At 41.7% G+C, this 60,948-nt stretch overlaps 2 protein-coding genes across 5 annotated transcripts in view; both read left to right on the forward strand.

Annotated features, from left to right (window-relative positions):
- The window catches only part of grip1 (glutamate receptor interacting protein 1), a 766,317-nt gene extending 744,409 nt beyond the window's left edge, over nt 1-21,908 (forward strand). For all 4 annotated transcript variants that reach the window (XM_060903259.1, XM_060903262.1, XM_060903263.1 and 1 more), the window contains exons 20-24: nt 7,880-8,045; nt 11,394-11,505; nt 14,760-14,993; nt 15,096-15,242; nt 19,130-21,908. In XM_060903259.1, the coding sequence (XP_060759242.1) occupies nt 7,880-8,045; nt 11,394-11,505; nt 14,760-14,993; nt 15,096-15,242; nt 19,130-19,384 (914 nt within the window). In that variant the 3' untranslated portion in view covers nt 19,385-21,908. The remainder of the gene's footprint in view (nt 1-7,879; nt 8,046-11,393; nt 11,506-14,759; nt 14,994-15,095; nt 15,243-19,129) is intronic.
- Nucleotides 21,909-32,874: 10,966 nt separating this feature from the next.
- Nucleotides 32,875-57,432, forward strand: tmbim4 (transmembrane BAX inhibitor motif containing 4). The gene is made up of 7 exons (XM_060903264.1): nt 32,875-33,045; nt 34,832-34,940; nt 35,039-35,144; nt 48,012-48,045; nt 53,212-53,329; nt 53,419-53,464; nt 53,609-57,432. Exons 1-7 carry the CDS (start codon nt 32,955-32,957, stop codon nt 53,813-53,815), a joined length of 711 nt encoding a protein of 236 aa, XP_060759247.1. The 5' UTR covers nt 32,875-32,954; the 3' UTR covers nt 53,816-57,432.
- The last annotated feature ends 3,516 nt before the right edge of the window (nt 57,433-60,948 follow it).

Consider the following 60,948-nt stretch of genomic DNA (forward strand, 5'->3'; position numbering starts at 1 on the left):
GACGAACAAAAATAGAAAACAAACAGGGGATGAAGTACACAAAATATATTTTGAAAGTAGTTATTTGTACAATTATCCAAGAACTTATTGAGAATTGGTTCCATGGTCTCTGGGTTCGGTTGATTTTTGTGACTTCTGTGCGCATTTAGCATATTTTATCAGAATCCTTTTCACCTATACATGCCCCTGAGAGCGGTTTTTGTTTGTCTGTTTGTTTGTTTGTTTGTTTGTTTGTTTGTTTTTGGTTTGTTTATTTACAGTATCCGCAGTATGAAACTAAACCAACTCAATTAGCAAACAAACTAAATGTATTAGTCTCTAATGCAGACTGCAAATAGTCTAATAGGCGTGAAAGCATCCTTAGACTAGGTTTCGTTTTCTAAAAAGAAACTGCAGCATTTGTTGTTTCTGTAATTTAAAAGAGCAGGTCGTGGTTGTAGAGCCCTCTGATGCTCTCCCGGTAAACTGCAGTACATTACATTAATGGGATTGAGCAGACGCTCTTATCCAGAGCAACGTACTCAGAGCAGCCTGGGGTTAGGTGTCATGCTGAAGCCATTCCTGCTGGTCCAGGGAATCAAACCAGCAACCTATTGGTTCTGAAGCCACTTCTCTGCCCATTAGGCCATGGCTTCTCCGTAGCACAGTAGCATTGTAAACACTGACAAAGCTTCCCCTTCTCCTTTAACCAACCTCACCTCTGTATTAAAGGTATATATGCCCTGTGAGTCTTCTTTTAAAGGCTAAATAACTCTGCTTTCCAGTTAAGGGCGTAGATCATGTTTAAGGCTGAAAGTATGTAAAAATGAAAGCTGAAATGCAAATGTAACCACTTCTAAGCTTTAATACTAATCCTAATAGAAGGCTTTCATCAGTTCTAAGAAAGAATGATCAAATCTCTTTTGGTCTAGCTCTCCTGGTTACATGAAAGAAGGTTATGATTTTGTGCACGAGAGCAAGGCCAGAACTTATCTCATTATTTTGATAAAATTGAGTCATCAGTGTGAATCTCAGTAGACTTCCTAATGGAGTCTGTACAGCCAGTACCATCTGACAATTACAGTATATCTGCAGCCGTGCAGTACATGGTCACTTCACTTGAACCCTGCATAGGCCGAATATTAATTTGTGTGCTGGATAATTCTTTCCTTGAATTGGATTAGTAGGAAATTTTAAGGATGTACAAAAACATCATACACAGTACTGTCTGTTATTATTCTATCCACATTCACTGGATCTAAGCAATTACGCGCTCTGATTGGCAACTCTACTACTAGGATATCAGCTCATATACCATGAGGAGAGAAAAGCAAAATGGCGGCTTTATCAAGGATTTAAAAGAAACAGAAATAGCTAAAAGAATATAGTCCCCCCCCCCCCCCCCCCCCAATATCGCCTGCTCCCCACTCCAGCCCAGTCAGTGGCGGTAATTCACCTTTAAGTTGGCTTGCCAACCACCAAAAAAAACCCTGAAGAAGAAGAACAAAATGGCGGCGCATGTTGCTGAACCAACCGAGGACAAAATAAAAACTCTACTTGAAAACAAACAACCCTCCCCAAAAAAAACAAGCAACAAAATATGGAATAAAAGTATTTGATGAACATATATATATTTTTTTCAAGAATTATTATTATAGCATTTTTCACAAATTGCTACTGTGATTTCGCTGGTTTGTTTACATTCTAAGCGGAAATGAATTCTTCGGACTTTTTGTATAAAGTTTTTATTTATCGAATTTTCTAAAAATAAAAATGCTCCGTTTCTCAAAATCCAGTGAATGTGGATAAAATAAATTATTCCACTCAATCTTGTCGTACATGGCTTATCGCCAACTCGATGCTACACTCCTCGTCAGCTATCAGCTCGTGTACGACTCAGTTTCGTGGAATAACTGTTAATATATAGTTTCTTTTTCTGAGCTACTTCTTCCCTTTTGTCTTTGTGAGCGTACGTAAGTTTATACAGCTGTGTACTAAATAACTGCTGCTGTTTGTTGGAATGCACAGAATCGTTAGCAGACCTCATATCAGTAATGGATAAGATGCAGTGGCCTCCTGGTCAAGTCTAATCATTTGTCTGAAACAGAATGGTGAAAAAATGTTCAGATTGCATTAACTGATAATGGCAGGAATTATTAGGCCCACAGAGGGAACTGTATTTATGTTCTGCTAAACACTGTACAGCAGGCAAGAAATGATTGCAATTAAATGTATAATTTAATAATGCATAAAGTTCTTATCGCTAATTAGTTTCAGGGTTCATATTTAGACTCATCACTGACAATCCATGCTGCAATAATCAGGCCTGATTTAAATAGATTATTCGAGATGTGTTCATTTACCAAATATATTAGTGCATAGTATTGATTCATGGGAAAAAAATTTTTTACTTTAAACTACACAGAGGGAAAATAACAGCCAAGCCAGTCTAATTTGTTCTGCAGCATTGTTAAACATGATCAGTGCTGCTGCTTGAGCAGGTCCACTGCACCAAAATTGGCCTCTCGTTGCTATCCATGAGTCGTTAGGGCCAAAACCCATTGTCATGCTCACTCCGCCTCCCACAGAGGACTTAACTTTTCTCTTAATGATCAAGTGTCACTTTCAATCAGTTTTCATTTAGAGAGATCATAAATCTCATCTTGTCTTTCTGACATACACCTCCTCAAGGCTGACCTCTCTCTCTCTCTCTCTCTCTCTCCCCCTCTCCTTAAAAAATGAGTCTGTTTCTTTAGGTTCGAAGGTTCACACAGAGCACAATCACATTCCCGCAGCACTTCCAGCCCTCGCTGCCCTGTGCAGATGTGTAAATCTCAGATATAGATATCTATACAGGTACTAAAACAATAAGGAACCACTGATCCCATTTCTTCAGACTGAATACGAGTTTTTTGGTACTTGTCAAAGCCGATACTGATACCAAACAAGACCGTCAATGCCGGCGTAGCTCACTCTGGCCCTGTCTAGTCCAGAAAGAACGATCTAAAGTGGGCCACCTTGCGCAATAAATGCTGCAAGTTATTATATACTATATACACGCTATATACACCCTAGGAATACCTACCTGTTTGCCAGAAAGAATCCAAAACGGTGAGGAATTGACCGAGAAGAAAGAGGCAATTTTTGTTGAACTGCTCATTCAGGCTTAATTAGTCCATAGCTTCATTAATAATTGTAATGAAGCAAATCTAGGTAGAAGTTATATGCACCCTAGGTACCCCACTTTCATGCCAGAAAGAATCAAAATCGGTGAAGAATTGAGGGAGAAGAAGCGATTTGTGTGGAAACTGCTTGATAGGGCTTAATTACTCCATATCTTCATTAATAATTGCAGTTATGCAAATTTGGACAGAAGCTATATGCACCCCAGGCAGACCTACCTTCCTGCCAAAAAGAGTAAAAATCGGTGAAGAATCGAGAGAGAAGAAGCGATTTTTGTGAAATGTGGACGACGCCGGACAGATAACGGACAATGGACAACACAAGATGGCATAAGCTCATCGCCTGTCGGCCGGATGAGCTAATCAGTAACCTGTTTAGTATTCCACAATCAGGGGCATCATGAAACCTTTTATTTAACTGTGCTTATGCTGGCCGCTGCCATGTGCTGCTAGCAATGAACTCTTCATGCTGAATTTTATGTTTACAGGGATTAAACAGTATCTTTAGTACTGAGCGTGAAGGCAATTGGCACGAACTTGCGTGATTGCACCTTGGCTTGCAGGCAGAGTGAACAGAAATGAAGTGTGCATGTGTGTGTGAGTATTCAGTGCTCGTAGAACTCTCTTCAGTGTACACACAATTCATGACACCAGGCGCTCATTTTTAACGACCATGCTTACTGTACTGCGTACACAGGTCAGCCAGGTTACTTATATTGTAGGAAGATGCAGTAGTTCGGTCTGTTTTGCACTGATTTAAAGGGTAATTATGAAATACATTATGTAATGCAGTAAAATACATTAGGCTGATGTGACATGGTATCGAATGTTGATATCGGAGCATCTTTTATGAGTACGAGTAAACAAGCATGGTCATCCTTGCTAAAAACCAATACAAGCAATAGGACTGTGACTATTTTGGTCGAAAAAAATGTGTAAAAGCTGGAAGATGGGAAAGTTGGCGTCTGTTTATAAATGATTGGTGTGCAAATTATATTTAGTCTAGTGCTGTCAAAAATGTCGCGTTATTAACGCGTTAACTTGACTCAATTTTAACGGCGATAATTTTTTTTATCGCGAGATTAACGCTCTGTGACATGATGTAGGTTTTTCATAAGCTTTTGAAACTGCCAGGAACTTGGAACATAGACTTTGCTTAGAAAACCGATAGCAGCTAGACTGTAATGCCACGCCCCGCACAGCCAGAGTCCTCTGCCCTCCCCCCCAAAGAACCAGCGCGGGCAGGGCGCGCTAGTAGAGATGGGATTTATGGCTCTTTGATGGGATCCGCATCTTTGTGATCCGTTCTTTGAAAAGAGCCGTTCAAAAGACTGGCTCATTTGGCTCTTTTTAAATATTTATTCAGTTTTAAGAAGACAGCGTCTAAAGAAGCCAGATCCCTCTGAACTGTAAACTCAATGCTATCCCAGAAATCCTTCCTGTAATATGCAAATTTGGCTGCCTCTGATTGGACAGCGCGACGCATCAACAGGCAGAAAGTGTAAAAGTACAAAATGTGTTAAGTGAGCTGAAACAGTAAAGATCAGATTCAATGCAATATTTATCAACGAACAACTTAAAGTTAATATAATAGTGTACTTTATATTATAATCAAGCATGTCAAGCCTACCGACACTGTGTAACCTATCTCTCTGATTAGAGTTGTAGACTAACTCAAACAGTAGATCACTTCACTCATGGTTCTTTTGCTAGCCCCGGTGTTCGGCTTAGGTTTCACTTTGCAGTGGCTGTATCAAGACGTGTTATGCTTTGCAATACAAAGCAAGCCCATTCACGTTTTTATGCTGATAAGAGAATTACAATGGTTTTTCATGTGACAAAAATGTGCGATTAAATTGCGATTAATCGCGAGTTAACTATGACAGTCGTGACATTAATCACGATTAAATATTTTAATCGCTTGACAGCACTAATTTAGTCACTTAATAGACACTCGTATGCAGAGCGAGTTAAAAAAACAACAACATGCAAACCGTTGAAGGCACAGGAACCGAAAGACAATTTCAAATATAAGGCTATAAGTAATACTGCAATAAATGAAAAGCCAAGAAGCAATACAAAAGAAAACCAAAGTGGAGTGAGTGTAGAGAAAAGTAGGTGTTCTTGGGTGCAGAGAGTCAGGAGCTGCTGGGATAAATTGAGTTGGTCTTTATTTAGTGCACACAAACAGGATCAACGCACACACCTTCATCGTCTGAGGCTGCAGTCCTCAGCAGGGTTCTAAACACACACTCTTATCCATAGTTCAGACACTGAAGCAGCAAGGAGGATGTTTAGACCTCAAAGAAGGACCTGCAGTACATCTTGAAGTTAAAGACCTAAGCTGAAGTGCAAGTCGGTCTGAACATGGAGCTCTTTGATGCCTAAAATGCCAAGACAAATGGAAGCTAGTGGTATGACCTCGGTAATGGCGTCACGTAAGAGACCTTTGGGAGGTTTGGACTGGATTGTTTAGAAAGCTGGAGTTTAGAAATAGCTGGGGTTTGCACAAGAACTCGAGCAGATTCTATACTCAGAAAAGGTTGTGTTCCTCAAAGAAATCTGCAGGCAGTAGTGGTGAGTGTGATGCGATCAGAGAAGTAAAGTGTGTCATCTAAAATTACACTAACATTCTTTCTCAGTCATGTGTGCCAGATAGACTGTGAGGGCGTTGACGGTGATTGACAGGTTCAGCCGCATCGGAGTTCAGTTTTGTCAAAGTTGATTTTCAGGTCTTTCATCAAGGAGATGTCAGAAAGCCAGTCTGATATTTTTGGAGCAATTTGAGAGGTGGATGGAGGAAAAGAGTCATGCAGTCCAATGACTGACCACAGTGTATTTAGTCTAAAGACTGATATACGTCACTTTATATTTTAAAGGAGAACTGAGGTCATTTTTAAACTTGCTTCATTTCTTAATTAACGTGTTATTTAATTACGTTTTCGGTTTTAGTAACCTTATATCGTGACTCGTATTGGCAACTAATTGCAATTAAATATTATACTTATCAGCTTATTCGGTTTTTAGCCATGTTGAATTTAATTCGTTTGGTCCACGGCAGGCGTCGCTTATCCGTGCGATCTTCACGAGACTTGTGCGAGACTTCGAAATGTGAAGTGTCAGCCAGGTGTCGATGCTGCCATTTTGAAAACTGTTTTCCAAACGAAATATTGCACAAAAACGAGTTTAAATGACGATTACTGACTACTTTATTCAAACTTCCCTGATTGCTCTCAAAACAAGCAAAATTTCTAGCTTGATTACGTCAGCATTCGAAAGAGGGCGCGCGCGTCTTTTGACAACGTTGGCAGATGTTGGTCACTTTGCTTTCTGCTCTACGTTTTACTTCCGTCCTACGATGTCTCGCACAGGTCTCAACGAATCTCGTTTACGGCCATTGCTTTGACATATGGACTGATATATTACAGAGCATATTTCAAACACTCATAACTTGCTATAGCAGCGACAAAATAGCGATCAAAAATGCATTCCGATATTTAATAAAATGAGATAAATAATATTTTGATGATAAAAAAATTTGCCTTCAGTTCTTTACTGGGACCCTGGAGAATAGTCACAAGTCAAAACCTGGAAATTTACTATAAACAAGACAGAAAATTAGGAATGAGGCAAATGGAAAATAAGACTCGGCACTGATGGTGATATGAACAGGACCAAAGTAAAAACTAAAACACGGGGTGTTGTTGGAGCCATGACACACAGTGTGGAGCTCAAGGCTGTGACAGTGATAATTAAATTATTCCATGAAATTGAGTTGTACATGAGCTGATAGGCTATAAGCCATGTACGACAAGATTGAGTGGAATAACTCATCATCATCTGTAGCCACTTTATCCTGTTCTACAGGGTCGCAGGCAAGCTGGAGCCTATCCCAGCTGTCTACGGGCGAAAGGCGGGGTACACCCTGGACAAGTCACCAGGTCATCACAGGGCTGACACATAGACACAGACAACCATTCACACTCACATTCACACCTACGGTCAATTTAGAGTCACCAGTTAACCTAACCTGCATGTCTTTGGACTATGGGGGAAACCGGAGCACCCGGAGGAAACCCACGCGGACACGGGGAGAACATGCAAACTCCGCACAGAAAGGCCCTCGCCGGCCACGGGGCTCGAACCCAGGACCTTCTTGCTGTGAGGCGACAGCGCTAACCACTACACCACCGTGCCGCCGAGTGGAATAACTCTTTTATTCTATCCTCATTCACTGGATTTTGAGAAACGGAGTATTTTTATTTTTTGCAAATCTGACAATCATTTCTGCTTAGACTGCAAACAAACCGGCGAAATGACAGTATCAGTTTGTGAAAAATGCTATAATAATAATTCTTGAAAAATAAAAAAAGATGTGTTCTTACCATCAAATACTTTTATTCCATATTTTGTTGCCTTTTTTTTTTATTTTTTAGGGTTTTGTTTTCGAGTAGAGTGTTTACTTCGTCCTTGATTGGTTCAGCAACACGCTTCGCCATTTTGTTTTTCTCTACTCACGGTATATGAGCTGATATCCGAGTAGTAGAGTAGACAATCAGAGCACGTGATTGCTCATATCCAGTGAATGTGAAGAGAATAATCTCATGTATACTGATGCATTTTCTCTAGTCTGCATTATTGGCAATTCACTTTTCACAATTCCCCAAGTCATGGGCTGGTCCAGTGTACAAATTAATGTGGGTGTGTGTGTGTTCCAGCTCCAACAGGCTTCCAGGCATCGGGCTACAGTTTCCACAGCCACGAATGGAGGAACGCCAAAGTGAGTCGTGGCAGTGTGTCTCCAGGCAGCAGCCGTCAGAAGAGCACCATCCTGCAGGACCTCGGCCTCAGTGATGATGAATGGGACAAACCCACTGCTAGCGGGTACAGAGCACAAACACGCCTCCACACAAATACTACACTTTGCTCTGTGCAAAGGAGCGATTTAGAAAATTAATCTAATGTTGATACTTCATTTGACTTTTGTGTATAATTTTTGGTAATTTAATCAGGTGAACCTACCACATTGGGCACTTGGGAGGTATAAAATGACTAACTGTATCCCACCCATCAGTGGAGAGGGACTACTATAGGACCACCACTGACCAGATATTTATCCAAAAAAAAAAAAGCATCTCTGCATTGCTCCTGTATCATATACGGTACTCTCATACCAGCACCACACACTACCATGCCATCACCATGTCACTGCTGGATTAAGAATGATGTACCACCTAATAATACCTGCTCAGTGGTGGTCTTTGATGGAGGAGGAAGAAGATGGTCTGACTAATAGCATCTGCTGGGCTACAGTCAGTAAATGTGCACCTACTGTGTGCACCTATGTGGTAGATTTACCGAATAAATCTATGGACCAATGAATGTAGGTCCGAGTAACTGAGTGTACAGTTGTAATATTGTGATTGTAATGTGATTCTACTGAGAGCCTACTGTTAGTAATACTCTTTGGAGCAAAACGATACATCATTCATGATCTTTTGCTAACCCAATTGTTTTAAAGCATAAACACAAAAAGACCTCCTTATAGAACTAGTTTGTGCATATCAGTAGTATCTTTGCGCTTCAGTGATCCAAACGGATATTTAGTGGTCATTCATGGTAGTTCAGTATAACTAACCGCTATAGTTAACAGTTATTCCACGAAATCGAGTCATACATGAGCTGATAGCCGATGAGACGCATAGCGCCGAGTTGGCTATAAGCCATGTACGACAAGATTGAGTGGAATAACTGTTTTATTCTATCTACATTCACTGGATTTTGAGAAACCGAGCGTTTTTATTTTTATTTTTTGCAAATTCGATAAATAAAAACTTTATACAAAACGTCCAGCAAAATAATTTCCACTTTGAATGTAAACAAACCGGCGCAATGACGGGAGCAATTTGTGAAAAATGCTATAATAATAATTATTGAAAATTAAAAAAAAAGATATGTTCTTACCATCAAATACTTTTATTTCATATTTTGCTGCTTTTTTTGTATTTTTTGGAGGTTTTGTTTTCAAGTCAAGTTTTTATTTTGTCCTCGGTTGATTCAGTAACACGCTCTGCCATTTTCTTCTTTTTTAGGATTTTTTTTGGTGGTTGGCAAACCAACTTAATGGTGCATTACCGCCACCAACTGGGCTGGAGTGTGGAACAGGAGATATTTGGGGGGAGCTATATTCTTTTAGCTATTTCTATTTCTTTTAAATACACTGGCAGTCAATGAAAAAGTCCAGGTCAATAATTCAACATATTATGCAATATGGAGTTGGGGAAATGTTTGTTTTGAGATGTTTCTATTGAATAGCATGCACAGAAGTCATTAATGAGTTCTCCTCAATCCAAACATTTTTCAATAGTCTTCAGGGAGTGGTCTTTAGGAATCAGCTCAAAGTGCTGTTTTGGAGAAAAACAAAAATTTGTACACGGTTGAAAGGATGGGTTGGATAGCCTTTATTAAGGCCATGAAAAAGCCAACTTTTGTATTCCTTATGTCCAAGATGCCATGGTTAAATCCAGATGACAGATGGCGGGCCCTCGGCATGGTGCAAGCCGGCCTAAGTTTTTCAGAAGTTGGGCGTCGATTGAATGTCCAAACCCTGCCATGGCCTGCGTATTCACCTGATCTCAATCCCATTGAGCATTTATGGGATCACCTTGGTGTTCAGATCCAGAACCGTGTTCCTCGTCCCATGAACAGAGGTCAACTGATCCAGGCTCTTCAAGAGGAGTGGCAGGCCATTCCACAAGACAGGATTCGCCGTTTGATACGCAGTATGCGTCGCAGACTGACGGCTTGTATTGCTGTTGGTGGGGACAATACTCGGTCCTGAAGCTGCAACTTTCCAATTACAGGGTATCCATTTTGTTCGGACTGTACATTATCAAAGCTCACAACAATTGTGATTTTTTGTTTATTCATCTCGAGTTAAATGTCAGTATATTGATCTGTAAGCTTCTAGTACATGATTTCATAGCTTATGAATAAAATTATTTTCATAAATGTCACCTGGACATTTTCATTGACTGTCAGTGTACTTGACAACAAAGTGATGTATCCGACTTGATGCGCTCCGCCATTTTGTTTTTCTCTACTCATGGTATATGAGCTGATAGCCTTGTAGTACAGTATCCAATCAGAGTGCGTGATTGCTTATATCCAGTGAATACGGATAGAATAGCTAAGGTTGTACTATGCACAGTTACAGAGTATGATGCACAATGCCTCTTAAATGTAAAGTAATTACATGAGAAGATTACGGTTGATCTTGGGATGTTTTTCTTTGTGTAATTTTCTTAGACATCCCTTTAAGAGGATGTCATATTTCTCAAAAATTTGTATAGAACGTGAAGTATAAATTGTAGCTTATGACATATGCTTTGTTCACTCATCTCCACTGGAAATAATTAGTTTCACAAAAAAACTACATTTTACCGGAAATGACTAAGGGCAGGACAGAGCGGTGTGTCATTATCACTTGCTTTGTGTGTGTTCTTGTAAAGCAAGTGCTAATGAGGTTAACTCCCTCAGTGGTGTTTTTGTCAGAGTGGTGTTTAAAGGCACAGACAGAGTCTAAATCTGACAAGTGAAAATGGCGCATCGTAAAATATGGCGGGATAAGTGTTGTCCTACAAACATTTGATGTACTAATTCATATATTTGGTATCAAACGTGCATATTTTGAATAAAAGAAATCTTTACCAATGAATATAATTTTATAAAGGATCTTTTAAAGCAATAATAATAGCTCCTGTTTTGAGGTGAGACGCAAAGCTTCTGAGCTACAATGGCTGCTGCTCTGGGCAGGAGACTGCTTTTTATTCGTGTTTCACATGACCATGTTGATTGAAGCGTCTCTCCGTTACCTGTCTGCAGAGCCGCCACGCTGCCTACTGGCCTTATCTCAGATAGCAGGTGAGGCTCAGTGCCATGTGCCCCATTATTCAAACCCAGCGTGGCCCTTCACCCCATGCCCCCAAGCCACGCGGCCCTTCATGGGTATCACAGCCTGGCATCGCGTCACCATCTCTGTGTCCAGCTGCACCGGATGATGTGTCCCATTTCTTTTCTTCTTTTCCGAGCCACACCTCCACCACCAGTGCCTGCACAGCCCCATTGGTCGTGTTCTGTGCTCATACCTGTGGTGCCTGCCTGCTCATTGGCTGCTGTTGTAGCAGCATGGGTGGAGTGTTGAAACCTCCTTTGCTTGCTTCTCATTGCCAGGTTCACCGTGGGTCACGATGGCACAGAGCCGGATCAGGAGGAGAACTTTTGGTCTCAGGCGCTGGAGGATCTGGAGACCTGCGGCCAGTCTGGGATCCTCCGCGAACTTGAGGTAACACAATAGGAGCACTTAGTCATCCAACCAAAATTCATTTCATCCCCTAACTGTGACCATTTCCAGTTTTTAACATCCCTGTGCACTTCTTTCAGCGTCCCACCCTTCCTCCATACACCCCTTCCCCAACCCCTGTCTACAGACGCACGCTGTCATGCCTTTGGTTTTGTGTAACTGCTCCTTCTCTTTCCAGGACAAGCCAAACAGGCTTCTGACTAAGAGAAACCTGGCCGTCTTGGTACCCCCTTTCCTTTTTTGGGCTTCCTCTCTGCTTGTAGCACTGGCATCCTGGAGCTCTCCCTGTGCTGTGTGGCTCAGAGTCTCACGCTTGCTTAAGGCTGGGGGGGAGGGGAGCAATGGTCCGGAGGGAGGGGAGGGGCCGGGCCATAACACACAACCATTACAAACCATTACAAATCCTGGGGGTGCATTCAAAAGATATGAACAACTAAGGAATGATGAAGAACTTTCACACAAATCAGACTGAGAGAGAGAGACTCTTCCACCTACTGGTAGATTGCGCAGTTTTATTCAGTCAGCCAGTTAGTGATATTAAATGGATCGTTCACTTGGGTCTCGCATTACATTGAATCAGCATTCTCTCTGATTAATTCTTCCTGAATTCGAGCTTCATCTCACTTTAGATCTAATTTTGTAGGTATTTTGCAGGCTTGTGACAAAAAGGGAAGGCTGATTTGTACAGTGGTGCTTGAAAGTTTGTGAACGCTTTAGAATTTTCTATATTTCTGCACAAATATGACTGAAAACATCTTCAGATTTTCACACATGTCAGAAAAGTAGATAAAGAGAACCCAGTTAAACAAATGAGACAAAAATATTATACTTGGTCATTTATTTATTGAGGAAAATGATCCAATATTACATATCTTTGAGTGGCAAAAGTATGTGAACCTTTGCTTTCAGTATCTGGTCTGACCCCCTTGTGCAGCAATAACTGCAACCAAATGTTTCCGGTAACTGTTGATCAGTCCTGCACACCGGCTTGGAGGAATTTTAGCCCATTCCTCCGTACAGAACAGGTTAAACTCTGGGATGTTGGTGGGTTTCCTCACATGAACTGCTCGCTTCAGGTCCTTCCACAACATTTCGATTGGATGAAGGTCAGGACTTTGACTTGGCCATTCCAAAACATTAACTTTATTCTTCTTTAACCATTCTTTGGTAGAACGACTTGTGTGCTTAGGGTCGTTGTCTTGCTGCATGACCCACCTTCTCTTGAGATTCAGTTCATGGACAGATGTCCTAATATTTTCCTTTAGAATTCGCTGGTATAATTCAGAATTCATTGTTCCATCAATGATGGCAAGCTGTCCTGGCCCAGATGCAGCAAAACAGGCCCAAACCATGATACTACCACCACCATGTCTCACAGATGGGATAAGGTGCTTATGCTGGAATGCGGTGTTTTCCTTGCTTCAAACATAACGCTTCTCATTTAAACCAAAAAGTTCTATTTTGGTCTCATCCATCCACAAAACATTTTTCCAGTAGCCTTCTGGCTTGTCCACGTGATCTTTAGCAAACTGCAGATGAGCAGCAACGTTCTTTTTGGAGAGCAGTGGCTTTCTCCTTGCAACCCTGCCATGCACACCATTGTTGTTCAGTGTTCTCCTGATGGTGGACTCATGAACGTTAACATTAGCCAATGTGAGAGAGGCCTTCAGTTGCTTAGAAGTTACCCTGGGGTCCTTTGTGACCTCGCCGACTATTACACACCTTGCTCTTGGAGTGATCTGTGTTGGTCGACCACTCCTGGGGAGGGTAACAATGGTCTTGAATTTCCTCCATTTGTACACAGTCTGTCTGACTGTGGATTGGTGGAGTCCAAACTCTTTAGAGATGGTTTTGTAACCTTTTCCAGCCTGATGAGCATCAACAACGCTTTTTCTGAGGTCCTCAGAAATCTCCTTTGTTCGTGCCATGATACACTTCCACAAACATGTGTTGTGAAGATCAGACTTTGATAGATCCCTGTTCTTTAAATAAAACAGGGTGCCCACTCACACCTGATTGTCATCCCATTGATTGAAAACACCTGACTCTAATTTCACCTTCAAATTAACTGCTAATCCTAGAGGTTCACATACTTTTGCCACTCAGATGTGCAATATTGGATCATTTTCCTCAATAAATAAATGACCGAGTCTAATATTTTTGTCTCATTTGTTTAACTGGGTTCTCTTTATCTACTTTTAGGACTTGTGTGAAAATCTGATGATGTTTTGGGTCATATTTATGCAGAAAAATAGAACATTCTAAAGGGTTCACAAATTTTCAAGCACCACTGTACATATTGTTAGCTACAAGCTGCAGTGCTCTGTAGAAACTCAGTAAAATACTTATTAGAACAAACCGAATGTACCCTTGGGCACAAATCTGACTTAAGTGTTTGCCTTTGGTTAGTACTGCTATTGGATATCACTGTATTATAAAAAAAAAAAAAGGCAACCAAACAACCCCCCAAAAAAAGCTTACAGTGATAAAAATGCCATGTCATCTGGAGTGAATAAATTCTGTTTTTGTGTAAAAATGCATGACTAGATGTTTGTTGACTGTTCGATTTAAAAAATGCATCACCTTGGTGAGATGGAGAGCTCAGTCTTGCGCTGACATCCATCATGAACCAGGACTCCCCTTTCAGTACAGTTTGGGTGACAATCACTCAGAACTGTCCAATGATGCAGGTGTGGAGAAATGGGCATGTGGGCTCGTGCAAAGCATGATGGGAGAGCCCCTGCAAGGCTTTTTTTTTTTTTTGACTTTCAGTCTTGTTTAACCATACATCCTCTAACCAGACTTTGTCAAATGCCACCACCAAACATTGTGATGCCCAAAATCCATCCGAGTTGTAAACTGTGTGTGACTAGTTATTGCCATGGCTTTCCATGGTGGAACTCTTCGAGACTGTACTATGTGTTTGTCTTCAGTCAGCTCCGATGCATGATAGCAAGAGTGTTTGTGCATTGATATAGTGATGAATGATTTCACCGAAGCAACAGATGGTTTCTAATTGTTTTCTGCAACTGTTTTTGCGTGTCTAACCATCTCTTTTGTCAAAAGAGAGTTAGAATCAGCAGCAGCCCACTACTGAGTGTCACAATTTCAGTTATGTAGTATCAGTAGAGGGTGCAATGTATATTCAAGGAGCACTGTGTTCCTTGTAAATTTCAGTATCTGTATTGAATCTCACAGTGCTACTCTCTCTGTACTTTCCATCCACTGCGCTATAGGCCACCATAATGTCTGGCAGTACAATGAGTCTGAACCATGACCCGGCACCTGCACGGTGCCAACTGGGAAGGCAGGCCAGCTTCCAGGAACGTGGGAGCAACAGGTCACAGTATAACCAGGGCAACCGTAGCAACACGCTTCCCAGCGACAGTGGACGCAAAGCCTTTGCAATGAGGAAAATGCAGCAAGAGATCAAGGACATCGTATCCCCAAACCCTGTGGAGCTACACAAGGTAGTCATTTCTGTTAAAATGATTAAAACCACACTCACTAATGCTTCAGAGATTATGAAGCTTTCGGCTGCATTGCAAGTTCACCCCTTCTGTTTACTGCAGGTGAGTCTGAGTAAAGAGTCCGACATGGAGGACTTTGGCTTTAGTGTGTCCGATGGGCTCTTGGAGAAGGGGGTCTATGTCAATAACATTCGCCCAGGTGGGCCTGCTGAGGTGGCGGGGCTCAAACCCTACGACAGGCTGTTACAGGTAGGCTATCACACTACACGCTTCATTGAAGGTGTTAAAAATCCAGTGGGTGTCACTGTAGGCCAGAACAGACATCCAAGAAATGGACAGTAGTAGCAATTATACTAGTAACAAAATCTGAATACAGGACTATGGCGATCCTGGTGAGTGTATTCCTGTTTCCTGTTGCATAATCTCACCTTACCTTCTTTCACAAAAAGAGACAGTATACTGTAGATTACCAACCACAGATGACTTTTTTTTTTTTTTACGGAGCCCGTCAGCAAACACACAAGATTACCTTGTTTACTCCAAACAAAACTCTGTGATAACTTTTACAAGTAGTGCTGTGGATGTTTTTTGTTTTTTAAGCCCAGTGATGATATATGTTTGTTCTCCCACTGGAAATCACTGCCTCAAAGTGTGCAGAGACTGTCAGTCAGATAACAACCTTGAACATTTTGAAGCTTGTGGCCAGGAAAGTGTACAAAAGATATGAGATGCCCCTTATCCCATGGGTAGGATGGCTGAGACTGAGACTGTCCGTCACAAAATGCTGACATACAGGAAAGTTTACCAATGCTTCAAACTTTTTTATATGTTTCGTAAGGATTATCTTGTTCTTAAATGGCATCTACACCATCGATAATAGGGCACTGTGTACAAGGCCATTATGTTATACCTTCTTTAGGCCACAAAGAACGTAAATAGTTAGTAATTTGGTATTGGTCCTAAATATAAGCTGACAGATTTTACATGGTTCAGGGGTGAGAAATATAACAAAAAAAAAAAAAAGAATAATAATGAGCCTGTCAATGACGGCGTAGCTCACTCCGGCCCCATCTAGTCCGGAAGGAACGATCTAAAGTGGGCCACCTTGCGCAATAAATGCTGCAAACTACACTGGCAGTCAATGAAAAAGTCCAGGTCAATAATTCAACATATTATGCAATACGGAGTTGGGGAAATGTTTGTTTTGAGATGTTTCTATTGAATAGCGTGCACAGAAGTCATTAATGAGTTCTCCTCAATCCAAACATTTTTCAATAGTCTTCAGGGAGTGGTCTTTAGGAATCAGCTCAAAGTGCTGTTTTGGAGAAAAACAAAAATTTGTACACGGTTGAAAGGATGGGTTGGATAGCCTTTATTAAGGCCATGAAAAAGCCGACTTTTGTATTCCTTATGTCCAAGATGCCATGGTTAAATCCAGATGACAGATGGCGGGCCCTCGGCATGGTGCAAGCCGGCCTAAGTTTTTCAGAAGTTGGGCGTCGATTGAATGTCCAAACCCTGCCATTCACCTGATCTCAATCCCATTGAGCATTTATGGGATCACCTTGGTGTTCAGATCCAGAACCGTGTTCCTCGTCCCATGAACAGAGGTCAACTGATCCAGGCTCTTCAAGAGGAGTGGCAGGCCATTCCACAAGACAGGATTCGCCGTTTGATACGCAGTATGCGTCGCAGACTGACGGCTTGTATTGCTGTTGGTGGGGACAATACTCGGTACTGAAGCTGCAACTTTCCAATTACAGGGTATCCATTTTGTTCGGACTGTACATTATCAAAGCTCACAACAATTGTGATTTTTTGTTTATTCATCTCGAGTTAAATGTCAGTATATTGATCTGTAAGCTTCTAGTACATGATTTCATAGCTTATGAATAAAATTATTTTCATAAATGTCACCTGGACATTTTCATTGACTGTCAGTGTATATGCACTATATACAAACTATATATAGAAGCTCTGTACACCCTAGGAATACCGACCTGTTTGCCAGAAAGAATCCAAAACGGCGAGGAATTGACTGAGAAGAAGCGATTTTTGTTGAACTGCTCATTAAGGCTTAATTAATCCATAACTTCATTAATAATTGTCATTAAGCAAATCTGGGTAGAAGTTATATGCACTCTACCTTCATGCCAGAAAGAATGAAAATTGGTGAAGAATTGAGGGAGAAGAAGCGATTTGTGTGGAAACTGCTCGTTAGGGCTTAATTACTCCATGTCTTCATTATTATTAATTGCAATTATGCAAATTTGGGTAGAATCCATATGTACCCCAGGTAGACCTGCCTTCCTGCCAAAAAGAATAAAAATCGGTGAAGAATTGAGAAAAAAGAAGCGATTTTATGAAATGTGGATGATGCCGGCAGGGCCGTGCAAAGACCTTTGGAGGGGCGGGGGCTCAACATTCAAAAAAGGGCACTTGGAACAAATTTTTCACACAAGTTAACTTTATTCAAAACTATTCAGCCTTAAGTTTTCGAAGCTGCTAGAATATGTTATTAACGCCGTCGTTCAAACTAAAGTTTCCGAATCTGCCACGTTAATGAAATGGATGGAGCAAACGGTTTAAATATAGCCTAGGCGGCTTCATTCAATGATAAACAACCCTACGCATTTACTGTTGTGTTCTAAGCTGCACAATATTGCATGTTCAGATAAGAAATGAAAGGAGACTTTCAGTGTGACCTTACCATGCCGTTCCTCGCACTGTCTCCCACTGTCAACCGCCTGCATGCGCTTTCTGCACGGAGGCTCACTGAATGCATGACGTCACGGATTGATGCCCGCATTTACATAGAAAAACGTTATTTTATAAATCTATAATTTCATATATTATTGTCAAATTGTAGAGAATATTGATGTTGGAGCTAACTTATCTTTTACAAATATAAAAAAAAAAACAACAACAACAAAACAGTCCCTATGAAAAGGGCACTTTGGACAGCAAACAGAAAAGGGGCAGGGGCTAGAGCACCTGTAGCACCGGTTCATTGCACGTGGGTGGATGCCGGACAAACACCGAACGACCCATGATGGCATAAGCTCACCGCCTATCAGCCAGATGAGCTAATAATAATACAATACAAATTATGCTAACTAGCAGGGAAAAGCTTTACTGTGCTGCTTAATTTGTAATGTTGCCTCTTAAGTCCACCAGATAAAGGACTTGAAAAAGACTTTAAGTGGTCATTATACTGCTACTGAATTTGTTGTATTTTTGCTCGTAGAAAAGTAACTCCAACCAGAAATATTAGTCAGGACGAGTCCGTGACCACAACATACAAATACCTACCAGTGAAAACAGTTTAACAGGATACTTATGAAATCAGCGAGTGGACCAGCAACAAATGACGAAGGATACGTGTAACTCTATGCAGGAATATAGAAAACTGTATAACACACCTACAAGTCAATCATAATAACAGTGGTACTGATCACCTAATCCTAATTATCTCCAGTTTCTCTCCATCGACTGCAAATTCATGACCAAATCTGGCTGGATGACTTCTGCAATTGCATCAGTTTAATGGATGTCAAATGGACGCATGCGAATATGGCTAGTTAATGTTTGTGTATCTAGTTTCCGAACCTCCTGACTGGTGCTCACAGATATCGTGATTGGCTGCATGTACTGTAAAATGCGTGCCCGCGTAAATCATGGCCAGATATTGAGTGGCCACCACTTGTGCTTGCAGCCAGTGACATGTCTTTGCTTTCAAGAAGACCTTGAGTTATGCTGTTACCATGAACCTGCCCCATCTACTAGAAATGTAAATGCGATTGGTTGATCCTAATGTTACTAGATATAAGGCCTTCTGTCTAGCTTTTATATAAGCTCGCTTGCTATATCTGCAAAAATGGTAGGAAGTAAAAATTCGACGTGAATACATTTTCTTTGGAATTTCACAACTTTATCTTTTTTTTTTATTCCAGCCTGAACTTAATAATGATTTATGACTTTTTTTTTTTTAAGTTATCTTAGAGTTCAGATACAACAATATAAAAATGAACCAGGTCATTTTTAATATCCGGAAATCCTTTTTTCTCGCATGTAGCTACTTGTTAGTCCTTGATCTGAAACTGTTGGTGAGTTTGCGTGTGTTCTTCCTGTTCCAGATCAACCATGTCCGAACTAGAGACTTTGACTGCTGCTTGGTGGTTCCTCTGATCGCAGAATCAGGGAACAAACTGGACCTTGTAATCAGCCGAAACCCAGCCTCAGCCGAAACCTCACCCTCAGAACTGAACCAACTTCCTGGTGAGGAGCCTGTGGGCTGGACTGACTCAGCCGAGCCCCTCCCTCAGGAGGCGGCCCAACAGAACTCCAGGCTGGCGGGGTCAGAGGGCAGAGACCCCAACAAGACCTTATAGCAGAACCCCATCCCACCCTCCCCAGCACAGGCTCAAGTGCTCCTCATGGTGCTAAGTGAACTCCTCCCAACGTACACCAACCCCCTGCTGGAGTGAGCTGGAGCTCTTCTGGTACAGTATATAGCACACAGTCTCTTCCCTGAGCCACAGCATGAGCCACACACATTGAGAGGGGTCCTCCGTACACTTGCTGCCTGCGTGTTTACTCCTGTGAAAATGACACTGGTGATTACAGAGGGAGACCGTACTGACCTCTGAGATGATGATATGAAAATCGAAAACTGAACCAGTGCCATCCCTCGTTTTTATTGCCAATGAACTTTTTAACGGGAAACAGTTAAGCAAAAGAAGTAAAGGGAATCTTTAAGACGTTTACACATGATTATGGACTGGCCGCTGTGTGTGTGCGTTCCTGTGTGTGTGTGTGTGTATGAGTAAACAGGACTTCCTCCTGTGAGTCTCGGCCAGAGCAAACTCCACATTCTGTATTCCGTTTGTTCGAACCTCAGCTGTTCTCTTTGTCTCCTCCTCTTGCTCCTTTCTTTTGTATGTGTATGTGTGAATAGTGACTCCCCCCATAATTCCTCACAAGTGATGCCACGTGATGTCTCACTCAGCAGGAAAAAGCGTTCAGCACGAGCTCAGTGATGTGAATCTGATTTTCCCAACATGGTAAAATGCTAGTCAGCCCCAGTGGGTTGGGTGGCACAATGCATGAGACCTTTTGTGAACTATTTTGTCATGGTAGAAGTGTGACTGTACAGAAAAACAAGCACTCAAACAACAACAACAAAAAAAAGGATGAAACATTAAGGTCATCATTTGATTCCCGGGTTTAATCCATCCGAATATTTGAAACTTAAAATCATAATATTAAATTATGATCATTTCACCATGATGTTAAAGAGGTGATGCTTGTCTTAGGCACCTTATCTTAGAACTGGACAAAAGTCTATTTTTTACTAAAGGCAAATTGATTATAAATGAGCAATGTGCGAAGCTTGAGTGATGGAAAAGAAGGATTAAGCAATCAGCTTGCCTTACTATTCGAAAATGACTGGGAAGACATTGTAGTAAAGATGATGTATTTTGGTTTCCGAGTCTTTATTACGTGTGCGGTGCGGGCAGAAAGTAATCCCCCAGGCTTTGTGTCACTTTTTGGAAATGTCTATCGCTAGCACAAAGCAGAGAGACCAAATATCCAGTCCAGAGTGTCCCAAATCTGTCTCGTCTCATGCCTGTTCTGGACGACGGAGCACGGGATCAGTGTCTAAGGGCCTTGAATTGTTGCAGAGAACAGTCCCATATCAGCCAGAGCCATTACAAGTCAATGCAATGTTTTCAGCATAATACCGAAATCTACGTTCCAAACATGGGTTTTCAACTGTTTGGAGAATTTTTTAACCACCACTCTAATATTTAAAAAAAATAACAATAATAAGCAGCATGAAGTTGAGAGATGTGAGCAGCCCGAAAACAACTTCTAGTCTATAGTTCTCCCTTGTTTAAGTAAATATGAACTTATACTAATCTACTGTATGTGGTACTGGTATGGTTTTGTATGTTTAATGTGTTTTTTATTTTCAGAGGGCATTCGCCCAAAGGGTGTACAAACTATTTGTAAACAGAAACAACAAGAAAAGAGGAAAAAAAAAAAAACCAGTGGCACTTGAGTGTTAAATCATGTGAGAATGAGGTTCTGACTGGCAGAACATCATTCAACGAGACATTTCGTATATATATCTAAAAAAAAAAAAAAGCTGTAGCTCTATTCAGAAAAAAAAATTAGAAAAGGTAAGACTACTGCTTATGGCAGCACATACTTCACCTGTGTGTGTGTGTGTGTGTGTGTGTGTGTGTGTGTGTGTGTGTGTGCACGCGTGCGTGAACTGTAGCTTGTCTGTGTTCACACACTCTTGACTACTCACTATTTAAAATGGCACATGAGAGGTCCAATCTACTTTTCGATCATGCCCTAATCAGGGTGATGCTCACCTGGCATTTCTTTAGAGACTTTTTGATTCTGGAGCGACTGGGTTCTGTTCCTTCAGGTACCGGTACGGGTTCATTCCCTGATCTCATGCACTGGATTTGAGATCTTCTGTTGTCGTTTTTGACGTGAAATTTTTTGCCTGTCATGGTCAAGATTTTCCTGTAAGCATTGTGTCGTCCGATACTCAGCTTTTCCGTGGCAGTTTTTCCACTGTGTTGCTGCAAATGACGTGTAATAACATGCACATATATTTTGTTGATGCCTATTTTTTCCCCGTTTTAATGTTCATTTTGTGTGATCATTTTTTGTGGATTTAAGCACTGCCAGTTAAAATAGTGGGTACCCATTTTCACTGTATGATGAATTAATGACTCAATTTCACTGTTAGGTCCCTGAAATATTGTATTTTTATTTCTAATGGACAGGCATTATGAGCTGTAAAGTATTTTTGTACAAATTTAATACTTTGTTAGCATGATATTTATCGTCTATGTATAACTTTGGGGATTCCTACAGCTGTAAACCTTTATATGGCCAACAAAAAAAAAGAAACAATAAAAAGATATACAGAGTGGACTAATCCTGCTGAAATGTTCCCTTTCTTGGTTGACACTCTTGGACATGTTGCATCTTTCAGCACACATGAAATAAAGTTTGTTTTTGTTTGTTTGTTTGTTTATTTGTTTGTTTGTTTGTTTTTCCTAATTTTACCTTTACAAAAATGGCCTGCCGGAATTCAAGCCCGTGTGAAAGGATTGTACATGTATCACCAAATCTCACAGGTTACAGTCCATACAATCTGGAAACCTGGGGGAAGTTTTTGTGAGAGAAATAAAGGAGAAATATTTTTATGTTTTGTTCTAAATTCTGTTATCGCTGACTTGTTAATAGCTCGGTGATTACCCTCAGAAGTCAGTGCTGCAAACCAGACCTCGAGCTTTCTCTGTTTCAAATAAAGCTGTCGTAAGACAAGATGACATTTTTTTTCCTGTGACTATATTGTGCTTCAAAAAGCTCATTATCCCCCGCTGGCCGAAAGACCTGAAGGGGGATTATGTCATGGCGATTTCCGTCCGTCTGTCCATCCATCCATCCATCCATCCATCCATCCATCCATCCATCCATCCATCCATCCCAGGAAGGGTGCTCACCTTCTGAAATCAACTCCTCTCACAATTTTTGGAAGAATCTCATGAAACTTGGCAGGATTCTTTGTTGTATGTCCGTAATACGCATATTGTAATTTTGTTAAATTGGGTCACATTTTACCAGAGTTACAGCCCTTGATTAACAAAATTATACTTTGACAATTTCATGAGTGTGTTTTTCTTTTGAAATCAAATCCTGTCACAATTTTTAGAGGAATTTCACCAAACTTGGCAAAAGGCCTTGTTATATGTCAATAATACGTATATTATAATTTCGTTAAATTGAGTCACATTTTACCAGAGTTGTGGCCCTTGATTTGATGTGGACCTTGGACTTTCACAATATCATGAAGGTGTGCTTGCTTTCTGACATCAATTCCTCTCACAATTTTTGGATGAATTTCTCAAAGCTTGGCGAAAGGCAAGCACATTATATGACGGTAATACACATATTGTGATTTAATTTCGTTTGTGAAAATTTAACCAGAGTTTTGACCCTTGATTAAATAACTTGCACTTTGACAATTTCATGAGGGTGTACGTTCTTCTGAAATCAACTCCTCTCACAATTTTTGGAGGAATTTCACCAAACTTGGCAGAAGGCTTTGTTATATGACCGTTATACGCATACTGAAATTTCGTTTAATTTGGGCAAATTTTACCAGAGTTATGCGCTTGATTATTAACAAACTTGTACTTTGGCAATTTCATCAAGGTGTGCTTGCTTTCTGAAATCAACTTCCCTCACAATTTTTATTATCTCCCGCTGGCCAAAAGCCCTGAAGGGGGATTATGTTGTGGCGATGTCCATCCATTCGTCCTGGGAAGAGTACTCACCTTCTGAAATCAACTCCTCTCTCAATTTTTGGAGGAATTTCACGAAACTTGACAGGATTCTTTGTTATATGCAGGGGTGATAGCGTTCCGGCGCCGCGCCGGATTTCCGGCGCCGCGCCGGATTTCCGGCGTACCGTGGCTGGGGAAAAAAAAAAAAAATCTAGTTCACCCATTGTCCTGTGTCATTCTGAGATGCGCAGATAGACAGTAAAGGGAATTCCGAATTCCCTTTACTGTCTATCTGCGCATCTCAGAATGACACAGGACAATGGGTGAACTAGATTTTTTTTTTCCCCCCAGCCACGGTACGCCGGAAATCCGGCGCGGCGCCGGAACACTATCACCCCTGTATATGTCGGTAATATGCATATTGCAATTTTGTTCAATTCAGTCGCAATTTACCAGAGTTATGGCGTAGTTGCCAGCGGGGGATATTGTGCTCTCAGAGCACTCTTGTTTGGTCAGTGTTGGAAAAAATTTCTGTCGGAAACTATTACACAAAAGTGTGGACAACCAATCAGATTACCACCTTCAAGATCCTGAAGGTTGTGGCCAGAAAAGTTCAAGAGAGATCGAGACTAATCTTAGATGGCGGCATGACTATGAATTAAGCTGACTGATCAAATAAGCCTTAAACAGGTATGAAACTGGACCTGCTGGACATTTTTGTAAAATTGTGATCAAGGCAGAACACAGCAGGTTGTGTTGCCACCACACAGTTCCATGGTCCCTGGTCCAGTCCTGAGCTGAGGTTGCTGTGTTTGTAGAGTTTTGTTCGGGTTCTCTGGTTTCCTGATGTTAGCAGGTGAATTGGCTACACTAAATTGCCCCAAGTTGTAAAATAGTGTGTGTGCACGTGTGAGAGCGTGCGCATAATGCCGTGCAATGGACTGGATCTCCTCACCTCACACCAGGTGTTCCTGGGATGGGCCACAGATTTACTGTGACCTTTACAAGGGTAAAGTGGTTATGGAAGATGATGTGTAATCAAATCTGTGAAAATGAAAAGCAGTCTGTTGCTTGAGCACCTGGTGTCCTTAGTAATGTGTGCCCCCTGGTGGACATTCACAGCCCTCAGCCTTTCAAAGCTGTGAAAATGGGGCAAAAAGACATGAAAGGTCAGAGTTGTAGAAATGGAACTAAGATAAGAATAGCTTTGCCAAACCTGGATTATAATAACGCTATATGGGGCTGAAGGAATTCATGGTTCATGGGCTATTGTCAACCAATTTTATTTGAAAATAAAGTCAAATAAGAAGATGGTAATGATAGAACTTCCATCCCTCCATCCATTATCTGTAACCACTTATCCTGTTCTACAGGGTCGCAGGCAAGCTGGAGCCTATCCCAGCTGACTACGGGCGAAAGGCGGGGTACACCCTGGACAAGTCGCCAGGTCATCACAGGGCTGACACATAGACACAGACAACCATTCACACTCACATTCACACCTACGGTCAATTTAGAGTCACCAGTTAACCTAACCTGCATGTCTTTGGACTGTGGGGGAAACCGGAGCACCCAGAGGAAACCCACGCGGACACGGGGAGAACATGCAAACTCCACACAGGAAGGCCCCCGTCGGCCGCTGGGCTCGAACCCAGAACCTTCTTGCTGTGAGGTGACCATGCTAACCACTACACCACCATGCCGCCTATAGATACAGTATGATCATTTATCAGATCTATATCATTTTCACCCTCATCAGGCTATTCAGTGAGCCCAGGTGCCCTGTGCATTGGCTGCAGTCAGACTAGAAAAGATCACTCCCCAAGGACAGAAACGTTTCATCATCAGATTTAGAGAATGGCTCGTGCATGCTGCCTTTCCGAAAAGAGTATCTGAATGTGAATGATACCACACCCTCAATATTCTGTGTACAGTCAGTAATCTGATAGCCTTGTTATGGCCAGTAGTATTGTCTACATGTGAGTAACACCAAGCAACACTATCAGAGCAAAGCAGAAAACAAGCATGGCTACCTAGCAACAAGTCAGTCTCATCTCATCTCATTATCTCTAGCCGCTTTATCCTTCTATAGGGTCGCAGGCAAGCTGGAGCCTATCCCAGCTGACTACGGGCGAAAGGCGGGGTACACCCTGGACAAGTCGCCAGGTCATCACAGGGCTGACACATAGACACAGACAATCATTCACACTCACATTTACACCTACGCTCAATTTAAAGTCACCAGTTAACCTAACCTGCATGTCTTTGGACTGTGGGGGAAACCGGAGCACCCGGAGGAAACCCACGCGGGCAACAAGTCAGTAACACACAAAAATAATTTACTAATCAGGGAGAAACTATTTCATCAATCTATCTATCATTTTTAGGTTCGCTGTCAAAAGTAGGGATACAGTAGGAGTCCATTTCCTTCTGCTGAGGTATGATCTACACTAATGTACCCCCTAAGGCTCATTATTGGACCTCAGGGTAACTCTGTGTAACCTTTTCGGACCAAAAATGTACATATTTGTACCCTTTTTATAGGAACATATAAGTACCTTAGACGGTCCTGCCCCAGTGACGAGCCATTGTACCCATCTTCTTACTTTCTTTATCTTCCACTTGTACTCTAGGGTGTCGTGGGGAGGCCAAGACGGCGGTCGATGGCTTGATGGAACGCTTCTGTAACAGACAGGCCATGTGACTTAAGTGTTTCTACCACGCCCTCAATCCAGCGCTTGCGTGGTTGTCCTCTGGCTCGGACACCAGAGCTCTTGAGGTTGTACGCTCTGAGCGCTGGCTGGTCGGGTGCCATTCTTATCAAGTGACTAAACCACTTGATTCTCTGACGCTGGATGTGTGTGTGAACTGGTGTTGTTCCAACCATTTCTCGGATCCTCTTGATTTTGTACCTGCCTATGAAGGTACAAAAATGTACTTTATTTTCTGAGAGTGTTGCATTTTTATGTTTATAATCAAAATTCATTCGTATACTTTTTACTGCCATCTGCCGCACTGCTGGAAATCAGTAACTTCAAATGAGCAAAGTAAATAAACCGACCTTAAATGACTTCTCATCACATGATCAATTTTGGCTCATCCTATTGGATATAATGTGACTAGACCATGGGGCCATGAATTACGTTTGAAATTCTATATTTCTACAAAAATAATGCACCATTTCGTAAAGGAAAAATAGTCACATGAATATAAAAGTGGCGTGTATTCGGGAATCTCATCTCATTATCTGTAGCCGCTTTATCCTGTTCTACAGGGTCGCAGGCAAGCTGGAGCCTATCCCAGCTGACTACAGGCGAAAGGCGGGGTACACCCTGGACAAGTCGCCAGGTCATCACAGGGCTGACACATAGACACAGACAACCATTCACACTCACATTCACACCTACGCTCAATTTAGAGTCACCAGTTAACCTAACCTGCATGTCTTTGGACTGTGTGAACCGGAGCACCCGGAGGAAACCCACGCGGACACGGGGAGAACATGCAAACTCCACACAGAAAGGCCCTCGCCGGCCACGGGGCTCGAACCCGGACCTTCTTGCTGTGAGGCGACAGCACTAACCACTACACCACCATGCCACCCGTATTCGGGAACAGAAAAATAAATTGTGATCATGGCGTTATTTATTTGGCTTTCATTATGTTGAAATTTTGGCACTCTTTCTGACAATTGTTCACACATTAGATCTGACATACTGATTCAGAGAATCAGACGCTCCTTGTTGTTAATGTGTCGCAAACAAAAGCAACTGAGACAAAATATACACTCTGGTCCGTTAGTAAGTACATTAATTCTATAGGTCATGTTGTAGGTGTATACACACAGTGTATATCTAGCAAAATAGTTACTGAGTATATATTCAAGTCAAGTGTGAACTGAATCTTTGACTATTCAACTTTGCATGTTTGACATAATAGAGTTGAAACGTCAGGGCGAGTGGTGGCACGGTGGTGTAGTGGTTAGCACTGTCGCCTCACAGCAAGAAGGTCCTGAGTTCGAGCCCAGCGGCCGGCGAGGGCCTTTCTGTGTGGAGTTTGCATGTTCTCCCCATGTCTATGGGTTTCCTCCGGGTGCTCCGGTTTCCCCCACAGTCCAAAGACATGCAGGTTAGGTTAACTGGTGACTCTAAATTGAGCGTAGGTGTGAATGTGAGTGTGAATGGTTGTCTGTGTCTATGTGTCAGCCCTGTGATGACCTGGCGACTTGTCCAGGGTGTACCCCGCCTTTTGCCCGTAGTCAGCTGGGATAGGCTCCAGCTTGCTTGCGACCCTGTAGGACAGGGTCAGATAATGGATGGATGGATGGATGGATGGATGGACGTCAGGGCGAGATTGTGAGGTAATGGTTTGGTATCAGCGTACTATATTAATTACGACAACAAATTGTATTGATATAAAGAGCTGAGTACAAGCCTGTCCTCACTGGAGTTGTTTACGGAGGCTAACTAGTTGTAAGAACGAAGAGAAAGTGTGCAGCACATACAAGACAAGGTCTTAGCACAGACAGGCAATAATAGTGCGTGATATATAATGTTGCATGATTATTAGTAGCACAGTGGGTAGCATTGCTGCCTCTCATAGCTCCAGGGTCATTGGTCTCGTGTCAAGTCAAGTTTATTTGTATCGCACGTTTAACAACAGACATTGTTGCAAAGCAGCTTTACAGAAAATTAAAGGGGAACAGAGGGCAATATATCGAGTAAATATAACAATAAAACACACATTAACAAACCTTATTCAAGACTTACAAAAGTTTTTTGTTCTAAGGTTGGAAAGTTATAGTGTTTTGAAAGTAGCTCGAGCAAACTATTTCCGCAGTTTGAACAGCCCGCCATGATATTAATTTTATCCAATCAGAATGCACGTTCATTTTCTCTGCGTAACACTCATGACGTATGTATGTGCCCAGTTGTGTTGGCTCATTGAGGTTGGGAATAGCACGTGTGAATCGGAAAGCAGGATGAATTGTAAGTGATCGGCTACACGATGCCACAGTGTGTTGCTTTCGGGTGTAATAACAGGACCGATGGAAAGCATAACGATCTTCCAGACGTGTCTTTTGCGGGATCTCTTCGTATGATTCGACAGAGCTGTTGCTTTCACTTGATGTGCCCGACGCCATGATTACACGCTTCTCTCCTAGTGCAGTGGGTAGGGCTGACGTCACGGTCTTTTAAAAATGGCGACTCTTGTGCCGTTTAGCGTACCGACTATTATATTTACAATTACCAAGATATTTTGTTGTTTTCTAGTATATAAATTTGATAGAATACTTAAGAATACGTTACTTTGTCACATCAGCAACTGTATATATTATATTTGGTACCCCTTTAAAGGCTTTAAACCCATGAGCTAATTTTATCCCTGATGAGCAAGCCTGTGGCGACGGTGGCAAGGAAAAACTCCCTCAGACAACATGAGGAAGAAACCTTGAGAGTGTGATCATGAGCTCAGGTTATTGTCTGTCTGGAGCGTCCATATGAGCTTCCTCCTGAAACTCTAGCTTCCTCCCACCTCCCAGAAACGTGTCCGTACACTCAGAAAATAAGTTTTTGTACCTTTAGGGCTACAGTGGCTTATCACTGAGGCAGTACGCTCTAAGGTACTTATTTGTACCCTTTATATACTGCTTAGGAACATATACACTATATTGCCAAAAGTATTTGCTCACCCATCCAAATTATTGGAATCAGGTGTTCCAATCACTTCCATGGCCACAGGTGTATAAAATCAAGCACCTCGGCATGCAGGCTGTTTTTACAGTTTGGAGCTGGCCCCTTCCTCTTCCAACATGACTGTGCACCAGTGCACAAAGCAAGGTCCATAAAGACATGGATGACAGAGTCTGGTGTGGATGAACTTGACTGGCCTGTACAGAGTCCTGACCTCAACCCGATAGAACACCTTTGGGATGAATTAGAGCGGAGACTGAGAGCCAGGCCTTCTCGTCCAACATCAGTGTGTGACCTCACAAATGCGCTTCTGGAAGAATGGTCAAAAATTCCCATAAACACACTCCTAAACCTTGTGGACAGCCTTCCCAGAAGAGTTGAAGCTGTTCTAGCTGTAAAGGGTGGACCGACGTCATATTGAACCCTATGGATTAGGAATGGGCTGTCACTTAAGCTCATATGTGAGTCAAGGCAGGTGAGCAAATACTTTTGGCAATATAGTGTATGTACCTTTTTGGCCCTTAAAAGGTACACATAGTTACCTTGAGGTCCAATAATGAGCTTTAGACGGTACATCAGTGTAGACTGTACCTTGGGGGACAGAAATGGACTCCTACTGTACCCCACTTTCTGGCAGTGTAGGTGAACTGGTTAAATTGCCCCTAGATGTGAATGAATGTGTTCTGTACTGTATGTCTCAGTATAACTTCATGTCTGGTTTGTGTTACAAATTCCAAATAAATGAACCTGATATGTAAATAAACAAATGAAGAGGTGAAAAAGTAAAAGGTAAGCAAATTAACTGCTCATTAAATTATATGACTGAGAGCTCGTTTTGATGAGATATATATATATATATCTCATCTCATTATCTCTGGCCGCTTTATCCTTCTACAGGGTCGCAGGCAAGCTGGAGCCTATCCCAGCTGACTACGGGCGAAAGGCGGGGTACACCCTGGACAAGTCGCCAGGTCATCACAGGGCTGACACATAGACACAGACAACCATTCACACTCACATTCACACCTACGGTCAATTTAGAGTCACCAGTTAACCTAACCTGCATGTCTTTGGACTGTGGGGGAAACTGGAGCACCCGGAGGAAACCCACGCGGACACGGGGAGAACATGCAAACTCCGCACAAAAAGGCCCTCGCCGGCCATGGGGCTCGAACCCAGGACCTTCTTGCTGTGAGGCGACAGTGCTAACCACTACACCACCGTGCCGCCATATATATATATATATATATATATATATATATACACACACTACCATTCAAAAGTTTGGGGTCACCCAGACAATTTTGTGTTTTCCATGAAAAGTCACACTTTTATTTACCACCATAAGTTGTAAAATGAATAGAAAATATAGTCAAGACATTTTTCTGGCCATTTTGAGCATTTAATCGACCCCACAAATGTGATGCTCCAGAAACTCAATCTGCTCAAAGGAAGGTCAGTTTTATAGCTTCTCTAAAGAGCTCAACTGTTTTCAGCTGTGCTAACATGATTGTACAAGGGTTTTCTAATCATCCATTAGCCTTCTGAGGCAATGAGCAAACACATTGTACCATTAGAACACTGGAGTGAGAGTTGCTGGAAATGGGCCTCTATACACCTATGGAGATATTGCACCAAAAACCAGACATTTGCAGCTAGAATAGTCATTTACCACATTAGCAATGTATAGAGTGGATTTCTGATTAGTTTAAAGTGATCTTCATTGAAAAGAACAGTGCTTTTCTTTCAAAAATAAGGACATTTCAAAGTGACCCCAAATTTTTTGAACGGTAGTGTATATACGAGGTTCAGTTTTGCAGACGCTGAAATTTGGGCTTATTTATTATTTGCTATTGTAATAGTCCATGTCCACCGCTAGGCGGCAGTAGAAATATTCATTCTGCTCCGTATAATACCACTGAGCTCTATATAAAATCTGCAGCGCGTTTAGGCTCGTCAGAGTGAAGCCAGCTGGACGCCATCTTACCACTCCCATCGCGGAGCGGAACTGGCATTTAGACTACTGGAAGTTACACAAAAGTGGACAAATTATTTATGTAGTTGGTGAGAAAAATTAGAAGAAAAATGCCTACATGTGCAGCAGTGAACTGTACAAATCGTCAGGTCAAAGGTTGTGGACGGACATTTCACCTGTGAGTCTGTGTGTGTGTGTGTGTATATATATTATTATTTACTATTGTAATAGTCCATGGCCACCGCTAGGTGGCAGTAGAAATACAATACCACTGAGCTCTATATATAAAATCTGCAGCGCTCATAGGCTCGTCAGAATGAAGCCAGCTGGACGCCATCTTACCACTCCCATCGCTACTGGAAGCTACACAAAAGTGGATATTTTAGTCAAGTTTATTTGTATAGCGCTTTTAACAATAAACATGGTCGCAAAGCAGCTTTACAGAATTTGAACGACTTAAAACATGAGCTAATTTTATTCCTAATCTATCCCCAATGGCAAGGAAAAACTCCCTCAGACGACATGAGGAAGAAACCTCGAGAGGAACCAGACTCCAAAGGGAACCCATCCTCATTTGGGCAACAACAAACAACATGTTAACAGTTTTAACATGAAGTCAGTTTCGTTGATGTTATAAACTCTTCATTGATGGAAACTTGGGTGCAAAACTGTTCATGACAACTGCAGTCCTAATTTATTTATGTAGTTGTGAGAAAAATTAGAAGAAGGGTCAAGGCCAGAAAACCATACTGGGTGCCCGTGATCTTCGGGCCCTTAGACGGCACTGCATCACATACAGGCATGCTTCTGTATTGGAAATCACAAAATGGGCTCAGGAATATTTCCAGAGAACATTATCTGTGAACACAATTCACCGTGCCATCCGCCGTTGCCAGCTAAAACTCTATAGTTCAAAGAAGAAGCCGTATCTAAACATGATCCAGAAGCGCAGACGTCTTCTCTGGGCCAAGGCTCATTTAAAATGGACTGTGGCAAAGTGGAAAACTGTTCTGTGGTCAGACAAATCAAAATTTGAAGTTCTTTATGGAAATCAGGGACGCCGTGTCATTCGGACTAAAGAGGAGAAGGACGACCCAAGTTGTTATCAGCGCTCAGTTCAGAAGACTGCATCTCTGATGGTATGGGGTTGCATTAGTGCGTGTGGCATGGGCAGCTTACACATCTGGAAAGACGCCATCAATGCTGAAAGGTATATCCAGGTTCTAGAGCAACATATGCTCCCATCCAGACGACGTCTCTTTCAGTGAAGACCTTGCATTTTCCAACATGACAATGCCAAACCACATACTGCATCAATTACAGCATCATGGCTGCGTAGAAGAAGGGTCCGGGTACTGAACTGGCCAGCCTGCAGTCCAGATCTTTCACCCATAGAAAACATTTGGCGCATCATAAAACGGAAGATACGACAAAAAAGACCTAAGACAGTTGAGCAACTGGAATCCTACATTAGACAAGAATGGGTTAACATTCCTATCCCTAAACTTGAGCAACTTGTCTCCTCAGTCCCCAGACGTTTACAGACTGTTGTAAAGAGAAAAGGGGATGTCTCACAGTGGGAAACATGGCCTTGTCCCAACTTTTTTGGAATCGGGGTTGTAGTAAAAACAAAAGCCAGTCAAAAAACATTATCAGAGACTGAACTGGAAAAGGGGGAAAAACAACAGTGCGCTATAAAGATATGTAAGGAATGAGGGTAAAGTTGAGAAAATAAGATGAGGTAATGAAAGAGACAGAAAAAAAGTCAGGAGATGCTTTTTTTGGGGGAATTTGATCGGATACCACGGTTTAATTCATACATAAGCCAAATAGACACGTTGGGAGTGGTAATATGGCGGCCAGATGGCTTCACTGGACTCTACAGCAGAGGATAGACTCTGAGCTCTCCAGAAAATAAAAGCGACTAAGAGTGAAACCGGAAGCGTCACTTCACAGGTCGCTTAGAACAGAAAACATGAACCAAGACAAATATCCTCGCTCCTCAATTGAGGATGATTTTAATTATGGCACAAATGTTGCGACGGCGAGCGTACAAATCCGCATGGGTGAGTGAGAAATGGGGTTGTGAACACGTTAGCGCAGTGAGCTAGTTGTTGTTTTGCTAACTGGCTAATTGTAGGCTAGCTTGGTTAGCTAAGGGTTGTTTTACAATCAGGGTACGCAAGCTAAAAATCACATTTAACACTTATTATCTTCAATATCAAAAGGCTTGACTAAAACTTGGTTGTTTATTGTAGCCCTGTGATAGCTCTATTTACCATGCAAAAAAAAAATTTGTGATAACGTTATTTTTGGTGAATGTATGGCAATATGTGTCATATTTAGCAAAATTACTCGTGTCATTTAGAAAAAGTGCTTTTTTTGACCACAGGTAGCTCCAAAAGGGATGCACTTAAATCATTCTTTATACCATAAAACAAATATTTGGTTCCATATCATTGGAAACATAGTTAAGTTTTAATGTTGAATGCCAGTAAGTTTTCAGACTATTTTGATTAAATTAGTATGCAATTGTGTCAAAAAAAAGTCCTCTCCGAGACAGCTAATTTTTCAATATAAAATAACATATCTAAAATGATTATTTTCATCCTAAAATGTGGTCAAGATATTGGGACATAAATATTAGACACAACTAACACAAAGCTTACAGCCTTATATTTAAAAGCACTATGGAAGTAGTGGATTCTGAATTGTCAAAAAAAAAAAAAGTCCTCTCCGAGAATCACTTCATTTGTTTCTCCCATCTTATAGCAGATTACACAAAACTACCATACACACACGTCAAAAGATTACCTGAAATCTGTTCTTTAACTTGTCCTTCACTTAAAAACTGGTACAAGAACCAGTTTGAATCGATTTGAATTTTGGACTTCCGTGACACAAACTTTGTACCCTGATTGTAACACTACGTTCACACTGCAGGCTGAAGTGACTCAAATCCGATTTTTTCACCCATATGTGACCTGTATCCGATCTTTTATTGACGATATGAACGACACCGATCCGATTTTTTCAAATCCGACCCAGGCCGTTTGGATATGTGGTCCTAATTCCGATTCCTATCCGATCTTTTCATATGCGACTTCAGTCTGAACCGCCAGGTCGCATTCATCCGACTTACACGTCATCAGCAAGCCACAAACGTCACTATTCTGCGCTGAAGTAGGCGGCGGGTCTCTCAAAAAAAGTTACAACAACATGGCTTTGATGTTCCTTTGAACGGAGGTTGCAGTCACTACCCCGCAGAACACCTGAGCCAAAACCCTTGCCCTCTTCCTTCTCAACCTCCTCCTTAACATCAGGCTATTGCGCATGTTCTGGCTCCGTCGCAACAACAACTGCATCATCGCCAGGTACTCCATGCTGGCTACTGTCATACACAGGAAACTTTAGGTTACTTCCGTAAACACTGGCCATGCTCACTGCGTGTGACGTCGTCGTATCCTGCAACGCGCATGCGGAACACTTTTAGGTTGCTTTTCGTTCATACTGAGGATCACGTACAAGTCGCATATATTTGTTAATGTGAACGACCTCACAAAAAAATCGGATTTCACAAAAAAATCGGAATTGAGCGTTAAGCCTTGCAGTGTGAACGTAGTGTAAAAGAACCCCTAAGTAAATAACAAAATATCCTGGAAATACAGTACATACATAGGCAGTTGAAGCCAAAAACAGGATGAAATTGTGCCTGTTGTGGTTTAATTCTGTCGTTAATGGATAAGTGTTTAGCTTTGAAATACAGAGACGCCTAAAGTAGGTCATGTTATTTGTACTGAGAGTATTAAAGCAAACTTATTATTCACGCTGTTTTATGTTGTTTCCATCTAGATTTCCTACGCAAAGTGTACACAATCCTGTCAGTGCAGATAATCCTGACCACAGCTTTATCTGCCCTGTTTATGTTCTGTGAGCCCATTAAAAACTTTGTACATTCAAGGTAAAAGATACACCTGAAACTGAGGCCTTACAGACTGAGCACACTACACTGACTCATAAACACAGAGTTACTGAATCTGTCTTTTCTGCTTTCTACAGTCCCTCACTGGTCTTGCTGTCTGCGATTGGATCTCTGTTTCTGATCATTGCTCTGGCTATTTATCGCCACCAGCATCCCATCAACCTCTATTTACTCCTAGGATTCGTAAGCAGAATTCCTGTCATTTACATTCACATTTAGGAGACTCTCTGATCCAGCTCTAATAGCTGAACATGCAGCGATTATACTGTAAGGACTCAGGGAAATTGTACACTTTACCGTACCACTGGAACTCTGTTCTAGATCGTGAGGAACTAAACCTAACCCTAATCTGCACATGAATCCAAAGAGAAGTGGTTCATATGCTGCATTTCTGAATATGCAAGACGGTATGAATCGGTAATTTTACAGTGCTCAGCGTAAATGAGTACACCCCCTTTTGAAAAGCAACATTTTAAACAATATCTCAATGAACACAATTTCTCAAATGTTGAAAAGACAAAGTTTAAAGTGCTGATGACACGTTTTTGACATCTTTGGCGATGTTTTATAACATAAAAAGTAATTCCCGATGATCCATATATTAATTCACGAAGGCGCCTATTTTACAAGTTATGATAAAAAACACGGCTATTTGGGCAAATTTGACGGGGCTGCAGCACCCAGGAGACGAAAGAGGAGGAGGAGGAGCTATATGACGTCAGCGAAAGAACCTTCCTCCTCACTTACCAGTTTGTTGTTGATGCGACAGGTGTTCAGTTTGTCATTATTAGTATTATTATTATACATTATATATATAATTAGTTATTATGCCTTCGCGTTGTGTTGCCGGCTTTTGCTCCAAAACCCACAAGGACGGGGTAAGTTTATTCAAGTTTCCCAGAGATCCCGAGCTGCATGCGAAGTGGGTGAAGCAAGTCAGGTGCACTCGTGACAAGTGGGAGCCCTCACCAATATCCGTCCTGTGCTCTGAACACTTCGATTTGGATTGTTTTGACACCCTTCCCATCTTCAAAGAATCTCTTGGGTGTGCAGTTCAGCACAAACGTGTGTTACTACCATCAGCAGTGCCTACACAGTGTTGCCAGATTGGGAGGTTTCCCGCCCAGTTGAGTGGTTTCAAGTGCATTTTGGTGGGTTTTGAACATATTTTGGGCTGGAAAACGTCAGCAGTATCTGGCAACAGATACTGCTGACGTTTTCCAGCCCAAAATATGTTCAAAACCCACCAAAATGCACTTGAAACCGCCCAACTGGGCAGGATTCCTCCCAATCTGGCAACACTGGAGGGGGTCTACTAGTAGCTATGCCGGATCCAAAGACAGTCCTCCTGTCAGAACATGTGTTGTGAAACGACATAAGATAAAGGTATGTAGAGCTATAGATTCTACATGATAATCATAAACGTAATCATAAAGTCGGCGTGATATCAGTCATGTATTTGCTTGTGAAAGCTTGCGGCTTTCATGTAACTGCCGCCTAGCAACGAGAGGCAAAGGGTAAAGAGGGTAGGCTATCATAGATTCTATTCAGAAGAGATCAACACAATTCTAGACTCCCAGAAGAGGAAGAGCTAGCACTAGAGAGTTCACCGGCGTTTTCATGCGCCATTTCCATTGAGTAGAACCAGAGTAGAACAGCCAGTGAACCGCAGCGTGTTCTTCCGCTGACCTCACAACGTGGCCGCGAGCCACGGACCCAGTTTTCTTGTGCTGTGCAATTAAAAGTTGGATATTCGCGTAACAACAGCTTCTTTTCACGTAATTATAACAGAAATCTAACGTTTGCCATGTTGTATAGTTTATTTAAGAAATTGCATAGAGTCATGTTCGTGTCATCAGCCCTTTAATATAACATCTGTTTAACTTATAACGTGAAAGTAAGGTTAATAATATAACTTCGATTGCACAATTTTCAGTTTTACTCAAATTAGGGTGGTGCAAAAATGAGTACACCCCACAACAAAAACTACTACATCTAGTACTTTGTCTGGCCTCCATGATTTTTAATGACAGCACCAAGTCTTCTAGGCATGGAATGAACAAGTTGGCGACATTTTGCAACATCAATCTTTTTCTATTCTTCAACAATGACATCTCTGGTGACGGTGGCAGAGAAGAGGTCTATGTACAAACTACTGAACATCATGGATGATGCCAGTCACCCTCTGCACACCGTCATCAGCAACCAGAGGAGCCTGTTCAGTGACAGAATGCTCCTTCCCAAGTGCAGGACGAACAGACTCAAAAACTCCTTTGTCCCTCACGCCATCAGACTGTACAACTCCTCTCTGGGGGGGAGGAGGGGTAACAGGAGGACAGAGGACGGGAAGGAGCAGTAGCCTTGCCTAACAATAAGCAATACCGGACAATGTGCAATATAAAGTGCAATATCTCTCCTACCCCCGCCTCTCCTTTTTTTTTCCTCCCCCTTCCTCTCTTCCCTATATCTTATTCTTTTTATATATTTGTATATGTAAATACATAATTTAATTTATCTAGAAGTTTTCTCTATTTCTTTTCTCTGTTTATCTGTAATGATGCTGCTGGAATCTCAATTTCCCTGAGGGAACCCACCCAAAGGGATCAATAAAGTTTTATCTAATCTAATCTCTTTTAGTGACTGGATGCCGGATGGAGAGTGATGCTCAACTTGTCTCTTCAGAATTCCCCATAGGTGTTCGATTGGGTTCAGATCAGGAGACATACTCAGCCACTCAATCACTTTCACCCTGTTCTTCTTCAGAAATCCAACAGTGGCCTTAGATGTGCGTTTAGGATCGTTGTCATGTCGGAAAAGTGTACGATGACCAAGGGCACGGAGTGATGGTAGCATCTTCTCTTTCAGTATAGAGCAATACATCTGTGAATTCATGATGCCATCAGTGAAATGCAGCTCCCCGACACCAGCAGCACTCATGCAGCCCCACATAAGGACACTGCCACCACCATGTTTCACTGTAGGCACCATGCATTTTTCTTTGTATTCCTCACCTTTGCGACGCCATACAGTTTTGAAGCCATCGGTTCCAAAAACATTTATCTTGGTCTCATCACTCCAGAGTATAGAGTCACAGTAGTCTTCATCTTTGTCAGCATGGGCCCTGGCAAACTCTAGGCGGGCTTTTTTGTGCCTGGGCTTTCGGAGAGGCTTCTTTCGTGGACGGCATCCATGCATGCCATTCCTCTGCAGTGTACGCCGCATTGTGTCACGGGAAGTAGTCACCCCAGTTTGGCTTTCTACTTCTTTAGATAACTGCAGTGAACTTGCATGCCGATTTTCTTTAACCCTTCTCCTCAGAAGACGCTCCTGTCGAGGTGTTAACTTCCGTAGACGACCTGGACGTCTCTGTGAGATGGTTGCAGTTCCATCTTTCTTAAATTTTTGTACCACTTTTGCTACAGTATTCTGACTGATAAGTAAAGCTTTGCTGATCTTCTTGTAGCCTTCACCTCTGTGGTGTAAAGAAATTATTTTCTTTGGAGAATTCTGAAGAGACAAGTTGAGCATCACTCTCCATCCAGCATCCAGTCACTAAAAGAGGTCATTGTTGAAGAATGGAAAAAGATTGATGTCGCAAAATGTCGCCAACTTGTTCATTCCATGCCTAGAAGACTTGGTGCTGTCATTAAAAATCATGGAGGCCATACAGAGTACTAGATGTAGTAGTTTTTGTTGTGGGGTGTACTCATTTTTGCACCACCCTAACTTGAGTAAAACTGAAAAATGTGTAATCTAAGTTATATTATTAACCTTACTTTTTCACGTTATAAGTTAAACAGAGGTTATATTAAACTTTGTCTTGTCAACATTTTGGAAATTGTTTGTGTTCATTGAGATATTGTTTAAAATGTTACTTTTCAAAGGGGGTGCACTCATTTACGCTGAGCACTGTAATTAAAATTAAATGTAATGCATCTCTAATGGTGAGACAGTATTCAAAAACAAGCCACAGGCTTATACTTTTATACTGTCTTAAATTATATTCAAGACATAAGATTAGTTGCAACAATAGAAAAAATTATATAAGGAAAGATGCTGAAAATAAGTAGTCCTCAATTAACTGAGTAACAGTTAATGAAGAAGAAATCTTTATTTGTCACATGCACACTTCAAGCACAGTGAAATTCATCCTCTGCATTTAACCCATCTGAAGCAGTGAACACATGCGCGCGCACACACCCAGAGCAGTGGGCAGACACACTACAGCGCCCAGGGAGCAGTCAGGGGTTAGGTACCTTGTTCAAGGGCACTTCACCCCAAGGCCACCCCACGTTAACCTAACGAAACTCAACTCATCTCATTATCTCTAGCCGCTTTATCCTGTTCTCCAGGGTCGCAGGCAAGCTGGAGCCTATCCCAGCTGACTACGGGCGAAAGGCAGGGTACACCCTGGACAAGTCACCAGGTCATCACAGGGCTGACACATAGACACAGACAACCATTCACACTCACATTCACACCTACGGTCAATTTAGAGTCACCAGTTAACCTAACCTGCATGTCTTTGGACTGTGGGGGAAACCGGAGCACCCGGAGGAAACCCACGCGGACACGGGGAGAACATGCAAACTCCGCACAGAAAGGCCCTCGCCGGCCCCGGGGCTCGAACCCGGACCTTCTTGCTGTGAGGCGACAGCGCTAACCACTACACCACCGTGCCGCCCCCTAACGAAACTGTAAACAGTAACATGACAATTTCAATAACATTTAACACTTTAAATACAATCTTCCTGGGCGGCACGGTGGTGTAGTGGTTAGCGCTGTCGCCTCACAGCAAGAATAAAATAAATAAAAAATAAAGGACCAGTATGTGCTTCATATGAAGATTTAGTGATAATTCGTATGGCACGCTTTTGCAAAACAATCAGTCTATTAAGATTTGTTTTATAAGTAGATAGTATGGGGAATACTATATTACCATAATACAAATAAGAGTAGACTAATGAATAATAAAGTTTAAACAATGATTGTGACAAATAGAATTTGGATTTTGAAATTATTCCTATAGTTCTAGATATTTTACTGGATATCTACTATTTTACTGGTAAACTGTAAAGCAAGGGTTTTCAGCCTTCTCTGCTTTGAGGCCTATCTATTCATACTTGTAATGAGTCAGGGCCCATTAAATAAGATCCCCAATTATTTTGGCTCATCTATTCTATTAGAATCTAATAATCCATTGTAAAGTGGATTAACGGGATGCAATATCACTCCCTGTTACAGATGGGAGCCCAGGAATTAAATAAAAACTGTTTGTTTTTAATTGTTGGTATTGTATTTAAAGGTCCCATGGCATGAAATTTTCACTTTCTGAGGTTTTTTAACGTTAAAATGAGTTCCTCTGACCTTCTTAAGTCACCCCAGTGGCTAGAAATTTCATAATTTGTAAACCAAACTATGCCCACCCTTTGTCAACATTTGAGAATGGCGCGTCAAAATGGCGCGTTGATAGGCTCTTCCCTTTACTACGTCAGCAAGGGAGATGATCCCCACGCCCCCCCCTCTGGATTCCCACCCACTGTATGGATTGCCCGCCCAGCTCAAAAGTTGCCACCAAACATGGAAATTGCGCTGTACATGGATGTGACAACACAGAAAGGAGTCTGTTTTTACTGCCGACGGGAGAGCCCCTGAAGACACAGTGGCTTAATTTTATTTACTCCAATAATACGCCGTCGATATACGCGTCAAACATACGCGGTGTATGTTTGTCGGAAGCATTTTCCTGAGGAATGTTTCCACAACTTGGGACAGTACAGGGCAGGTTTTGCACATCAACTGTCACTGAAGCCTGGGTCCGTACCAAGCATCCCTGCCGCATCAGCCACAAACAGCGAACAAGTAAGTGTATAACTGTTAAGTCGTTTTGCTGTGTTTTAAAATCGGTGCGTTAGCCTTGCAATGGCTACATTAGCTGTGCAGCTAACCGCTTCCTGCAGTTAGCCAGGTACTCTGCGCTACAAAACCAAAAAGCATGCAGCATGCTCTGTTATAATAGCCAATCAAAACAGTTTTTACAAAGACACCCACATTCTTTTTTTTTTTAAGTCACTCGTTCATTTTATTTGTTTGTTTGTTTGTTTGTTTGTTTTTGTTCAGTAAAAACCCAAACATTTGTTGAATTTATTTTATTTCCTCGCGTCGCACCTTAATGACGTCAGTGCACGGTATTTTTCCCTTCGCGGTTTGTTCCATCTCTCTCGCCATAGTAAGACACCCACATCCGCTTGTTCTGACCCACTGGAGGTAGCGTCACAGTGCTGTTAGCCAATCAGAGGTAACACGTTTACATGTCATGAATATTAATGATAAGAGCTGAAATCCTGTCGCTCTCCCGCCACCCGCTCCTCCGCCAAACTAGAACAGCCTGAAACAGGAGAACCACAGCATTTTTTTCACCAAAACCGGTTCACAGGGCATTCATTCATACTAGAGACCACCGCACAATTAATGAAAAAACGATGCCATGGGACCTTTAAAACTGTATGGATGTGCCAGAAGCCAACATAAAACCATGCATGCAGGGCATTCTCACGCAAAAGGGATTAATGATCCAAAAGTGGAGTCTGGTCCATTAACACAAGAACGTATTGCCATGTTTGTGTACAGCAAACAAGCAAGTTATTAAAACCAAGAAGTTCACTCAAAAGAAGTGGATATAGAAACCACTCAATGGGATTAGATCCTTACACGCTAACAAAGAAGGATTTATCTGACGAGTTGGAAAATTATCCATCCGTTGAGTTCCCCAACATCTCAAACTACCTGGTGCTGCAGACATCGTTTGACACGGACGCACAGATGGAAACCTGGAAGAGCATGGAGGAGTACAAACTTTATGTGGCTGGGTTAGAGATCTGGGGATCAGGACACTAAGATAGACGGCGGTAGACGGATCTAAGTGCAGGAAGAGTGTTTATCATCAGGTCTCATATTTACAAAAGCAAAGCATAAAGCAGAGTATTTAAACAGCGTTAGAAACAAATGTGACTGATGATAATACTTCGCAAGGCCTCTGTGAAAACAGCTTCAGTATCTGTGCATGCCGATTGCGCTCCGTATTAGGTGTTTCCTATAATGACTGGGTCCCAAGCGCGCACACGACGTGCTCCGTGAGCGTGCGGCCACTCGAGCTGCGCCAGACTCAAGCGCGCGAAGGCGTGACGGTCAAGTGTTCACCTACTGTGTGACCACAACTTTTAGCTCACGTGTATATCGTCACCAAAATACCTCATTTTCTTCGATAACCCATCGTGAGCTGTAGTGTGACCATAACTTAATGAGACGGATGTGACGTCGGATGCAACCCAGCAATTGTACCCTACTATCTATGAGTAAAAAATGAACTTCAACTTGAAAAAAAATGTGCCATCCACTAGATGGCACTTTGTGGCCCAGTGGTTGAGAAACACTGCTGTAAAGTATCCAGATTCAGTACGGTGGAGAATCTGTAAGGATTCACCGTCTGGTAGACTCAGGGCCGTCGACAGGGGGGGACAACCGGGTATTTTGTCCCGGGCCCAGGCATGAGGGGGGGCCCAGAACTGGTCCCTCATGAAGATGCCATTAATCATTCTGTTTCATTTCAAAATGTGTTGATTTGGGGGAGAAAAATGTGCTATATTTGCATTCAATGAATGATTTCTGGTTCTTTTGCCTTTATTGTCTTCGAAAATAGATTCAAGAACCCACCTACCACCCCAATGCAGAAATGGTTTGGTCTTTGATTAAGGCGCCAAATAACACGGCACTATTCCATCATAACGCTTCGACAATAAGCGTGCGAGCCCGTTTGCCAACATGCACAAGTCAGGAGCAAAGAAAAGAGAAAAAGAGATGAAGAAGCCAAGAGCCTCAGGGGCTCACTGCATAGTACTGGCGGCTCGTTAATAGGGGCGATTTGGGCGACGCACTCCCAAACAGGGAGGGAGATTTTTTTTTTTTTTATCTACTCCTACTACCAACAGTAATGTCCAATCAGGTTAAGGTCGCGCCTGGTGTAGCCACGCCCTTTTGGGGCGATTTCTGTCAGGTTCAGATTTGCCCCAAAATCTCCCATTGACACTAATGGTACGTACGTTTTTTTTCGAAAATCCTGCTCCCAATGCATTTTCTATTAGGTTTTATGTGCTCGCACAAGCAGCGTGCTTACGTCATACGCCTGTTGCGCCGCACAAGTGTTGCCAGATTGGTTTTAAGTGCATTTTGGCGGGTTTTGAACATAATTTTGGGCTGGAAAACGCAACTTGCGCGGGAAATGTGTGAACATTCTATGAAGATGGCGGCGAGTGTTGAGTGCAACAATACGATAGCGTCTCTGAAAGAAGTTCCCTTTAGTCGTCGGACCAATGAGGAGAAAACGGCAATCAAACAGCGAGGACCTCCTAGACCGAATTTAAACATCAAGCAAGTGTCTACGAAGGGGGAGAAAACCTGCTCAAGAGGTTTTAACAAGAACTGGTACCACCGCAAAACTTGGCTGGCTGGCTGTGATGTAGTCAATGCTCTTTTTTTGCTACCCTTGCGTTCTCTTCCACCCTGGAAGTAGCACAGCAGACGGTACAGTGATATCTGATATTTGAATTTACGAGGCAAAAGTTGTTTTTGTGTGTGTGTGTGTGTGTGTTACCAGTGGCAGTTTAACATTGCCATGTTTTTGTTTTACCAATGGCAGTTTAACATTGCCATGCTTGGAATATTTCAGTAGCCTCAAGTTCTCTCTGACTTGGTGTAAATTAAGCATATTTTCAGTTTTTATATATTGTACAGTATATGTATTCATTGGAGCCAGCAGCACCTTACCTTTTTTCCAACTTGTTTAGCCAAGTTGCACTGACTACAAAACCTTGTGTAACCTTGTGTGTGTATATAGCTAAATAACTAAAGCCTTTCGTGTTCATCGGCATGCTTGTAATACTTTAAATTTCCTCTTAAGGCATGGCTTTCTGGAGGAATTCTTGGGGAAAAAAACTGCAGAATTTATTTAGAATTATTTGTTGTTAAAATGGTGCAATTCCATATAAAAAAACCCCACATAATTAAGCTGCACATGTTTGATGGTTATGCTTTTCTTCATCTTTTATCAAAACTTAAATAAACACTTGTTTTGGATTTATATCCTGCCACTTTAATTGCATTCTTTAGAATTGAAGAAATTAGAATATGTTTATAATTAAGAATTTGTGTCTACTTATTATAGAATACTGGAATAATATGAGAAAATAAATGAGTAATGTAATATTAATTGATTGTGATGCCAGATGTTTTGCTTTGAAGGCTTCACAATGAATCTTCCTTAGTTTTAGCCTGGCAAGCCAGACTAAATGTGAATATTTGCCACTCGTAGGCAAAAATATTTTTGGCCGCTAGGCGGGTGGGTCTAGTTTACTAGGCTACCTTAGTTTGCCACCTTTAACTTGTTCAGTGTTGCCACCTAGTGGAGAGAAGAGATATTGTCTATATTGATATCTGAATTTACCAGGCAAAAACAAGTTCGGCCAATTGATTTGCTACCTAGGTCAATTTACTTCAGTCCTGTGGACATTTACGGTCCGTGTAGACATAACGGGGGAAAATTGCCCCCCCTGAAAAATTATTCAGGAGCCGCCACTGCAGGAGAGGCTCAATGGGCTGGCTATGCTCTCTATAGAGCGCGAACTTGCAAAGAAGCTGGACTTCAATGACCTTATTGACGACTTTGCCACAGCAAAAGTCCGGCGCATTGCATTTCGCACCTGAATAGTTGCAGACTAAGGAAGTGTTCAAACTGTAAATATGTTGAAATGTTGAAATAAAATGGTTGACTGTTATAATGGGCTTGGAATACCTGTTATTTAAGGGTTGGAGTGAATGGAGACTGTGAAAAGAGGGGTTGGGTGTGGATGGTTGCTGTGTGGCGATGTGCGTGCACGCGTATGTGTGTGTGTGGGGGGGCACTCAGATTATTTGGGGGGGGGGCCCACTCAGATTATTTTGTCCCGGGCCCAGCCAAAGCTGTCAACGGCCCTGGGTAGACTAAAGCAAGTGGAACGCAGTGTGGATGCAAGAAATCCGCATTGGGTTTGAGTAGATTGAATCGAGTGCTTGAGTAAAAACATGATCTGCAGACACCTGCTTCTGTATCGTATAGAGGATTTCGACGTGACGTCACAGGTGACGTGACGCCCCGGTGTCCGCCATTTTGAAGGTCAAGCTAGCTAATGTCAACAACAGTAGCTAGTATGTTACTGTAGCAATGTTTACGTTCAGTCATTTGGATGACTGTTAAAACCTTTCAGTCTCAAGCTTTTCCTTTACTGTATTTACTAGTTTACTGAGCTAGCACGCTCAGGCAGGCTGGGAGCGAGCGCTATGGCTCGGGCAGGCTGGGAGCGAGCGCGCTAGCTCAGTAAACTAGTAAATACAGTAAAGGAAAAACTTGAGACTGAAAGGTTTTAAGTCATCCAAATGACTGAACGTAAACATTGCTACAGTAACATACCAGCTATGATGTTGTTGACATTAGCTAGTGCTAACAGCTAGCTGCTAGTACACTGCTACAACTACACCAACCCTAATAATACAGTTCTTGGTCATTGCCTGGTAACAGCAAATTTATAACGGGCCATGTCTCAACAGACTAAGAAGTTATTTCAGTGACATTTAATAACATTTTGTTTATCCTGAGGCCCGAAAGTAAATGAAAATGTGAACAAACCTTAGCTGTAATAAGATGGCGACCACCGGCTCCAGGGACGACCCACTGATGTAGGCATGTTACCCAGCCTGGTTTTTAACGACATAGGTATACAGATCATGTGGGCCGAAGTCAGGTAAAGATGAGGGCTTCGTGTACTTCCGTACGTCAGTGAACAATCCTGGTGGAAGCAGGTAAACGTCGTTCTCTAAGCCTCAATTTTTGCAAATACCTCTCCCTCTGCTCGCCCTGTAAATGCCCTACGTCGCTGGATAGTGAAGGTGTTTTCTGCATCTTGCTCCTTTTTCTTTTATGTTTTTTCCCTGGTATTTCCCACACGCCTGACTGCAGGTCAGGAAGATCACCCACGCTGCAGCGCTGCAAAGCCAGAAAAAGATAGCCTGGTAACGTGTACGGATCACGTACACCAGCATCATTGATTTTCTGGTGATATCGCTTCTTACTCGCGTCATCTAGGCCGGATAAAATACTCGACAATGAGACTTCGTCATGATCAACAGTGTATCGCTACCGGTAGTCGCCATATTTGTGACCGTCAAAATGGCGCCAGCTACTTGTTGACATGGCAACGGTCACGTGGGTCGAAAACCTCTATAGACCCCTTCGCAGTAAACGTCATTCATACGTAAGAGGAAATTGCGCGCGCAGCCTGGACCCAAAAAAGACTCGGCGATGGTAGACACGAGAAGAAATATTTGGAAGAAATGCCTAGTTGTTGTGTTGTCGGGTGTCAGAATCGTAGCAGCGATGGGGTTAAAATGTACAGAATTCCAGCAGGATCTCACCCATTCCAAAAAAATCGCCGACGTCTATGGCTACAAGCCATCAAACGTGTAGACTGGGATGAAAGCACTATCAAAAATGCGCGGGTTTGCAGCGCCCACTTCATCACAGGTAAGATAAGGCTATTTATTAAATCTTTCTTTTTTATTCTTTCTCGTCTTCGTTTATTGATGTAGCAAAATACTTGGGTAACGTTTGTCTGATTAGCTGGGTCATAGTTACACAATGTAATGAATATTGTTAGCATGTTTTCATCAATTTCAGTGTAAAACGCGTTCTGTACATGCCCGCACATAACATAATCATATGCGTCTAAAGACTTGTAGGCACGAAGTTTTTCGTGGGTGTACACTGAAGTCTTGTCAATAAGGTACGAGTATATATCTGGCCATTGTATACCAGGGAACTTACTAACATCGTCCGTCCACTCTTTAATTAAATACGGATCCGGTAGGCGATGTCCACTTGTTAGAGTTAAATTGTTTATGTAGCATTCTCGATCTTGTAACGACAATTGTTTTGCATAATCTGACAGCTCATAATGCCGGTCTATGGGCAGCGCCATTGTTTCTGGGTCCAGGCTGCGCGCGCATCCTGGCAACGGTCGGTTTGTTTACAAACATGCGAAGGGGTCTATTCTCTGTTTTGGACATGCGTTCATGTCAATTATTTAGCTGAAGGCAGCTCATTGGGCCACAGGCTAGCTACAGGGCTGGAGACACGAGCTCAAAGAGAGATTTTCACAGGCTTTCATACCATTTTCACTTTGTTCTGGTTTGATGAGTGAAGTGAGGGTGTGGCACTTTTTTTTTTTTTTTTTTAAGTTGACAATGGAAACCAAACGTTTAAAGACCTTTTGGAAAGAGTGTTTATTCTCCTTGATTCACTTGAAAACTCCATTCAGAGTTCGAACCACTAGTCAAAAGTGTAACGTTGACGTGCCACCTTGAAAAAAATGTAATCCTATCAAATCTTTATAGACTCTTTACAGCCATAAATGAATAACTAATGTCTCTCATCTCATTATCTCTAGCCGCTTTATCCTGTTCTACAGGGTCACAGGCAAGCTGGAGCCTATCCCAGCTGACTACAGGCGAAAGGCGGGGTACACCCTGGACAAGTCGCCAGGTCATCACAGGGCTGACACATAGACACAGACAACCATTCACACTCACATTCACACCTACGGTCAATTTAGAGTCACCAGTTAACCTAACCTGCATGTCTTTGGACTGTGGGGGAAACCGGAGCACCCGGAGGAAACCCACGCGGACACGGGGAGAACATGCAAACTCCGCACAGAAAGGCCTTCGCCGGCCCCGGGGCTCGAACCCGGACCTTCTTGCTGTGAGGCGACAGCGCTAACCACTACACCACCGTGCCGCCCGAATAACTAATGTTTAAGCATTAAAATGAAACTCTTCTCACCATTCAGTCATATTACTTTCCTACTTTTGTAAGCAAGGAATTTTATGTAACTGGACCGTTATAAATTTTAGCTGAATACCCCAGCACTAAAGACTAACACTGTTTTGTTGTTGTTGTTGCAGACTGTGTTGGAAGCCGTGTCAGTGGGTACAACTGGTAAGTTTTCCCTACTCTTGTCTTCCCATGCTGAGCTCAGTCTCTCTCCTAAAGGCAGATAACATTACGACGGCATCTGTTTAACCCCCTCAGCACTACAATGTTGAGATAAAGCCAACCAGATTAAGACTACGTTCAGACTGCACCCTGAAACGACCCATATCCGATTTTTTTTTTGCCCATATGCGACCTGTATCCGATTTGTTATTGACAATCTGAACGACACAGATCCGATTTTTTCACATGCGACCCAGGCCGCTTGGATATGTGGTCCTAATTCCGATGCATATCCGATATTTTCACATGCGACTGCAGTCTGACCGGACAGGTCGCATTCATGCGACCTACACGTCATCAACAAGAGACAAACGTCACTATTCTGCGTTGGCTAATCCCGCCTCTTTGGTGGAAAACAACAACATTTGTACAGTTTTCAGAATTTAAATAGACTTTTATAGAAATGATCAAGCTAATGGTGGATTTGGTCGGGACCTGGATGTTGATCTGTTAGCCTGATTAAATAAAACAGTTTCTATAACTGATTTATAACTTAAACCATCCTGTATTACAAGATTATAAGATTGTTCTGGAAATTTCCAGTAATTTGACACCTTCGGTCTCATTAGTCTGCTGCCCACATTAATCAGATTATTGTGCGAGTTCTGCCGCCGCCACAAAAACCACATCGCCAGGTCTCGCCTCATCTCCATAGCAAACTGCACTGGTGTTTCTGCACCTTGAGCCAGCGCTGAGAGAAGTTGCAGAATTCAGCTGGCTATAAACAGTCTAAATAAATATTTATAAAAATGTAGAAAAAGTTTATTAATATGGCGAAATAAATATGTGCAAATTATTAAGCCTGAATTAAGAGTTTGGTAATACAGCGGCCGTATCCCAAATGACTGCCTACTGAAGCTCGAGTGCACTATATAGAGTTTAAAAATCCATTACTTCCTAGTAACTTGTAGTGCACTTGTATAGAAATTAGAGAGACATTTAGGAGTCAACCCTTGTTACCAGGCTACACGTTTTCATTTCAGTTCAGAAACAAAAACGCACACGAGACCTCACACTTTAACCAGATAATTAAACAAACAAACAAAAAAAAAGAAAGAAATCATTAAACTTGAAGAGTGCGCTTTTTTTTTGTTTACGTATTACATAGATGTGCTTATTACGTGTCAATTTGCGCATGCGGGACACTTTTGGGTCGTTTTCCGTTCATATTGGAGATCGCATACAAGTCTCATATAATTGGTAATGTGAACGGCCTAACAAAAAAATCGGATTTCACAACAAATCGGATATGGGTCGTTTCAGGTTGCAGTCTGAACGTAGTGTAAGTTTCTCCTGAAGACACTGATACGCTGATCCCCTGATCTGAGTCGATGAAGCATGCCGGCAGTTTTTATATTTCTGAATCGGGCAGTTAGCTGGAGTAGAATGTACAGCAGTAGTGTGTTCAGTTTAACTGCCATAATCAACAATCATGTTCAGATTTTCTGTGTAAAGATGTATTCCTCCCTTGTCACAAACTGTGTGAACTGTGTGATTAATCAAACTTGTACGTCGTAGTATCTTAAAGGAGATACGGAGAACCTTTATTTTTAAATACATTTCTGAGTGGATAGTATCTCCATCCTTGACTCTTGTACGCTGCGTAAATGGGAATAAAAAATATATTTTTGAGAGTTAAAATCGACGGCAAAGTTGACATTCGAGCTGCCCCGCTGAGCCAGCCAGCCCTGAGTGCGTGACGTCACAGCTGTCACCGGTTTTAAGGCCGAGGCCTTTTACAGCTAGAGACCAAAGTCATGTAAATAAAAATGTATGGTGAAAGTAAGAAATACCGTTACCGATTTGCTCAACTAAGACTGATTTGACTTCAGTGATTGTGGGTTAACTCTCATTATTGATTGATTACTTTATTCTGAACAATAAAGAAGAAAGATATAAAAATAAAAAATTTAAATAAAAAATGCAATAATCATTATTTTTCAAACATTAAACAGGATAGGTGTTATAACTTATGCAACATAGATGTACATGCATGCATTTTCACTGATAAAATGTAAAAGGCTAATTAAATAATCAGATAAACTGAGACGATCTCATTCTGAAGCGAATTAAATAATCTTATACTTAAATACACACACAATAGAAGTTACATGTATTAATCTAAATGCAGGTAAACAACGAGTGGTGTTTTTGTTGTTTTGTATCCAAATGAGAGTCGGAGCTTACCCGTCTGTGTTCTCACTTCTTGAAGGCCGACTTTGTGGCCGGTTGTTTTGAAACAATCTGACTTTCAGTTGGTTGTTCAATTCTCCGTTCGTTTGCTCCTTCCACGTAAGGGCGAGATATTGCTGCTGAGGCGAGCATATCCAGCAGAGAAATCAGATGGCTGGTCCACTCATTCTCCATTTTCTCCATACTGAGTACTCCGCCATTACTGCTCGGCTCAGGCAATTACTAAAACCCGGGACGGGATGTCCCTGGTTTTAGCAACAACCACGGGGAGGTCGCTGCCCGAGCGATAATATGTTCCATTCCATCCCATCCCGGGTTTTAGCAACAATCCTCAGCTCTCACTCTGGGAGAACTGGTGAAACTGAACTGACTTTCCCTTTTCTTATAGTTTTATTTTCCTTTAATTGTTGGTACTGCACCCTCTTTCAGTACTGGCTTATAGCCAACGCTCCTCAACAGATCAGAGGTCTCGTACGAGTCTTCAGTAAAATGTACAGAGCAGAAGAGACCACTTCATAGGCGCCCAATGTGCCCGTGAACTTCTCGCAAAACGCGTCCAAATCTTTGCAATTTGAACATTCTTGGGCCATGAATGCAACGTAATTCCACCTTCTGTCATGTTGCTGCACCCGCCAAAAACACATCTGCATGGCATGGCGATAAATTAGCTCAAAATGGAGGATCGGGGTTGCAGTCAGCTCTGTGTTTTAGTATAGCGGAAATGGCGACGAGACCGATAGCCTTCCTGCGGTGACATCACAGATGTCAAGGTGATTCCCTCAGACCACTACCTACTGTATATGAATCATTTTAATCGTAAAATTTACTATATTAGATTTATTGTTAACTCTTAAAACTATTCCTATGCCATTCTTGACGTTTCAGGTATTTATAAATAAAAAGCAGGGCTTTGAACCAGAGTTTTTTTCCTGTTGGTTCGTTCCGAACAGAAACGGAATTTTAACGTTTCCGGTTTTGGGTTCCACCATTAAATAGACATTCCCAAACCGGTTAGAACAAAAAAATGTCATTCCCGGAACGGTTAATTATGTTCCCTGTCAGCTGTTTAACAAATGGCTATAAAATTATGTCTCTGTCTCATCCAGCTTAAGCCAAATGTAGGCTAATTCTATTACAACCTTCATTAAATAAGACAAGAAATAATTCAAAACAATTATTATTTCAAATGTTGGCGATTTGGATTCTCAGTATGTCTTCCCATCTACACAAACAGAAAAAGTGCCAAAAATGAAAGATAATTCGTTTAGTGTGTTACCAAAGGCTAGTCAGGCCCTATGCATTGATAGGCTAACAGAGGTTAACGTCATTTAATGTTCGCGAGCCTCTCATTAACGTGGACAAATATATTGATATCGTGTTTGACATTTTTGAATAACGCTAGACTGCAATATTTACCTCTTATTTAAGATGTGGAGACGTGATAGTAGTCCACCCTCCCGCTCTCTCCATTCAGTCAGTGAATGTCACACAGGAAGTGAACCCCAGCGGGTCATAGAAACTTGCGCAGGAGAAGAATGACTTTTTTTATTTGTAGGCTACGGAAACTTTGAGGAACGAAATAAAAACCGGTATTAACCGGTTACCATTATTTTTAATGTGTTTCTGTTCCGGAACATAAGAAATTTTCTGGTTTCGTTTCTGTTCCATGTGAAATAGAAAAAGTTCCCGGTTTTCGTTTTCGTTCCTTGAACCGGTTCAAAGCCCTGATTAAAAAGTGAGGCCATGGCTCTGCATATATGCTTTAAGTTTTAGTTAAAATATTTTGCAGTGTACATCTTCCTTTTTTGAATGAGTCTTATGTATTTTTTTAAGCATTGTTTTTATTTTATTATCTTTTTAAGGAAGTATATTCTCCTTTGACAGAGCCCAGGAGGGATGCAAATTTGTGAACTGTAGATATACAATTATTAATGGTGGCTTTCTTTCTTTTTTTTTTTTTCTTTAAATAAATTACATTTTGATAACAGGAAATGTGGTTCGCCCTAGTTATCCTGACATTTCTCATTTCATCAGAACCAAACCACATCTCTTTCCCTCACTCAATCAACCCTTATATTCTGTTTGGGCCAAAATGACCCATTTAAATTTATATTTAAGCAGAAACACACACACACACACACACACACATATATATATATATATATATATATATATATATATATATATATATATATATATATATATATATATAAAAAATATTTTCCCCACAGCATAAAACCTGCTTGGCTTATTTTCTCTATTAATCATGAAAATGGGCATTTTTTACTTTTGGTGCATGTGCTGTAGCTCCAGTTTTATATTTTTATATCACACAGGATATCTTTGGGTCATTTTAGCCAGAGAATAAAACGGATCATAACAAGAGGTGAAATATCAATTAACGGCAAATGATTTTTACAGAAATGAAACACATCGATGAATTCACTCGGTCATGTCTTATTTGCATTCAAACCTGATTACATGACTGTTGTGTGTCAACAGTGGACCTTGTTTTCATGGTTTGTTATTTAAAAAATTATCCTATAGTTAGTTTGACCAGATCATCTGTTGCTAATTAGTGAATTAATCTTTAACCCAATGAAGAAGGACTGATGCTGTAAAGCCAAAGTGATCTCATTCTGCTGTCAGATGTGTTTAATGAACCGTCAGAACCACAGACGAGTCACACACCACCTTTCTGTGAAAATATTCACCTGCGCTTCTCAGCAGGTGACTGATCCACTGATTTATTCGCTGCCCTTTTGTGATTCCTGTTTAATAATCCCGTCTCGGCTATGCAGCGAACGCACCAAGTCTAATAATAGTGATGATTTATGGGACAAAACAGAAGTATTTGTTTCCTCCGTGTTTTATCTTTGCAATCTTGTACTTAATTCCATTTCTGCTGCTTTTCAGTGACGTTTTATGAATACTCGGTGGTGTTCCAGGCCTTCGTGCTGACATCAGCTGTCTTTGTTGGCCTGACTGCTTACACACTCCAGTCGAAACGGGACTTCAGCAAGCTTGGAGCTGGGTAGTTCTCTCTTTACACCTTGCATTTGTCCCATTGTGTATCAGTCCGATGTTTCTACTGGTCTCTGAGTGTGCTGTTGTGTTTACTAGGCTGTTTGCTGGCCTGTGGATTCTGATCATTGCCAGCTTCATGAGTGTGAGTGCTCATTCAGTGATGCATCTTCTCTCTGAGAGACTAAAGCAATTAAACTTGAATATTAGCACACATTTTTCCTTACTGTGATACAGCCCTTTTTTCCACTGACATTGCGTCTAACTGCATTCTCCGGCTGTATGCTAGATTTTCTTCCACAACGACACGGTGGAGCTGGTGTTCGCCGGCGCTGGGGCTCTGCTCTTCTGCGGCTTCATCATCTACGACACGCACATTCTGATGCGCAAGCTGTCACCTGAGGAGCACATACTGGCCTCCATCAACCTCTACCTGGACATCGTCAACCTCTTCCTGCACATCCTGCGCATCCTCGACTCCATGAAGAAGAACTGAGGGGAGAACCTGCACGCGTGTCCTTCTGTAAGATCATGCAGGTGATTTCTGTGTTGCTGTGTCGTTAGTAAAAATCATCAGTTGCGTCCGTGAACTCTTTGTATTTTTTCTTTAGGACTATGTGCTGAACATGCCCGTGATCCCCCCCCCCCCAGTCAGGATGACTGTTGCCAGTTTATTAGGCACATCGTCCTTACTCTTGCATAATTTCATTAGTTAAGAGTGTGATTATATTAGGGATTCAGCTAAAAAGGCACTTTTTGCACTTCAGAATAAAATGAACTAGATCTGCACTGAAGTGTCAAATCTAATACTTTACAAACGGTAATCGTTAACCTGTTCCCCCTGTCCTCCTGCGTCCAGTGTAATGTAAGGGGACACCACAGGACACATCTTATTTGGGTGTCCTTTGTAACTAGACATTAAAATGACCAAAATGGTGCATGAGGGTCAGTGGACCTAATAAACTGGTACCTAGTGTAAGCGCATGCCATCTTGCAACTTCTTTAAATTTTTTTGGTTAATCATTGTGTTTAATAGGGGTGTGACGATTGAAAGGAAATGATTGAAATGAGTCATGCAACAATCGTGAACTGATTATTAATGATTGTAATTTATTATAAAGCGGTTCTTATTCATAAGGGACAGACAGCTAGTGAGTAAAAAATAATTTGTATTTCTCAGTTGATGTGTAAATAGGTTAACAGGGTGATTTTCAGGGTTCCGAAAAATATTCTCCACTTTTTTTTCTCCTTGAAAAATCAAGTCAAATAAGTATTCTTCACTTTTTCTTATTTTTTCTTTACTTGGTCTGTATTTTTTTTTTCCCCTTTTTAGTTACCAACATATCAAAGTGGACTTAATACTGGTTTATACCAACCAAACTGGCACAATTCAAATATTTTTACATATAAAATTTAGGCTCCACTCCAGCCTCTAATAAGAAATACTTGATTTTGGGCAGCCTGTGTACCATCAAACTAAAATAAACCTTTGTAGTTTGAGATTACTTCAGGTTATTTTAGCATGGAATTATTGAAGAGCGGTATTAGGACTTCCTTTAGCCTTTACTTCAACACAAAACTTGATTTACAATTGAACAGAGTCGAGAAGAATCTTGGACCGACCAACAGTGAAGGAATCCGAATTTCCTGTCAATTTATAAACTGAACACAGAATAGCACTGCGTTTTTCATCATACGTTTGCCACAGAGACTCAACATGCCACACTGCTTGAAACATAGCTCCCTTCAGTCGCTTCCTGGCTGACAGCAGTTCCCCCTTTTTTTTTTTTTAAACCAACACCTGCATTACTGACGCTGTCCGATGTGCCCGGGGATGGTCGGGGCTCTGAGTGTGCCTCCCCCGTGAGTGTTTCAGCCCTTAAATCATCTTCAGTGCTTGAAGAACCCCAAAAAACTTCATCAGCTTAGACTGCACCATCGTTTGGTTCATGCAGAGATAATTTACATCCCCACACCAGGCCGATTAAGACGCACTCAAAAGTTTGGCACTCATTTGGTCATTATGTGTAGTTGATTCTTATTGGTCACAAGCACGTGCTCATTGTTTACACTCTGACTTCCTTGCATCTCTTCACTGCGGTTGGATTTCGGGATTGCTATAAAAGGTGACGATGAAGATAAAGATAACAAATACATTCATCGCTGTGACGACTGCTAGTAATTTTCTCTCCGTCACTGATGGATTACGTTCGTCATTGACGAGCGCCAGTAGGAACCCTGGATTTTACCCATAACACTGAAACTCCTCTACGTATTAATCATCATTTGCTAATTGTGGAAGCCCGAGGTTGATTCCCTCACTGTTTTACACAGAATTAAGTTACATGTCTAATTTAAAAAAAAAAATGTCTTTAAGATGAACATAATCCTAAATGTTTCCCATGTTCTAGTTTATTGCAGTTATACATGGACAAATACACACAGACTTTAATCTCACTTCAGACCATGATGAGAGAGATCTAGAGAAGATCAGTGAATTGTAGATATGAATTTAAGGTCTTTTGATGCATTTTGTTTTTGTAGTGTTGGTAACTCGGGAACAGAAGTGTCACTTAGACTACGTTCAGACTGCACCCTGAAACGACCCATATCCGATTTTTTTGCCCATATGCGACCTGTATCCGATTTGTTATTGACAATCTGAACGACACAGATCCGATTTTTTTCACATGCGACCCAGGCCGCTTGGATATGTGGTCCTAAATCCGATGCATATCCGTTATTTTCACATGCGACTGCAGTCTGACCGGACAGGTCGCATTCATGCAACCTACACGTCATCAACAAGAAACAAACGTCACTATTCTGCGTTGGCTAATCCCGCCTCTTTGGTGGAAAACAACAACATTTGTACAGTTTTCAGGATTTAAATAGACTTTTATAGAATTGATCAAGCTAATGGTGGATTTGGTAGGGACCTGGATGTTGATCTGTTAGCCTGATTAAATAAAACAGTTTCTATAACTGATTTATAACTTAAACCATCCTGTATTACAAGATTATAAGATTGTTCTGGAAATTTCCAGTAATTTGACACCTTCGGTCTCATTAGTCTGCTGCCCACATTAATCAGATTATTGCGTGAGTTCCGCCGCCGCCACAAAAACCACATCGCCAGGTCTCGCCTCATCTCCATGCTTTACTTGCAAACTTGAAGAGTGCGCTTTTTTTTTGTTTTGTTTACGTATTACGTAGATGTGCTTATTACGTGTCAATTTGCGCATGCGGGACACTTTTGGGTCGTTTTCCGTTCATATTGGAGATCGCATACAAGTCTCATATAATTGGTAATGTGAACGGCCTAACAAAAAAATCGGATTTCACAACAAATCGGATATGGGTCGTTTCAGGTTGCAGTCTGAACGTAGTGTATATGACACCGATTCACTGCTGCCAGTGTGATTCCATGTGCTTATTATTAAATAAGGTGGTTTTTAATCATTTGGGTCATAATGAAGTGCTAATCAGTGTCTGAGTTACTGTGTGAAGTTATCAGTGATAAAACAGAGCTAAATGATTTCTTCTGTCCAACTGCTCTGCATTGATCATCGACATTTTTAAAATAAGGAGCAAATTATTATAGACGGCCTGTGGAGCGAAGGCTCATTTAAAAGGGCCTGGCGAAGTCTAAGAAGAAATGTTTAAACTCGTAATGTTTAGGATGAATACAGTGTTCTCGCAGCACTAAGTAGCTTCAGGTAAATCTGATGCTCCTCTCCCACATGGTGGTATTACTTTAATACTTATTGAAAGGAACTGTTCATGGGAAAAACTGAATGATTTCAGGGGTCTAAAAAATGCGTCTTTAGACAGAGACGGGTCCGTGAGTTCATTCTGAACCTCTGTGCGGTTTGCAGTGCCACATGATATATACGCTATATTTTAAATATTCTCCTGAAGTTTTGATTTACATGCTGTTTCACTGTAATTTATTAACATATCTACTATATATGTGCAATATTATTAAGGAAATTGTAGCTCACAGATAAAGCATGTTATTGATTAAAATTTTCATCAACTGAAATATCACTGGTGATTTAAAATTCTGTCTGTATAAAATGATATAATTAATATATTAAATATTTGACCTGCCGTGTTGTGCTCATTTATTTCACTTTGCTGTGGAAGTGGTGTACAGTATATGGCTTCTTTTTCTTTTTGCTGTATTTATTTTCTAACCAAAATGAGTGAAATATCGTCTGCGTCTCATTGGTAATTACATTTATGATGAACCTCCTTTCATAACCAGCACACAGTGAGACAACTTTACTTTCTCTTTTGGTTTCATGCGCATGCACGAGAGCCCTATCAGCACTACTGGCATTGAAGAGATAACGTGTGGTTTTCTGGTATATCAATATATTTTGAGCAGTTTCATAAAAGTTCTTAGTAAGAGGGAAGCATAGTTGCTAGATTGATGGGAAAAACAGGAAGAATGTGTTTTTAAATTGGTGTTCATGCAATAAAGGCGGTACGGTGGTGTAGTGGTTAGTACTGTCGCCTCATAGCAAGAAGGTTCTGGGTTCAAGCCCAGTGGGCGATGGGGGGCCTTTTTGTGTGGAGTTTGCATGTTCTCCCCGTATCTGCGTGGGTTTCCTCTAGGTGCTCTGGTTTCCCCAACAGTCCAAAAACATGCAGGTTAGGCTAATTGGTGGCTCTAAATTGACCGTAGGTGTGAATGTGAATTGTTGTTTGTCTCCATGTGTCAGCCCAGACTCCAGCTTGCCCACGACCCTGCACAGTATAAGCGGTTATGGATGATGGATGGATGGATGTTCATGAGATATTGGGAAAGAAGTTAACTCAGTCAATGGTAGCCCTCAGAACAGAAGAAGGTCACAAACCCCTTGGCTTTATTTTGAAAATCACTGTCTGATTTTTAAAGAATTTATTTGCAAATTATGGTGGAAAATAAGTATTTGGTCAATAACAAAAATTCATCTCAATACTTTGTTATATACCCTTTGTTGGCAATGACAGAGGTCAAACGTTTTCTGTAAGCCTTCACAAGGTTTTCACACACTGTTGCTGGTATTTTGGCCCATTCCTCCATGCAGATCTCCTCTAGAGCAGTGATGTATTGGGGCTGTCGCTGGGCAACACGGACTTTCAACTCCCTCCAAAGATTTTCTATGGGGTTGAGATCTGGAGACTGGCTAGGCCACTCCAGGACCTTGAAATGCTTCTTACGAAGCCACTCCTTCGTTGCCCGGGCGGTGTGTTTGGGATCATTGTCATGCTGAAAGACCCAGCCACGTTTCATCTTCAGTGCCCTTGCTGATGGAAGGAGGTTTTCACTCAAAATCTCATGATGCATGGTCCCATTCATTCTTTTCTTTACACGGATCAGTCGTCCTGGTCCCTTTGCAGAAAAACAGCCCCAAAGCATGATGTTTCCACCCCCATGCTTCACAGTAGGTATGGTGTTCTTTGGATGCAACTCAGCATTCTTTCTCCTCCAAACACGACAAGTTGAGTTTTTACCAAAAAGTTCTATTTTGGTTTCATCTGACCATATGATATTCTCCCAATCCTCTTCTGGATCATCCAAATGCTCTCTAGCAAACTTCAGATGGGCCTGGACATGTACTGGCTTAAGCAGGGGGACACGTCTGGCACTGCAGGATTTGAGTCCCTGGCGGTGTAGTGTGTTACTGATGGTAGCCTTTGTTACTTTGATCCCAGCTCTCTGCAGGTCCTTCACTAGGTCCCCCTGTGTGGTTCTGGGATTTTTGCTCACCGTTCTTGTGATCATTTTGACCCCACGGGGTGAGATCTTGCGTGGAGCCCCAGATCGAGGGAGATTATCAGTGGTCTTGTATGTCTTCCATTTTCTAATAATTGCTTCCACAGTTGATTTCTTCACACCAAGCTGCTTACCTATTGCAGATTCAGTCTTCCCAGCCTGGTGCAGGTCTACAATTTTGTTTCTGGTGTCCTTTGACAGCTCTTTGGTCTTGGCCATAGTGGAGTTTGGAGTGTGACTGTTTGAGGTTGTGGACAGGTGTCTTTTATACTGATAACGAGTTCAAACAGGTGCCATTAATATAGGTAACGAGTGGAGGACAGAGGAGCCTCTTAAAGAAGTTGTTACAGGTCTGTGAGAGCCAGAAATCTTGCTTGTTTGTAGGTGACCAAATACTTATTTTACCGAGGAATTTACCAACTGATTCATTAAAAATCCTACAATGTGATTTCCTGGATTCTTTCCCCCCATTCTGTCTCTCATAGTTGAAGTGTACCTATGATGAAAATTACAGGCCTCTCTCATCTTTTTAAGTGGGAGAACTTGCACAATTGGTGGTTGACTAAATACTTTTTTGCCCCACTGTATGATTAGAGTGACATTGTAGTTAAAGTGACAAGGTGACTTCCTCATGATTTTGTTTTGTACACTTGTTTGCAATGGATTTTATAGCTATTAAAATGTTTTATCTAGAGCTAAAACCTTCCTTGTCAAGAACTTTGGGGAAAAAAACACACACAGGCAAATTTTGGTATACTTGATTTGTTCATCCAGCTTTATCCCATCCACAACAATTATTCTGTTTTTGTGTTTTAGCCTCTGGGTGTGAAACCAGCCAGTGCCCCAGAAATTCACCAGTTTTTTTTTTTTTTTTAAGTCAGTTTAGACTGACTGAAGCCAATAATTTCAGCTTATGCCTGTTTCTCACTAGAGTGATCAATGGGTCTCTTGTATATTGTCAATGCAATTTTTTAAAATTATTATTTTTTTACTGTAGGCTTGTGTAGTCAGTTTCCATCTATCCATTATCTGTAGCCGCTTATCCTGTGCAGGGTCCCGGGCAAGCTGGAGCCTATCCCAGCTGACTATGGGCGAGAGGCGGGGTACACCCTGGACAAGTCACCAAATCATTGCAGGGCTGACACATAGACACAAATAACCATTCACATTCACACCTACGGTTAATTTAGAGCCACCAATTAGCCTAACCTGCATGTCTTTGGACTGTGGAGGAAACCCACGCAGACATGGGGATAGAACATGCAAACTCCACACAGAAAGGTCAAGTTAAGTTTATTTGTATAGCACTTTTAACAATAAACATTGTCGCAAAGCAGCTTTACAGAATTTGAACGACTTAAAACATGAGCTAATTTTATCCCTAATCTATCCCCAATGAGCAAGCCTGTGGCGACGGTGGCAAGGAAAAACTCCCTCAGACGACATGAGGAAGAAACCTCGAGAGGAACCAGACTCAAAAGGGAACCCATCCTCATTTGGGCAACAACAGACAGACAGCATGACTATAACATTAACCGTTTTAACATGACAGTTTCGTTGATGTTGTAACTCTTCATTGATGGAAACTTGAGTGCAAAACTGTTCATGACAACTGTAGTCCTAAAGTTAGCAAGTCAACTGTAGTCCTCAGCCATAAAAGCATTACTGTAAGAGTCCAGAGCGTCCTCCAGGTGTGACTTTCAACTGTCCTCATAGGGCCGTCCTCCACAGGAGCGATGCGATAAGACTCCAACCAGACACAGGGCACCAGGATGGATCAAGCAGGTCCGAGGGGCAGAAGAGGTCAGCATCTCGATCTCAGGTCTGACATGTAACTCAGAGGGACAGATTGGGGGGAGGGA

The sequence above is a fragment of the Neoarius graeffei genome, chromosome 21 (assembly GCF_027579695.1).
Source record: "Neoarius graeffei isolate fNeoGra1 chromosome 21, fNeoGra1.pri, whole genome shotgun sequence".
NCBI lineage: Eukaryota > Metazoa > Chordata > Actinopteri > Siluriformes > Ariidae > Neoarius > Neoarius graeffei.

Excerpts from the sequence above, each read along its gene's own strand:
- tmbim4 (XM_060903264.1), top strand. The coding sequence starts at position 32,955 with ATGAACCAAGACAAATATCCTCGCTCCTCAATTGAGGATGATTTTAAT. Across the intron at positions 33,046-34,831 it reads GAGCGTACAAATCCGCATGG|ATTTCCTACGCAAAGTGTAC; the intron begins GTGAGTGAGAAA and ends GTTTCCATCTAG. Across the intron at positions 48,046-53,211 it reads CGTGTCAGTGGGTACAACTG|TGACGTTTTATGAATACTCG; the intron begins GTAAGTTTTCCC and ends GCTGCTTTTCAG.